The following is a 60,168-nucleotide window of genomic DNA, read 5'->3' on the forward strand; positions in this document are numbered from 1 at the left end:
TCATAACCTAAATTTAAGGAAAACTTCCCTGATAAGACATCAAAAGTCCTTTTAAGCTCTATTCATAACTCGTCTGGTTGATGATTTATTTGCATTGAAGCATTTTTTTCTTACATTCGAAGGCAGATCGAAAATTCAAGAGGTACTTCTTGCTGAAAAGGAATGCATTTTCAATAATCATTTTTAGCAAAAAAACAAAACCGACTTCCATGGATCAAAATTAGGTTTTATGGTTTTTAAAATAGTTCCTATGGCAAAAAGTGAACGAAATTGAAATGGGCCTGAAACTGCAGCCACCAGCTATCCAATACAAAAAGAATTATCAAAATTGGTTCACTCAGTCCAAAGTTATGCGGTAACAAACATAAAAAAAAAAAAAAAAAAAAAAAAAAAAAAAAATCCTTTTTGGAAGTCGGTAAAAATTGCCTGCAAATTCATCAAATGAAAGTGAGAGATTTCAAGATAAAGGTTTCTTTAAGCTTTATTCATAAATGAAACCCAAGAATTTCTTTGAGATCTGACATATATTTTATTAATTTAAACAGAGGCCGAATTACGACTTATTAGTCGATTTCTTAGTCTATGACGATTTTCTGTGAACTGAGAAATCCGAAGTTAAAAATCAATTTGAAGCTTTCATAGTAGGTGTAGGTACCTATAAATATACGTTATCCAGTAAGTGGTATCCGATGTTTTATAGAATTGTATCCTTTTTTAAGTCAAGTTTGGGGTTATGAAAAATTTTTTTCAAAATTTGTCTTACGATTTACGATTTTCAAATAAAAAATGTATGGCATTCTTCGTTTGGAGTTTAAAATAAAATTGGAAAATAAGTATAATTTTGTAAAGTTTTCTTATTAAATTTAACTAAAATTATTATTTTTTTTTTTTAATGTTAAAATAGATTTAGTACTTTGAGCAACATTTACAATAAGAGTAAGAACTTGCGCCCAGTCGTTCATTTGATTAAAATTGCATCATTTCATCATTACTCTTTTAGCTCAAAGTACACTGAAACACTAGAAGCTAAAGAATCTCAGTCATATTAATTATTCTTTGACAATCAGTTTACTTACAAGTCTTAATCTTGGATCGTCAAACTTAATTTTTTTAACTTTAAAACGAGTTTAAAAAAAATTTTAAAAATTGTTATTAAGTGAAGAATTAAATAGCACCTACTTTAAAACACACTGCAATAAAAAATATTTTAATAATTTTAGAATAGCTAGTTATAAATCAAAATAAAATTGTTTACCTATACAGGGTGTTCCAAAAGTAATGGATCAAAATCAAACGAAGTTTGCTGATAGACCAACTTAAGGGCCTTCAGAATTCGGTTGTTAGCTACCTACCAAATTCTGAGAGCCCCTAAGTTGGCCTATCAGCATACTTCGTTTGATCAGTTACTTTTGGGACACCCTGTGTATAATTTTTTAAATCCCTAAAATATGTTTTTTTATGCTTCAAATTACATCTTAGATAAAATACTGTGCTAATAAAAACTGTGCTATGGTAACCCTCGAAAAATTTAAACAAACACTTTTAATATAATTTCTTACCTCTACCAAAGTTGACATTTTTTTGTGGTTTTTGAAAAAAAAAATTATCAATTCTTTTCACATAAGACTGATGAGGGAGAGAACTTATTTGTTTTTTTTTAAATTTAAGTGTGGGAATTGAAAATTTGTTCCAAGAACTGTCAATTATTCATCATTAGGGGTTACTTACACTTATACTTTTAACGACATGCAATCTGGAATTCATTCTGATATTGACATGACAGCCAAACGCTGGACCTATGGCAGTAGTTGTTAACGAAAACGAAAATAATTTATAGAATCTCGCAAAGTGCCAAAAGCAATTTGGGATTTTCATTTCGAATTTCGATAGCTCTGGTGGTGAAACTGTCACATAACACCTTGTGCACCCAGCCTTGCTTGTTGGGGTTAAAGAAGGGCACATTATGTACGTGCATTTGCAGCAATAGCAGCCTTTATGTGACTCCAAACGACTTGAAACCAATAAAATGTTTGGGGTTTGGGATTTGTGTTTTATGTCTGACGTAAGTCGTCTTGTCGTTAGAGTTGGCGTTGTCGGAGGTGGCACTATCCAACTATGCATAAATTCATCCTTGGCCAGGTATTTAGAAACCTGTCTGAATGTTTGGTATTCACTTGACGGCTGGTACAGGTGATGGGGAGTGAGGAAAACGTTACCAAACCATCTTTGGCTGGAGACGAAGAAAACGATGATGAAGGCAATGGAATGACGACGGACGACTATACCAAGTCTTAACCAGGAAAACTCTATAGGAGTAAAACTAAATTTCATTTTAAAGCGCCATTCATTTGGTCCTTTTGCGCCGCCCGATAAGTATCCCGTATATACCTTCAGAATTACAGTTAAGAGTACGGTTGATATTGAGGTAGAATTGCCTGTGCCTGATGGTAAATGCGGTAACTAGGTGTGGTTGTTCGTGGTAGATATGGTAATGCTTTTTACGATTGCACCAAATCTGATTTGTATTTTAGGTTGGTTTCCTCTCTTTTTTGGGATAAATAAACAGACTGAGGAGAATGTATAGTTTGAATTTATGTGTTGCGGTTAGCCGAAACAATTAAGGAGTTGTGCAAAACTTTTTGACAGGTTGCTGAACACTACTGCCAAGGATTTATCTGCTTAGGTTTGAGGTTTCGAAGAATACTCGTATAGGTGATGATTATTTTATTTTTGTATTATTAAATAAATTAAAGTAAATTTACGTGTGTACCTATGTAGTACCAATTTATTTAAAAAAAAAATAGACATATGTTTTTTAATAAATTACAAAAAAAGTATTCACCAAAGAGAAGACAAAATTTAAACTTTAATGATGCAACGCATACCAAAGCTCTAATAAAAACGTTTTTTGGTGAGAAAACTGTTAACATTTTATTTGAAAATGAATATTGTAAATTTTATTATTTAATTGAAGAGCCAACAATTTCTCATATTTGCTCCATAAAAAACTGAAATCGGAAGGTTTGAAGAATTAAAGTCAGCTTAGAGAAACCTTGTCGTTTTGGCACAGACCTAAAAAATAAGCTTATTCATGTATGTGTAATATATGTACATGAAGTTTAAGCTTTACGAGTCGTTTCGTTGGTAGTTCAATAATTTTATTAAAATAAATGAACTTAAAATAAAATGTGAGTATTAATTCTGTTGCGTTTTTGTTTTAATATTAAAAGAAGTTTTAACAATTTTAAGTGTTTTTAGGGGATTGAAAATAGACACAAGTTTTCTCAAAGCACCTCCAAATCTTTTGCCCGGGAACCCGCATTTTAAAGAAGGCTTTAAAAAAGTGCAATCACTTAAAGTCGTAAATGACATGGCAGAAAGAGGAGTCAAATTAATAACCAATTTTAATAACCTTTTAACTAAAGATGAGGAACAAAAACAATATGTACTTCAAGTAGTCAGTGAGTGCCGAAAATTGTATCCTGATGCTTCCAAAACTACTTTAAGTAAATCTCTTGACACATTTTTTTTAAGTAATTACTTCATTAGTTATGTATTAGAAATGTAATGGGGACTTTTCACGAGTCGATTTTTGCCGTGCGGCGAAGCTTTTCGACTCGTGTGAACGTAATTCGCAGGCGACTAAAGTGACAATCCCTATAGAAAAATCCTAGTCGAACGACATATCGTGCGGCTAAAATCGACTCGTGAAAAGTAGGCATAAGACGATATTTTGTTTTTTTTTTAGTAAAACTAAACAAATTTAGCATCTGAGTTATGTGTAACAAGACGACCTTTAATTAAATATATAAAAAGTAAAAAAAAAATTTTTTAGCAAGAGCTAAAAATCTGCAAAGACGGAACATTTTATGGGGTTCCCCCGACCAAATTTCGAAAATCGATTTCTTGCGGTCACTCTAATGTATATTCATGCTTATCACAGAAGACGCAATTTGTTTTATCAATCAATCTATCTTGTTAGTAATAACTAATAAGTTAATCTTACGTCAATTGAAAATAGCACGTTCAATAAAACAATAATTGCTGAAATTGATTTAACACACCTTGGTGCAAGGACACAAATATTAACTCATGATATGTATAAATTATAATTTAATTATACTTATTAAAATAAAATAAGTTATAATTATATAAATTATACAAAAAAAGGTTGTGTATTTTTTTTTTTTTTTTGTAGGTATCAATTAATCAAGTTTGATGCTCAGCTCTTTCGTTTGAAGAACATATTTCACTATAAATTTCAATATTATTCGACAAACAAATTAAGACTGTCCAACCAACTCATCAACGTATATATTACGAAACAATAATAAAAGGAATGTTAAACTTTAATTTAAGCAATTTATTGACTAAATTCTAATCGCACGAATATTAAAAACAAAAACTGTTTTCTTACACAAAAGTAACAAGTTATCTAGTTATGTTTATTTTCGATAAAAAAAAACATTTATCATTATAGACTTGTGGCCTTAATTATGAAAGTAGGCTAGGTCACTTTTTGCATTGTTTCAAGAAAAACTATCTTAATAATTTTATTGTAACGATGTAGGTATTGCTAACAATTGAAGGAGTAATTTACAAATTTGTTTACTGCAATTTTTCTCTAAAATAAGGTTTAACTACTTTATATTAGTTTTACTCTTGTTTTAATCGTTTTTTTACCGACTCTTTACAACTTTGGTCTGGGTGAACCAATTTTGATGATTGTTTTTGTATTGGAAAACTGGTGCCTGCAGTTTGGTTCCATTTCAATATCGTTCAGTTCTGGCTATAGAAACTATGAGAAAAACCATAAAACCCAGTTTAGATCCATAGAAATCGGTTTTGTTTTTTTGATAAAAATGATTATTTAAAAATGATTTTCATAATTAAGGGCACATATTTTGTTTTTTTAATAAATGACGAAAAATTATTAAGAGTGTTGAATTGAACTAAAGAAAAATAATACTTAATAATATTTTTCGTCTTTGATTTTTAATAACCATTTTTCTTTTCTGTGTCATTTTTTTTTAAATTGCTCTTTTCGCTTAAATGTGACAAATAGAACTCCTCTTATTTGACTTTGTTTAAAAAAATAAATACAAATTTAAGCCAAAATTTGATCTAAAAAGCATTAAAATAATTTCTTTAATGGTTGTACTTTTTTTGAACATTTTTTTGCATCGTTATCATTCACAATTATTGTACAGCCTAGTTCCAATATCATTCATCTCATCGGTTCATTTATACTTTTTCAATGACCTCAATTTCATCTAACTGGCTATGGAGTGGAAACTGCTTAATATGGTAGATATAACTAATAGATACCATTAGACCGAATGACCCGCAAATGTTTTGATGTCCATAACTAAAGCCCTCTTTGTGTCGTAGTTTTGCTCCTCAGTGGTAATGTTCATTGTTTCCCGTCCTACATATTTCCGTCATGCCAATGCAAAGTTTTGATATCTGATGGACAAACTTCACTATTAATATAAAAGGTATCAAACATGGATTTTGAATTTAATTTTATATTTACTGGTACATTTCTATGAACTTAAGCTTAGAATCATGTATGCGTTGCGTTCTGACAATTATACACATTTGTCCATTACTTACTCAATAGGTTTATGCCCTTTGAGATGTTGGCTAGTGAAAAAATAAGAAATCTCTTGAAATGTAGAAGTCATAAGCTGAAAAAAACCTTGGATTTCAATTTTTTGTTTTTTTTTTTTTAATTGATATAGTTTTTTGTTATTTTGAAATATTTTAAACAAAAATTAAAAACCCAAACAAAATAGAATAAAATTAAAACATTTAAGTAAACATGAGTTGAGTTGAGAACACTCAAGTTAAATTTGTCAACAGTGTCTTTATTGATTTTTTTGAAGCAGTATCTTAAAACTTTACTCTGACAAACTTTACGCCCTAGAAACTCTTCCAAAAACTGGGTCAAACATACTGCTTTCGAACAAAACAGAGTTCTAAGGCTTGGCGAACAAACTTTTGATGTTACATCTTCCCTGTTGTTCTTCCTACCGCAAAAGTCACCTAAAAACACCAGACAGTATACAGCCGCGCTCCAGCCTATATAGAGAGTCTATTCAACTCAAGCCCACCGCCATCATGCCATACCACTGCCGCGCTCCGCTCCACCAACATTGCTGCCAGCATGCAGCAGACAAAGACGCAAAGAAGAAGGAAGAAAATAAAAGTACATAATTGCCAAACTTAGAATAAAACTTTTTGGGTAAAACTTCGCACACACTTTTCACATTAAAAATCGAAGTTTTTTTCACAGTTCCTAAGCCTCACAATATCACCCCAAGTCGGGGGACAAGCATAAGGGGTATATAGAGCTAGAGCTACCAATGAGTTAGAAGGGAATTAACCACGTTTGTTTTAAAACAATCCCCCCGCCTGCCTGTATTTTTGTTAATGTCTAGAGGGGGCTGGTGTGTGGAATGTGGATCGAGACGGACTCTTCTCTGTTCAAGGTTATCAACTTAACTTAATGTTACCCTTGACTTTCAACCCACTTTTCGCTTGCAAAGAGTGTTGGCAACACACAAATCGACAAAACACGGCCATCTAAGAATAAATCAAAAGTTTCCAGCAGCAGAATGTTTTGTTTTCATATTTTTGAACAAAACTTATCCAATGTTTGCTTATTAGCAGATTAATGACTTTCAGAACAGACACAGCCGTCGAAATGGTATGCAAAGTATCTATACTTTTGCCACAAAATAAGTTTAATTGTTCCCCTTTTTTGGAGCAGCCCTCCCGTTGGGAGGCAGAGATTATGTATCGAGTTCGAAGTTTGTCAAAAAGTGGAAGCAAAATTCAAAAAAGAAGAAGAAAAAAAAAAGAATTAAAAAATCCTTCCAGACTGAGTGTTAGAAAATTATTTTATCCCAGTTTGGGGAATAGGCGGCAAAGTTAACGGAAGAGCGAAAGTTTTGTGCAGTGTATAGTAGAGGTGTGCCTTATGTATACATCTGTATTAAAACCGGAAATGTTTTAAAAAGTTTCGCCAAAGTCGGGAAAGTTTGAATAATTTTCACAACTTTCATTTGTGAACCTAGTTAAGTTTTTCGGAGGCGGACGTTGTGACGCGTTGCGAGTTCAGGGGTTAATGTTTTACCATGAACTCAATAAAAATTAAAAATTTTGCAAAACTTTGTTTGTTCTTGTTTTACTTTTTTTTTCATATAATAATTTTTTTTTTTTGTTCATGTTGATTTAGGTATAGTCTAAGAAAGTTACTTTTAAGTTTTGAAATATCAATAAATGCGCGCGCAGCAACACTTCAAACAAGAAAAGATACTTTAATAATTGTTATGTATGATTTTATTGATTCCAACAAAGTCGGTTTTAAAGAAAAGTTTTTTTTTTTTTTGTTTTGACGAAAATCTTTAAGATCCAAAATTTCATATAAAAGAATTAAAATAAAATCGTACGTCTGAAACAACATTTTAGGCTTTCTGTCAGTAGCATAAAATGTATTTAGTTAATAGTTTAAATAAAGTTTTGTGTTTAAAAAATTATTTTGCCTTTTGCTTAAAAATATTTTGTAAGAAAATTGTCAAAAACAATTTCACTCAGCAAAAAAAAATAATATTCTTGGCATAATTGTGATTTCATAAATAAATGGGTACAATGTTTTTTTGAATTTAAAAACCTTAGAAAATAACTTATCAAAGCTTTTTGAGCAAATTTCCTGTATTGAAAAAAAAATCTAAAAATTTTAAAAACCAACTTATGAAGGATTTTTTTTATATAGCATCAAATATCAGCATTTAAATCAAATACATATATGTAGGATGTAGGTATATCGCTGGCTGAGAATTATAGGGTTGTATGTCAACCCACCTTAGTTTTGAGAAAATCGATCTCAAAGTTTTTTAAGGCTTGTTTTTGGATAAAATAGTTACACAGCAGTAAAGTATTGATGCAATCTTATAAAGGACCCTAAAAAAATCATAAAACAATGAACAAAACATTAATTTTACCACAAAAATGGATTCTATGAGCATTTTAAAAAATGACAGTCAAATTCTACACTCCTGCTCAAATTTAACGCACATCATATTTATTTTACAAAAAAGTCCTACTATTACTATATCTCACAGTATCCTGGTTATTTTCTCAAATAAGACAGGAGTGATCTTAAATTGAAGGTATGGAGTAAAATGTTTGTGGGGAAGATTTGGAGAGATATGCTGAAGTCTATCTGTCAACCCGCTAACCTTTTAGAGATGAGTCATAAATTTTCATGAAGTAAACTCTGCTTTACAACACCTACGGAGTTAGTGAGCTCTCCTAGACCTACTTTAAATACCCAAAAACACTTGACTGATATCCTCGAACACCATGCGGTTCCAATCACCCCTAGATTTGGTCCACAGTTCAGTCTGATGCACGATAATGCATGCTAGAGTGGTTTGAAAATATCTTCAAGATTAAAATATGCCACCCTTGAATTGACCACACAGATATTCGGATTTGAATTCAATAGAACATGTCTAGGAAATGTTGAAAAAAGTGCATTTGCGGCCGAAATCCACCTCCAAGCATTCTTGATCCACAGAAAATTGGAGTGAAAGGAAAGTTACAATAAAACCTTCAAATGTTAATTCGTGGAATGAATAGATGACTCCAAGTTGTCATAAGCGCTAGAGGAGACAATGCCAAGAATTGAATAAAATTATTGGAAAGAACTGTCACGTGCTTCCATTTTTTAAAATTTTTTTTCTTAAAAAACAAAAATTATTTTAATATCAGTTTTCAGACCTTAAATTGCTAAATTTGGTTCATCTTTTTTTTGGTTGATAATACTGTTGCAGTTTAGCATTTTTCTGACTTGCTTAATAATAACCAAACACAAAAAAATACAACAAATAATTTAAAAGCCATTTTAAATAAGATGTAGGGGTATGACTAAAGAAGAAAAAAGTGTGCGTTAATTTTGAGCAGGAGTGTATTTAAAATAACAGATACAAATACCACAAATCACGTTACACACTGGGGATTTTGCGGAAAAAAGTCCAAAATTTAAAGTTCCTCGGAGAATATTTCAATAGTATTTCTAAATTCTAGAATAAAATCTGAATCAAAATCAGAAAGAATCACTAAAATCGGGCTTGTAGTTTACTTTTTAGAGCTTTGTAAAGGGACAAGTTGTTGAAAGTATAAAAAACGAAGTGAAAATACCCTCAAATTAAAGCTGTGTAATTTTTTTTAGCTTGAGCCGACTCATACACTTTTATTTTTCCGTAAAGAAGCCATCGTTTGTCTATTGTAAATCGAAGAAATTATTAATTTTAAAGATGTTGATTATTTTATATAATTATTTAGAGAAAAGAGAAAAAAATGGCTTGATTTTTTCATATTTTTGTATATATTATTTTAGCTACACTTGCCTACAGTTATAGACTATTAAAAACTTTTTCCTTATGAAATTGCCTTTCGATGAAGGCCAAATTTGGGTGCCACCAGGTGCCACTGCGTTTTTTATTGGCAATTGAAAACTTCATTTGGTCGCAAAAATCATTTTCTTAAAAATTACTTAAAATAACAAAAAAATATTAAAAATCAATGGTAACACTTACAGTTATAAATAATACTTTTTTAAAAAGCCAAAATTTTAGGCTTAATTTGAGCTTTCAAATTCTTTAAGTTCTTTAAATGAATTGTTTTTGAAATAATCGATTTCAAAGTCAAAATTTTGAAAAAAAAAATTTAAAAAAACATATCCAATACTATTTTTGACAAGGCTGGGGATTTGAATTCAATTTGAATGATAAAGAACACTGCCTTAATTAATTCCTTACCAAACACTTGAAATTCATATGTTTCTATGCCTTCTAGTTTTCGAGAAAATTGCAAAGTAAAAAATCTCCTTTTCGTCAGATTTTTGTTTTTTTGGCTGCAAGCTTGAAATTCTTATCCGAAAAGACAAATAGAGAAAATAAAATTAATTCGTAACACATTTTTTTACAAATCTACTACAATAAAATTACATTTGATTTTTTGAACTTGGCACAGAAAAATTAATTTTCGTTATATGAATTTTAAGCATTTCATTCGAAGATCTAAGCAGAAATCTAATGGAATGTCTCAAGATTTAAATTGAAATTATTATTGAAAAATACAGATCATCTGACCCCTTCGTTTATTAAGAAGAATCAGAGTCATTTAATTGAGGAAAAAATGGCTCTCTTAAAAGAATAAACTTTTGAAAAATTTGTATAAAAAATGAAAAAAGTGTTTTTTTTTTTAATAATTTTTAACTATAATTTGGGTTTTTTATTTTGCGTGGACGTGGACCTCGACAACAGTACCTACTATGAGTTATTCTTTTCCATTTAATGCATTTAAAATCGATGAGGTGGTTCCAATAATACAAAAAAATTAAAAAAAAAAATGCTATAAGTACAAGTAAATTGAGAATCGGAATTCTTTATTACTCTCACAAATTTTTTTAAAAGGGCGTGGCAGTGGGCGGAAATGAATAATAATAATTTCTTACGACGAAAACTGTCATCCCTGAAAATTTCATCCAATCTATTCAGTGGTTCAGTTTTTATTTAATTTTTTCCGCACTCCCATACAAATTTCCCCAGTGTGCGTTATTGCATTTATAGAAAACAACAATTCCTGCTTTTGTTGAATTAGGTACACAGAAAAAAGACATGCCAAAAACAATTAGAATTTGTATGAAATCAATCGGATTATGCATGCTTTTTCCAAAAAGACAATCGTCTTAAAACAATCACAATTTAAATTTTGTTTAATCTTTTAATTTTAATAAGAATGCACATAAAATTAATGAAAAATCATTTCAATCTTAGCACTTAAATTTTCTTAAGAAGAAAATTCTCGTTAAAATGAAGTTCACTTTGGTTTTAACAAAGTTTAAACAAATTTTACTTATTTTTATTAGAAATCTTATTAATTTAAGAGAATTGGATCTAGTATATGTATCTTGCCATCGGATTTAGGTTTGTCCGAAGGTACATTTTTGGTACTTTTTGAGATTTGACTTCTTTTGTTTTAAGTTAAGGAATCTAAGTGTTTTTTTTACCTTTTGGTTTATTAATACGAACTATGAAATTCCCAACCTTGATTATGAAAAAAAAGTTTCAAAAAATCACTTCCAATTCTTGGCACACAAAAAAAATTACTCTAATTTAATTATGATGTAAGAATAGGTATCTAGGTTAGGTAACCCGAATGAATTATTGCAAAAGTTAAGGTTGGATAGTACATATTTTGGTTTAAAGAGTACAGAACGAGATACAAAAATTATTTGCTGTTTAGCAAATGGAATGAAATCCGCTAATTTGATAGTCGATAGTAGTTGATAGTCAAAAACGAAGAATTATGGAGCAAGATCGTCGTTTTTGACTGTCAACTATTGACTATCAAGTTAGCCGATTCCACCCCTGTTGTTCAATACCAGCAAAAACATCATAAGATCTTTTATTTTTACTTTAGTTAAAAAAAAAGATCATTTCCCTAAGATTTCTTTTTGAAAAATTTGCGCAAAAAAGTTCTATGTAACTTAAATCAATGTATTTTTTGTTTGAAAAAAATCAGTAAAAGTTTGCACAAAAGCTGTGCAAACTATATATGTTTTTTTCCTTTTGAAGCTTCTAAAACAATCTTTAAGTATTGCTTTATGAAAATAGTACGCCATATTTCTAATAATTGGCACCAATAGTTTTTAATTGGCAGTTAATGTTGTTTAATTTGTTTAAGAACTACGAAACTCAGAAAAAATAGTTTTTCTGGATAAACTAACGGGGTTTTAATTTTGGATTTTAGGAAAATGCCTAAAAATAAATATTAGATAGTTTTTTGCTTGAATTTTTGCATTTTAATATAAAAAATGAATTATTTAAACTTTTTTTTTGCTCATTAAATATCGAAATAACTAAGTAAATAATGGTTTTATCGAATTTTTAAAAAATACGTGTTTTATTATAGGTAAAGGCCAATCGATTGACATTATTAATTTTAAAATTTACGATCTTGGGCTACAAGGGGTTAAAGTCTAAACGAAATTGGCCGATTTATGAAGCGTATTTTGAGACTCCCCAGAGAATTATTTTTTTAGGATTGGATGATTTTTCTTTAAAATTCGGCAGAAACAATCATAAAACTATGAAAAATTTCTTGATTGCAAATTTTAGGAAATCGTTTTTTTGTGATAAGTGTAAAATACTTAGCTGAGTTCTATGTTAACAATAAATTTAAAAATGTATGTACTTAAATTTTTAATATCTATTCCACTGATAGAAAGACAAAATATACAAACTCAGTCAGTTTTTTTTAAACATTTCCTAGTTTTTTGATAGGAGATAAATATTTATTCCATAATTCGCCTTTAAATAAAATGATCAATATTATTGACATTGCTCATTGCTAAAAAATTTCAAGCAAACAACAAATTCTATAATGATTTTCACTCACTTGATTGTTTTATCATCCATCTTAGGTCTTCAGTCGTTTTCTGCTTAATTCTCCGCTTAATTTTGAAGATCAAGAATACCAGGAAACACTCTCTGCATTTTGTACAGCAATCATCACTTTTGCTTTGAGGAAATGATACAAAATTTTGGTTTTTTTTTTTCAAAAGTTCACCACGAAGTTATACCAAATGCAATTTATATTGACGAGTTCTTTGTAGAAATGCAATTTTTCTTCATTGTAAATACATATGTTGTACAATATAGAATTTCATATTAGAGAAACTTTTCGACTTTCGATTTATTTTTTACTTTGATAGATTTCAAAATGAAACTATGCATGAAATTTTAAATTTTGTTCGGGTAAAGTGAGTTTAACTTTCAGTAGATATTTAAAACAAAGTATCTGATCAACAGCAAAATATATCTTGTTTTTTTTATTATAAACTGTGGAACTCATGGAACTGATGTTGATGGAATAGAAACATTTTTCTAACATTTATGCATTATCAATTTCGTACAGCTTGTATATGTTCTAAATGGAGGGAAAAGCTTTTTCGAAGTCTCAATAAAAAAAACCAACATTTCGATAACGGAGAAGTCAGAAAAACTCATGCCTCCCAATGTAAGGCTTTCGAGTTTTTACAATTTTTACAGTGTACTTCTAATGCTCAAAGTGGTTCTAATTAAACTGTATGGTGGTTTATGGACAAAACGAAAGCAGTTTTTGCACATAACATGTTTATTCGTCTTTTGCATGTTTCTCATCCTGTTTCAAAAAATTGTATGTATTGTTTTGTTATGTTTTTTTTATAGATGCTCACTATACTCAGTTATGTAGCTCGACAGTGTCCATGACTCTTTCCAAAAAAGCCACTAAATTTATGGCTTAAGGATTCGAAACAATTTAATTTTTATTTTTATAATGAACCTTTGAAAAATTCCTATACTTAATGTTTCTAAAATGGTGCTTCTGATGCCTGATCCAGAAGATTGCTATTGTGTCAATGAAGCGAAAAACTCTTTCTGGATATTTGTTTGTTATATTTTTCCTCCCTGCCACCTTTTGGAATGCATTTTTGCATTCCACTGTAGCTCTATTTTTATTTAACTCTATCGTGACATCAAAAATTAGCACGAATCAGTGGCACTAATGGGACCAGTTTGCGACCGGCACCAGAGATTTTAATGATACCGCACATTATAAAATTCCCTGCAATTTCGCATTAAATAATGCCGCCAACTATTCTGATGATATCCAAGTTCTTTTGCTATGTTAAAAACGATGACGACGATGAAAACGACGACAACAACAACTTTGACGACAGACAACGATGATAATGATGATGGGAGAACTATCACAGAGGGTGAAACTCAATGAGGGTGATTTTGATTTCTGGTGGTGCTGATCTAGGTCTCTGTAAGCGCATTTCCTTTAAGTTTCTCTATAAGAAAACCGTCCAGCTCTATATAGGAACAAGAACAATCCATTGTATTCTCTTTAAAAAAAAAAATTAAACAACAACAATGCATTAAAATAAAGAAATTCTTTGGTGACTAAATTCAGGGTTAAAAGTCTTATTATTTCTTTCGTATAGTCTTTGAAACCCTCATTGCTCATGTTAAAGGGTTGCATTGCATGTTGTCACGTTATTTCTCAGTGTCTGCTGTTGGTAATATATCTTGCGGAAGTCTTCGTTACCCTTATAAAGTAATAAAAAGGATTTCCGTTTCGCTATGATTTCTTGTCGATGTGAAGACCCTCGTCTGGGGTAACCCTTTGGTTATATATTTTTCCTTTCTTAGCAGCAATATAACGCACTTAAGGGTTGTGATGTGAGTATACGAGGAGCGACCAACGAAAAAAAGAGTTGTAGTAATCGATTAATTCGATTTAGATTGAAATTATGGCTTTGAAAACACGTTGAACGAAAAATTATTATTTATTGATATTATACTTTATGTTTTAGTAGGCATTCTCGTTTGCTGCTCGTTTTCCACTTGTTCATGTTTGTTGTTATTTTTTTTTAGGAGGGGATAATCGTATGCTTATTGAGATTTCAAAAATGGGTTGAGTGGGTAGGTTATTTATGGGTCGTTTTCATTTTGTTTTTTTTTTTTTATATTTTATGATTTTGTTTAGGGGTAAATTCTGTTAAGAAAATATGAATTCCATGTGTCCTTGACATACATTTGAAGGATATATGACTTTTTTTTATTTAAAAAGTAAGGAAGGTGTATGCAGATAGTTTGTATTATTTATTTTAATTATTTTAAGTGCTTGCGATATTGATGAAACTTGTTTTGCAAATTAATAAAAAATGGTAAAAAATTAAAAAGTTAAAAAAAATTCTCGTTAGTAATTTTAAGCGAAGTGATTAAGTGATTCTCAGCGAAAAGCATGAGTTCACGGGTCTGAGATGCCTGAATATAATAGAATATGGAACACATATTTTTCTCCTAATTACCTAATTCAATTTTCTTTTAAAATTTGCATTTATATCGCCCATGCGATATTAATTTTAATTAATTTTTTTTTTCTTTTAAATTTTGCTTTTTTTTCCATTAAAATTGATAGTAAAATTGCTTCCATTTTCAAAGCAAAAGTAATTTCACTTCAGAAACAAAATAAAATATGGATGATCCTTCAGTTTTGACAGTTCGAAGCAATTTCGAAGTTTTCGGAATCGATCGAAGAATATGATATTTCATATCATGTGAAATTAAAAAGTGATTTCAATTCATTTTCGGTCGAATTACGGAAAATGGGCGAAAATAGTGATGTGTATAGCTAAAAAACTAGACGTAATACTAATAAATCTCTATAAACACTTTTGAATTCAGCACATGACAAAGTGACTCAACTCCTTGTCCTAGCTGTTTGTATAAAATGTTTGGGACACAAGAAGTTTCAAAAAAACACTAGGTACTTTGATTTTAATAAGAGGAAGCAGTAGTAAGAAGCTGTCGAGAACAGTAAAATGCTACTATACCACTTTCAGTACCGCACACAGCGCACAGCGCTTCACATTACAATTTAAAAATGTTTTGGAGGCTCTCCAGAAGGATTTTTGGAATTAAATTTTTTGGGCCAAAAATAACGCTACCTGTCATATACCAATTTCGGAAAAGTTTAATTTCCTCGAAAGTGGCTCCAACGATTTTGTTTAAAAAAATTTAAATATTTGTTTTTAGGCAAGGTCTATCTGTTCATAGACATTTTTTTTTCGAAAATAATTTTTAACGGTACCCGCCAAAGAACGGTTTTTTTCAAATTTGATTTTCTGCCAAACTTTATATAATTTTAATATAAATCAGAAATAAAATATTGAAAAAAAATTATTTTGACAAATCGAATTTTCGAAAACGGGACATACATTTTTTTTTTAAATTTTGGTTTTAGATGTTGATTAGTAATATTTACAAAATGGCATACCTCAATAAAAAATGCAATTTTATTTTGGAGTTTTTTTTTTCGAATATTGTATTAATTTTTAAGAACATTTAAAACATAAACTGATGTTTTGGCTAAAACCGCTTTGATTTTGGGAACCCAATCTTTTTTTTTAATTAGAAAAAGATAAAAGAGTATTTTAATCCGTAATTTTGTAGTTAAAAATATGAAAAAGTATCATAACTATATAAGCTATTAAATACGGAAACAAAAAATTTTTATATATTGAAATGCAAGAGAATTGTCGAAGTTCATAAAAACGGCAAACAAATGGTTATTTTCTTATTTTTATGAGAAATTTTGCAAAATAATTTTTTTTTATATTATATCAAGTTTAAATTATTTGAGTAATTTCTTTCAAAATTTGAAAATTCACGTATTTTAGGAATAAATATTTTAGCAACTTTAACCCCAACCCTAAGAGCAGATTTGTGCGACCCAGTCGTGCATTTTATTTTTAAAATGTTTGAACATTTAGTTTAAAAACTCAAAAATTTGAAAAAATACAAGCAATTTTGGTCTTTCGACCAAAAAAAAAATTTATTCTTTATTTTGTTCCAATATTTTTTTTGAAAATTTTAATGTTTGTACGTACCCGTTTCATACACCAAATGGCAAGTGGTTTAGTAAAAAAATTGAAATTATTTTTTTTAAACTTTTTTCATTGATTTAGGTTAGAATTTTAGTCAAAACTAATTTTTAACATTTTTTACCACCTTTATTTGATAGATTTGATAGCCTCATCACGGTGGCTGTGTGTTATATAAGGTTGTTAATCAAAATAACTTGAAAGAATCTGTCAAAACTAAAGGCTTTTAAACCCATCAATATCTAGCAGAGCAATATAATTCTTTATCAATTGGTGGCTCTTTGTGAATTTTTACATTTTAAACTAAAAAAATTTCAACTTTGCAACAGAAAATATCCCAAACTACATTGTGCAGTCAAGTCAGTAAACCGTATTGAATTTTAATTTTTTTTTTTTAAATTGTGATTGAAATAATTTTGTTTTTTTGAACTACTTTTCGTTATTAAAAATTAAGGCAAAATTGACAAATTGGCATCAAATGTAAAAACAAAATTAATTAGAGTGCAAATTATTTTTGACAAAACTATGTTATTTGTTTTTCATTAATTCAAAAGATTTGAAATAAAAAAATATTTCATTGTACAGGTAAAATAATTTTGCGCTTGTGGAAACAATTGTTTTAGAACAAATGTCTGATACATGTGAATCATAAGTTTGAATGTTTGATTTAATTTTAAAATGAATCACCTTTCAAATTTGTAAAATACGCATACGTTATACACCTTTTTTTTAAATTTGTATTCTTTACTTTTTTTGCATGATCGAGAAATGCAGAAATATCTCTTTGTAAGGCACAAAAATTGAGCGAAACTCACCTCCGTGATATGTGTAAGTTATGCAGTTTTTAAAGCAATAAATCAAGGAAAATTGGATTTAATTTTAAAAACTTGAAAAAACGAATGAATAGTAAAAGAGTTTTTAGTTTAAGTTTGACGACACGGTATTGAAAACGGCAAGAAATTGGTGTTTTATATTCACCAAGTTTGATTTTATAAAACAGAATACAGTAAATTTTGTCAAAATCTTACTAAACATTGAAATAAGGATTATTTTAAGCTTGTCTTCATATCACCGCTATGAAATAGAGGTCTTTTTTCTTGTTACTTTGGCTAATTAATCTAAAATGCTAGTAACAAACTTGCTTTACCAAGTAGAACTTATCATATAATTGAATATATGTATGTAAGTATAAGTACTAGATCATGTTACATGATATTGTTGCTGAGATATTGACCGTTAAAGACAAAAAATTATAAGAAATAATAAACACTAGTAATTTTTCCTTTTATATTTCTAACATTTTTCATTTGGTATCAAATAAGGAAATAATAAGCAACTCGGTCCTATAGAAATAAACTAGTCAGTAATCAAAATTTCATCGATTTGCATACATTGCTGAAACTTCAATTGCGTTTTCAGAAAAACTATAGTTTCTGACTTAAATCAATTTGTAGATAATTATAAAAAAAAAGAATTTTAAACAATTCAATTTTCACAACAAAACTTATTTTTTGAAATATTTCTCTTTAGTCACCGAATTTGATAGACCTAAATCTCAATTTTTTTTTTAAACACTCTAACAATATTAAATTTTGATTTTTTATTTGAAAATTATAAAAGATTTTATATTAAAATGAATTTATTATGTAACTCTCGAACATGAAAAGAAAATATAATTCCCGCTGGAAAAATATTGATAAAAGGTAGGTTCTTCCCGAAAACCTTGATAACATCAACCAGACCTCTGGGAATTTATATAACATTCTGTTTAACATTTTCTTACACATTCTGTTAACTCAACTCCGAAATCCCCAATTTCCAGTGATGTACTCTTTTCTTCCAGTAGGCGATATCCTTTTGTATATTCCGAATAATTAAACGCGCATGACTCAAATCGAGGCATCCCAAAGGTACTTCCCATATATACCTAGTTAACGTTTGAAAAAGCATTTTTGTGAATCGGGGCCGCCCCTCTATTACGTTATTCAACCTACTACTACAACCAGCCCAAGACCCGATATGAGAGAAAGATGCAATTTAACCATTTAGGAGTACATAAGCGCGCGCTGAGGCCACCTCCTAGTCCTGTTCCTGGCATATCGTGTACATAAGTACATTTACCACATTGTTGCTTTTTGGTTGTTTTTTGGTTTCTTTCGTCTAATTAATAAACAGAAGTATTCCACCTTGGAGGGCAAAGGAAAAGCTCGCAAAGAGCAAAAAAAAAAATAATAATAAATCAATAAGCAGGATACAGCTAAAAACAAAAAAAAATGAAAAAAAACGGAACCGAATGAAACGCTTTAGAAAACTAAAGTGGTTGGTCAAACGTTTGAAGCAGGAGCAATTCTAGCAAGAAAAACAAAAACGTACAAAAAGGATGTTCACTCTGTGTTCAGCCATGTTCTTTTTTATATGCAATAGAGTTAACGTTAAATTAAACAAAAAAAAAATGAACAGGTAAACGTTCTTGATTACGTGTCACATTTTTCATGGCGATTCTCTTAGCAAAATCGTTCGAGCAGTTTTAAGAGGAATTTTTTTTTTGTTTTTCATTTTCATCCTTTTACATCGTAGTTGACCTCATCTTATGCAATTCCAACCATGTTTTCAATGTAGCTAAATATATATATAACTATGAAGCTACTTACATTCATTTTGTATTGCATGAGAAATTTATTCCTTTTTGTTGCGAAAAAAATTATAAAATTAACAAAAAAAAAAGACGATGGAAGCTTTGCGGATGTCAGCTCAGATCAGCTCCATGTCCAGTCCACCATTACCTGACAAGCCAACATGGGTTTTGTTTTTGCAACGCTTGACTCTGTCATAATTAATGTTAATACGACAAAATATAATTTGAAGTTGGTCTGAAAAAGAATTAAATAAATTATAAAGGGTTTATTAAATTTTATTTTGTATTTTTTACAGGAGTTAAGTAAAGGTATACTCAATTCAATTCAATTCAATTCAATTCAATTCAATTCAATTTATTATAAATTAATTGGTACATTAAGATAAAATATCTTTTATAGTACTTAGATATCTTTACATTTGATTTTATAACATTAATAACAAAAATAGAAAACAAAAATAATTAAAATTAAATTAGAAACAAATTTTAAGAAAATGATAAATAACATGTAAAAATAGAATTTAAATAAGAAGAGAGAAATATAAAAAAAGGGCTTTTTTGAAAATTGCGCTATTTGAAATTCTTTTTATGTTCATCGGTAAAGAGTTCCATATTTTTATTACGTATATAAAGAAAAGTCTTGATGAGTTTAAATATCTAAAACGAGATGGTATAAGGCAAAAGGTTCTTTGAGATTGTGGGAAAGTTAATTTGTTGTACAAATACACGGGAGTCTTTTTGATCAAAATATTATGCAAAAACAAACAGTTTCTAGCGTCCATGTAGCGCTTGAGAGACGAGGTACCAAGAACAGCAAAAACATAAGAAGATACATGTTCGTATCTACGCAAACCATAAATATATCTTACTGCATCATTAAAAGCCACTTGAAGCTTGCGTTGGGAAAGAGTGTCACTATCACAGTAAACATTTTCAGCGTATGTTATAAGAGGTAAAATAAGTGTTTTGACTAATCTCAGCCTAGTATCAGTGGGTGTGAATGATGCAGTAATCCATAGCTTGCGCAGACACCCATATACACGCCTGATTATAAAATTAGTATGTTCAGAACCAGATAAAGAAGTATTGATTATAAAACCAAGATTTGTTGCTGATTTTACAATTTTTAGAGAGCAACCAGACAGATTAATGCTGGGTAGGCTATCAATTTGCGGCAGCTTATGAGCTAATGGAATGACTTGTGACTTGCTTGGATTTAAAAGTAGTCCATTTTCCACTGACCAAGTGTGAATTCGTGCAAGATCTTCATTTAAATTATTGATTAGCTGTATTACATCACCACTAGGTTTATTCGAGTAGAATTGCACATCATCCGCATATAAATGAACCGTGGAGTATTTACAGACTGATGGCAAGTCATTTACAAACATACAAAATAAGATTGGGCCAAGGATTGAGCCTTGCGGTACACCTTGCTTTATAGATAAAAGATTTGAAGAGACTTCAGAAGAAACTACTTTTTGATATCTATCAAATAAAAAACTTTTCAAAAGCCGTACTGCACTCTTTCCAAAATTAAATTTATTTTTTAACTTCCAACAGAGAATTTGATGGTCTATCTTGTCAAATGCTTTCGAAAAATCAAGAAGGCATAGCAAATTAAGTTTGCAAGAATCAAAAGTCAATCTTAAGTTTTCAAATATACTGACCATAGCTGTAGAACAACTATGATCAGCTCTGAAACCTGATTGATTCTCATACAGTAAACTATTTGACGACAGATACAAGACGATTTGTTTAGCTATGAGTTTCTCAAAAATCTTTGACAAGCATGGAAGAATACTTATTGGCCTGAAATCTGCAGCGGTTTGAGGCGAAGTTTTTTTAGCAACAGGTATTACTCTCGCAATTTTCCAGGACTTAGGAAAAACTGAAGTTGTAATGCAGTGGTTTAAGACATGCGTAAGATCGGAGAGAATGAATGGCAAAATCAATTTAATGAAACGTAATGGTATACCATCTTCACCAGTTGAATTTGATTTAATCTGTCTAATACAGTTTATAATTTCATTTTCACTCACTGAGACTACTTCAAAACATCTATCTGATAGAGAAAAACGATTTGTGTTTTCGTTAAAATTGAAATTTGTTACGGTATTAGCTTCACCGAGAAAAAATCTGTTCATCTGCTCAGGATTAATTTCACATTTTGAAGAGTTTTTAGTACCTTGAATCCCTATCTGCCTGAGATTACTCCAAAGTTTCTTAGAAGACAGAGATGTATTTAGTTTTGAAGAATAATAGCTTCTTTTGGAGTTTCGTATCAAAACTGTTCCACGGTTTCGAATAGCTTTATAATGAAGCCAGTTTGAATTTGACGGGTTTTTTTTCCATTTACTATAAAGCTTGTTTCGAGCTTTTATGTTTTCAATTATTTCAGTCGTAAACCAAGGGCAACTTTTATTTCGGATCCTTACAGTTTTCGTAGGAACATATTCATTATAAAGCTCTGTCACTAAATCCTGAAAATAATCTAATTTAGCATCTGGATCTGAAATTAATCTACAGTTCGACCATGGTGCCGAAAAAGCAGCGGCATGTAGAGCTTCAATATTTATTGAACGAAAATCTTTAAACTCGAACGAAAGAGGAGTGGCGGTGTGATTAAAATGAATGTCGTATGTACAGAACAGAAGATCATGATCAGAGAAAAATTCGAATGAAAGTTGATCGAAAAGAATGACTGCGGTGGATTCAGACACAATAAACAGATCGAGGAGACTAGGAGTAGAATTTTTAGAAAATCGCGTTGGGTAAATAGTGTTTACGATTTGTAGTCCTGTGGAAGATACAAAATCTTGCATTTGAGAAGCTCGAGTGTCATTTTTCAATAGGTCCGCATTAAAGTCTCCACACACTAGAATATGTTCATAAAGGGCACTAAACTCAGATAATTTTGAGAAAAATGTAAATGGAGAGCAGCTTCTATTGGGAATGTAGACACAAGCTACGAGAGCTTTTATACAAGCATCCGAAATTTCTAGTATTAAAAATTCCGTTTCGAGTCCAACTGACATATCTAAAATTTTGCATTTAAGAGATGACTTACAATAGATAACTATACCACCACCACATGTATCTGTTATTCTGTCATTTCTAAAAATATTATAATTTGGCATGCTGTAATAGGAATCGGGAATACCGTCCTTCAACCAAGTCTCACAAACACAAATAACATCAACACCTGAATTATTAAATAAATATTTAAGATAATCGAATTTAACATCATTAAGGCTACGTGCATTTAGACAGCAAATTTTAAAACCATCACGACACTTTGAAAGTATATTTAACAAAGTGTGCGTAGATTGTTGAACCCCACTGTAGGTAGAACCAAAAAAACTCATTTCAAAGTAAAAATAAAAAAGAAATAACTCAAGAGCACAAAAATCAAAGAAACGATAATGACAGTGAGTGTAATTGAAATAACAATAATATGAATGTATTAAATGTATGTATATAAAAAAAAAAAAAAATAATAGAGAAAGTTCATAAAAGAGTTAAGAGTTAAGAGAAAGAGAAAAAAAAAAAAAAATAAAATAAAATATAATAATATAAAAATAATAGAGAGAGTTTATAAAAGAGTAAATTTAAGAGAAAAATTAAATATAATAAGATAATAATAATTATAATATCCAATATCAGTCAGCAGCAGCAGCAAAATCAACACCCGCACCAGCAACAACATCTACACCCACACCAGCAGCAGCAGCAATAGATCGGAGACTATCGGAAGTTTCTATGCAGAAACTCTTATCTTTATCGTTTCTCTTAGCGTATATGATCCCGGACTTGGAATAAACAGAGAACAATATTTTTTTTCGTTTTAGACTAAGAGCACTTTGTAATAGGAAGCGGGAGTGTCTGGATAAGCTCTCATTTAAATAACAGCTCTTATTTTTATTTTCAGCGGAGATCAAACCAATATCATTTAGTTTTAAGGTTGATTTGTTTTGCTTACGGTAATTTGCAGAGGCAACAAGTAAAGAATTTCGTTCATGTGAGGTGTTAAGTTTAAAGACAATGGATGGTGGGTTTTTGTCTGATGACTTATTATTTGTACTGTTTCTTCTCTTAGTACGAAAAACATTTACTAAGAGGGAGGGCGGGTGGTATCCGATGGTCTTACAGAGATTGGAAAAATATTGTTTTAAGTTTTCGTTAGGTATTTCGGGTACACCGAAGAGAACAGCATCACAAGCAACTTCTTTTCTTTCTAAGAAGTTTAATTGATTTTTAAGAGCAGAAATCTCGGCACTATGTATTTGAGATGAGGTAGCGGTGTCGGTTTCAATTGCATTTACACGATCATTCAAGATTGATATCGCACTGTTTAATGTGTCAAACTTGCGTGACCACTTCTGATTAAGTTCATCAACTTTTTTTAAGAATTCAGTGCGCATTATATTTAATTCTTTTACAAAAGATTGATTCATTGAAGCACAGCACATATCAAGTTTGTCTTGCAAGACCTTTGTAGTTAATTGCACTGAAGTTTCAACTAGGGACTCATTAGTGTTTAAAGAGAGGCTTTCTTTGTCTTTCGCTGATTTGCTTCGGGTTATAGTAGCAGGAGGAGACATAGAGAGAGATATATTGCACAGATTAAACCGCAGAACAAAAATAAAAATAATATTTAAGGACTGTTTGCCAACATATATCGTTGTTTTATAAGATCACAGAATAGTTTTGTTTAGTTTATGATTATTGTTCAATGTCTCCACAATGCAACATGCAAAAGAATTTAATTTTAACACAGCAAACCAAAAAAGAAGGAGCAATCAAATTAATGCGACTACTCTCGACGACGGCTTGGAGAAACTCTCTACTACCGTCGTATAACCTGGTAACGAAGCTGAAAGGCTTGATAAATTTAATTAGAAATGTCATTCAATTTTAGGAAGATAATATTAAAATTCTTTTCATTTCGGTAATAAGATGGTTTATCTAATTTAAATTTTTTAATTATAGAATTAATCATCTAGTACAATTTAGTACAATAATATTTATAGTAATATTTTTACTCTTAGTAGAAATTAAATGAAGTCTTATGTCGACTTTTAACGAGTCGATTTTTGTCGTGCGGTGAAGCTTTTCGGCGTTATTCGACCCAACTAGTTTTCTATTAAATTGGATACAAACTTAGTTTAAATTAGCTATGAATATGAAAAATATTAGTTTTAGGTGTAAAAGACAAACTAAAAGCTTCTAAAAATATAAGAATGATTATAACATACTACAATTTTTTTTCGAAAGCGGTTCAACGTAAATTTTAAAAAGTAGGCTTAAAATGTTGATTATTCATTTGTGTTACCGAACAGTTATTTAAATAGTCTGCATCTGAACTAAAAGACCCTTTAGTACCATGTACCCAGCACATCTCGATCTGAAGCATTGAATTTGAATTTCTACTACTTTTTCAACGATTTCTAGAGCCGTTTTTCTCAAATAAAACAAGTAAAAGAGTATTTAATGGGCACCTGAAAACAAATTTTACAGACGCGCTGTTATAGAAACGTTATTAAGGAAATTAGGGATATATGACGTGTTGTAATTTTATTTAATACTTTATGCATTAGGCTATAAATAAAAACAATTTTAGTTTGACATTTAAATTTGAAAAAAAAAAAATTTGTCAGTCAATGAATACCTAAACTTTTGTGGTCACTCGGGCGTATACGTAACATTTACTTTAGTAAATTTTTTTTGTTTCATTTTTTATCTTTTGTAAAAGAAAAGATTTAGCAAGATGAATTTTTGCTATCAATAACAAAATGTAGCAGTAAGTTTAAATTTTACATACACTCAGGGAATAAAAATTAGAGATGCCGCGAACATTCGGCCACTATTCGGTATTCGGCCTATTCGGCCTATTTTTCTGGTATTCGGTATTCGGCCGAATAGTTTAACTATTCGGCCGAATACCGAATACCAAATGGAGAAGAAAAAAGACATAAATTATTATACCAAAATGTGTGTTTTATTAAAAAATTTAATTTTAGCACTTAAAATCTACTAAAGGCAAGTTGTGGTGTTGTGAAAACTATTTGTTCCGCATTTGTTGGTAGTAAACGATTACGTTTATCTTCGTAGACAATACCTGCTTCGAAAAATAGTCTTTCACTGTAAACACTTGTCCCAGGAGAAGAAAGGTAGACTTTAGGAAATGAGGAGGTGATTTCTGAAACCAGCTATCTGACCTGAAGGAAGTTTTGAGTAAAATGCCAAAAACCTTTACTTCGTAATACAGAAGATGTAGAGCAAAATAATCTTCTACAAATTTATTCTTTACGAAATTTTAATAAAATTAAAGTTTTTAAAATAAATATATCTCAAGTCTTTATATTGAAAATTCCTTATTAAAAAGTCGGTATATCTGCTTTTGGAAGTACGAGTATAATTGCGTTATGTCTTCTTTTGGAAGTAAAACTATTAAAAAATTCTTCTTTTGCAGGTAAAATCACGATTTTTTTTTTTTAATTTTGTGTAAATAAACCTTTATCAATATCAGTATTTTAGTTTATAACAAGAAACAAAAATACATTTTTATAAATGAAATTGAATTAAAATGCGTTTCTGGATCGCACGTACTTGCTCTTGTAATTTGGAGTGTCTATTTTGGTTATTTGAATAGCTCAATATTTAATTTTTTTTAATTATAAGAAATAACAGTCAAAATTTTGAAAAAAATTTGTACGAAATAAGCTAAAAAATAAGTCAATTTTCGCAAAAAACCACAAGCATTATCCAAATTTTTGAGAAAAACTAAAAACACAGATTCTTAATATTATTTACTAAAACCCTTAAGTACACAAAATTTAATTAAAATCGTTAGACCGTTTAGGTCCTAGCACGCTCCTCAAATGTTGTCAAAATATGAAATTTTGTAGTATGTGTTGACCACCACTTGTATGAGTCCGCCGTTTGATCTTGGCGAATAGTCCTCATATATAATTCGATTTTAGATGTCTACCTTTGCAGTAATAGGTAGTGTGTTCAGACATTTATCTTAAAAGTAGTTCAGTTATTCATCGTTACAATACGATGTTGTTGGGAATTTTTTAAGCTACATCTATTCTTGAAACAAATTATAAAATTTTTGAAATTACCAACGTTTTTTTCTGAGTGTCCTTGTTCGCGGCATCTCTAATAAAAATTGTTATTTTGTAACTATTTTGTAACTTTATAAAATTCAATGAAATTTGGCGAAAAATTTTTTTTTGACAGAAAATATTTAGGTACAAAATAGTTAAAAACGACCATTATAACAGTCACATGCAAAAACAAAATAGTATTAAAATAGTTAAAATTGACTATGAAGTAGTAATTACGTAAATATTAAAATAGTCATTTTTAACTTTTATGTTTATAAATTATAGTTAGAAATAACTATTATAATAGAAGAAGACTGTTTCCACTTCGTCAGCATATGCCCCATTTTTTAGCCACACAGAAAAGAACGCTAACGTTGCAAGACACAATCAGGATCCTCAATGGTTTTAACTGGAAAAGTCTTTGCAATTTCTTGAAAGAGGCTTATAAATATAGGATGTTATTAATAATCGAATTTATATATTAAATAATTTTCTACTATAAATTAATTAAAACTATTAATTTGAACATAAAATTAAAAATTTGCTAACCGAGCTTACGGCAAAGCCATAGCTTTTAAATTCATTGTTTTTGTTAACTATGCTAAGAAGAGTAGAATAAAAATGAATTACTTACTTACTTACTTTTATACAAATTTTCATTATTTGATAAAAAATTCAAAAATTTTGTAATTATAAAATTGAACTAAAACAAACAAATTGACTATAATAATATTGCTAAGCCCCTTACATTCTGATCATCTATTTACAGTTTTTTGTATCTAAAATATTACTTTTATTATAATGCTAGAGCAGTTTTTTTTTTGTTTGTACCTAATGTTCGTACTCTTTTTTCTTGCTTTCTATTCCGAATGAAACGTTTTTACCAAATTTCATTACGGTGGCACATCAATTTATTTTTCAATTAAATAAAAAAAAACCCTTTTAACCATGGTATTCTTATAGACACTTTTGATCCTTGCTTCCGATTTCAAAAATATTATAATCGCTAAATTTCTGAATTTTTGATAAGGTACCATTATTGATACTTACATTTTTCAATGTACCTACCCACATTTTCATCATTTCACCTTAAAAAAAACACCCTTTCACATAAAAAAATGAATTGACTCATTTTGTTCGTTAATTCCTATGGCAAACACAACATTTTTAGTAAAGTTCATCAAGGTATCATTTATACCATTGATTGATTTCATTAAATCTATCGCGAATTTTCCTTATTAAAAAAAACGCCCTTTCACCTTTCTTGGTGACTGTGGTAAGTGAAACATTTTACTAATTTTTATTTGAGTACCATTTTTGTGCCAGTTTTTGTGGTGCTTATTCTGAATTTGATCATTTCTTAAAAAAAAGCACCCTTTCACCCAAAATAATTTTTTAGACTTCCTTTCACAAAAAAATATTTTGTCCCTGCCTTATCAAAAAACCTTCATCCCAAATTTCATTAGTGTATCATGTTTTTCACCCATTAAGTCAAAAAACCAGTAGGTACTCTTGCGTTAAATCGGGAATTACTTTTCTTAAATCAATCGTATTGACTACATTTGTATATCATTAGATTCAACATCAAAAACTTAACCCTCTACCACATACTAACCCATATATGGTAATCGATTTCATATCGATTTTTTTCCGTTATATTGCACCAAATGTCAAAAAGAACAAACTATAATAAAACTATGTCTATTTTTTTATAAGAAACCGGTTTTTATTATCAGTAAGAGAGTCCTGATTCTGAAATAAACTCATTGTTTCAAGAGCATGTGTGAAGTGCAAATCAGTGAATAAAAGTGTGTACTTTTCAAGTGTTTTTTTGTAATAAAGAAGTTAGTTGCATCCAATTAAAAATATGTTTCGTATGTATTTATTATACTTTTATATGTTTACGAAGTTCGTTTTTTGTTTTTATAATAATTTTTGTTTTTTTTGACGTTTTTTCCAAAAAACCATATATGGGTTATCATGCGTTGGTGACTTACATTACTGATTTTTGTGGGATTTTTATTTTTTTGTAAAATTAATTCTAAGACTTTCTATAGACAAAATAAGTGTGTAAATGCTATAACTGGTTTTCGAAGTGATGACGATCTCGCTTCAGATTCTGGCCATTTTTAACATCAAACAAGCCATATCCGAGCACTTAGGCAAATCTGTAAAACCTACAATGTCACTAAAAAGAGGACGACCTTCAACTTTGGCAGGTGATCAAAGCAGAGATGGAACAAAACAAAGTTGAGGGAGTTATACAAGTCAAGGAAGTCCTTCCCCATTTTATCCCGAAACTTCAATTCACTCACAACATCAACCAAGGGCAAAAGTAGTTGAATTCAGTGCGAACTGAAAAAATCTGCCATATCCCTGAATGGCAAAAAAAAGCCAATATGTAAAATTTGCGGAATATGTAAAACGTACATAATGTGTAAAAAATGGAATGTGTTCTTCTGCTACAATGATACAAGAAAGAGTTTGAATAAATTCCATGAATAGGAAGAGTGCATTGTAATAAAAACATTCTTTACAAAACATACCTTGAACGCATACTAAACCATATATGGGTTATTAATTTTCTGCAGGAAATCGCCTTACTGCATACTAACCCATATAAGGTTTATGTTTCTAAAAATGTATATATCGCACCCTCAGTGCAAAAGAGCGAGAACTCAAAAAAGTTCATTTCGAGAAAACGCTTCTGCAAAATACATGCTGACTCTAAACTTTCCCCTATAACTTTCCATGGGACAGCAATTTCCATAATGTCAAAGCTCTATTACAAGATCCATTATGTTTATTTTCTAGTTTTAATAAATTTATTTTTTAAATTTGTTTAAATTAGGAAAGAGTTTGACTTTTAATATAGTAGGAATTGGATAAAAACAGTCATAATCTATCGAATTTTTCGTTTACGTTAACAACAAGCCCTTCAAAAGAAAGATAATTTAAAAAGCAACATTTCCTCATCATTATCTCAAAAATGTTTTGACTTATCGCTCTTTTGCACTGAGGGTGCGATATATATACAAAAATAAAAAATTCTATGTAGTACCTTTTTTCAACCCCTAATAAAGCTAAAAAAATTGTAAAAAAAAATTTTATATCACTTCGTTCATAATTCATGCAGTAGAGGGTTAACTCAAAAAAATTTGTCGTATCATAATATTTCATAAAAGATTTTTTTTTTCACTGTTTTGTTGGCCTTTCCCATCACTTTTTTCCACGAAAAAAACACCTTTCCACCCAATTTTCTTTTATAGACTCTTTTGATCCTTGGTTCTTATACCAAAAGAAAACTTTTTGCCAAGTTTCACGAGGAAAAGAATTTTTTTAAAGCCTAGGTATTTCAAATATTTTTGTCTCTGTTTTTTTTTTTTTTTGTCAATTTGTTAGAAAATGGAACCATTCACCTAAACGATGTAAAGTTGTAAATAACTGCTAGATTCAGCGAAAAAAATTACAAATTTATTTTTTTATGATTTTCAAAAATTATCCAAGGGGTACCCCTTGTCTAAGAAAAAATATAGTTTTAAAATTTTTCTCCAAATCCATCGAATGATACATCAAAAGAAAGGGCTCTATAGACTCTATTCATAACTGAAAACCAAAAGTTTGTAAGAGTTCGGGTCGCTGTATTAATTGCAATCGAAATATTTTTTTTTTATTTTATTCGGAAACAGATATTTTCGGATCAAAGTCTCGAAACAAGTTATGGTTTACAGATATGAGATCACAGTGGAAAGGCCATTCAGGACTTTTGCAATATTATTTTTCTTATAAATTCTAGTTAATATTTTGGTATTAGAGTATTCACTTAACAAAATTTGCAGAATATTTTTGAAACGCACTGTTTTTGTTTAAATTTTGGAAAAAAGTACGGTAAGAACCCATTTTTAAGTATGTATTTGTAATTACACGCTCCAAAATGATGATTTATCTTCGTAAATTACCACATTCAGTATGATGTGATATGTGTTTTTAACAACAACTGTTTGTTAAGAGCCTATAAACCCGAATTTCAAAAGTTAGTAAACTCATGCTTCTGGTCTAGGACTCCAATGTCATGTATATATTGTAAACTTGTTTTCCACGCACGGAACTTGCCGCTATTAAAATTCGGTACTTAACTCTTCTAACGATACAGTCCCGGGGAAATATTTTTTGTCTAGGTGAAACTCACTAATATTTTGGAAGTATTTCAATAACAAGTTACGCTGATGCTGGCAGGATCGATGCTAATGCAAGTACGATATTAAATCTAATTATTTTATTGTAAAAAAAATGACTGGTCTTAAAAAAGCGGGATTATGATTGATCCAGATTTGGAAAAAGCTGGACATTAGAAGGTGGGATTTAAAAAAGTCGGTAAATCAGACGACAGGATGTTAAAACTTTTTTTCAGAACTTTTCTTCCAAGTTTTTCATAGCAAAATTTTAGTGTGTTTAAAAGATAATCGTGTTAAAAAAGTCAAAAGAGTCAAGAAGTTTAGATGCGCTATTGAATTCAAGTACTACGGAAAATAATTTCCTACAGCAAAAAGTATTTTTTTTTTTTATTGTGATGGTGTTTGGTATAAATTTCATAACTCCATTAAAAAATGTCGTTTAAACACTATTTCTATCATAGAGGAAGGAATACCTAGAGACGCGACTTCGGTTGGTTTTTCTCTTCCACCCTACAAGCTGCAATGAGAGGAAAAACTCCACAGTGCTTATATGTGGTAGTTTTCCCGTGCATTTTAAATGGCACCAACACATTCAACTGTGGAGTTGAGCTCAAAACAATTAAAAACAATTTAAGTGCTCAGTAGGAAATAAATTCATAAAAAAATAATATAATAAATTCAAAACATGAACCTTTTTTTTTTATTTCTGTACATATTTATTGAAAGGTGGGTGTCTGGAGTGAGCTATTTGAGCTATTCAAGTTCATGTACAAACCAAAATCATGTTTAAATTCAAAATTTGTGGGACATCTACTGGTGAAAGGAAGGTATTAAACGAATTGTACTTTTCACACGTATTCACAGATAGGAAAACAAGAGAAAAATAAGAGAGATTATCTGAAATTAAATTTGCGGGTGTTTTAGGTAAGGGGGGTACGAGTCGGCTCTCTAGGTATTCCTTCCTCTATGATTTCTATGATGCTTTTTATTTGTGTCTACAATATATATTTCCACCGTGAAAACTGAGAGCAGGTTCATAGGTGGCTGTAGTTTAACATTTTTAGAAGCTATTTTACCAATTTATCTTAAGCGCAAAAAAAAATCATGAATTATAAATAGACAACATTTAATTGTTATTTTTTCAATACTGATGACGTTTTTTTTTTTTTTAATTTTATCAAACAATTTCTCAAAGTCGTTTTCAATGAGGCTTCGATTAAAAAGAATGTAAACAGATTTGCTGTCAACTCTGATGTCGCTTACGAAGAAAGTCGCGCACGATAAATGGCGTGAAAGGCTCGATATTTCAATTAAAGTTTGCTAGTCTAAAATGCAAAATAACCATTTTGACAGTTATCATAATTTAAACTTGAAACCACCACAGAAGTAAAACTTTAAAAAATTAATTGTATTTTTAATGACGTTGTAGTAGGTATAGTGTTTTTATTTTTTGAATATGTAATATTCTTTTCAATGCCGCAAAAGACGATTTCGCATTCGCTACTAGTCTTACGTATAGGTACATACTTACATAAAAAAAAACTCCAGAATTCATTTCAACTCACATCTTTTGCTTTCAAATAAATGTTTCCATCTTCAATAAAACAGGATCAATATTTTTTATTTCTCTTTTGTTTTGTTTTTATTTCTTTTTTTAACGATAAATCAGTAATTTAACAATTATTCAATAATTCATTAGAATTTCTAAGGGAAAAAGTCCGCTTTCCGCGTCAGTTGGTTGTGCTTGACAGTTCTTTCCATTAAAATCATTCATTTCATCATTGGTCTCGATTTCGACACACATTTTTCTTGTCCTGAAAATAAAGAAAAAAAAAAAAAACAGGATATAAATCAACAACGACCCTTATTTAAAATCAAGGACACAAAATAAAAAAAAAAAAATAAAAGAAAACCCAAACCCAAGAAAAAAACAAAAACAATTTTTATACAAAAGAAAAAATAATGCAAAAAAAAAAATGAAACAGAAACTCCCACCCTATTTAAGAATATCTAATTAAAAGTCCTGTCCCTCCTTTTAAATAGCCACTGAGTTGAGTAGCTACTGTAATGTTTCTATAGATTTGTTTTTTCTCTAAATAATTTCTTTCCTCATCAGCTGGTAGGATATGGTTTCAGAGGCGGCGCTAGACCAAAATGAGCCGTGTGCGAGGATAAATTTGCGGGGCCCCTAGGAAAATAATTTTGGAGTACCTATCTATTTTGAAATAGTCAATAATGACTATTTAATAGTCAATAATGACTATTTAATAGTCAATAATGACTATAAACATTTCTCGAAAAAAACTATTTTAAATAAATTTGGTATGAAATTTTGCAGAAATTATTAATCTAATAGTACACGTAAAATAGTACATAAAATCAACAAAAATTGTTTCACAAATGAAACTGGCCAAAAAGTTTGCTTTGAGAATTCAATTTTTGTTTAATGAGGTTACTGTATTATCTTCCCATAAATACGGCAAAATTGTCTTTTTCGAGCTCAATGCAAAGGGTACTTTTGCTAACAAAGTTTTTGATGAGAGAATGACATTTTCAAATCCAGACTTTTTTGAGTCAAAGTAAATTCTTCAAAATGCGTCTATTTTTTTTGTAGTGCATTTTTTGTCCATTTGTGGTAAATTTTGAATAGTACCTATAATTATATTTTTGTGTTTTCATATTTAGTAATTTTTAGTTTCCCGCTATAAATTCAGTTCTCCACAGTTTTTTTAACAGACACACCGAAATTATGACTTGTAACAGAAGACTAATTTCAATGTTGAGTTCCGCCGTTTTGCCCAATTTTTTACATATCGGAATCCTTAACAAATCTGTCAGTTTTATACGTGCTTGAAGCACGTAAAATGCATTACCTTACCTTACCAACGTTGAAAAAGAACGTTTGTCAAAATACTTTTTTCCCTCAAAAATTAGTACTTTTTATACAAAAAAATGCAGTCTCGGAGCATAATACCAATTATATGATTGCCATTGACCATCATGAGATTCACCATAATATACCTATTAAATAACCGTGAACTTCCTTATTTTATGTTTAACCGTAACAGATTATTCTCATCAGTAAGAAAACTGTTGATTTTGTCAAAATACTTTTTCCGACTATTGTATTTTTTAAAATTTATCAGTAGCAAGAAGGGATTTGTTTCTTTCATTGAACTATTGTTTTTAAAATCACTTGTATTTCTATTATAAAAACGGTTGTGATTTCTTTCTTTGGCCCAACCGAAGCGATAGCTTACGTATAGAGGCGACATTATTTGCATCAAAATGTAATTTTAGGAATATTTAGGACTTATTGCTTCTTTTAATTGGTGATTCATTTTGGCTTTTGACCTGAAGAAGAAGAGACCGGAAAAATCAAGGGGCTTTCTCTGCCTTGCTTAATACAGGAAGATAACTAATAAAGTTGTGGGACTATACATATTTTTCGTTTTCCGACCTATTGTTTGTGTTTATCCATGGTCTAGTTGGAAGTTTTTCAATTCAGTTATATTGACTAATGGTAATTGTTTCTGTTGATGTTTGCTTTCCTCTGTTAGATACTTATATACTTAACAATAATTTAATATTATTTTTTAATAACTAATAAATACATAAATTATTCACGTTTTTGTTTGAGAAAAATTGTTGATTTATAACGGGAAAAGTGTGGGAAAATGTGTTCAAATACGGAACAGCTAAAATTCGAAAATTCCACTGAATAAAATGGTCCTTATTAATAATTTTTCAGAAGATCAAAAAATTGGTGGCGGAAAACAGAAATGTTCTAAGCCCTTAACAAAGTGTTTAAAAGTGTGAAAAATCTGTTATATCATATAAATTGCGAGCAGGGTTCGGACTTTACTTCGATCGAAGTAGATTTACTTCGATTTTGGGAAAAAAATAAAATCTGCTTCCCTACTTCTCTTTTTCAGGATCTACTTCTATTTCTTGATTGAAAAATATTTTTCAAATAATAAATTTAGAGAAAGGAATTTAACTTCAATTTTAAATCTGGTCGAGGCATTGAGAAATAAAGCTCAACTGAAATCTCAAATGATGAATGGAGGTCAATTATTCTTCGAATTGAAGATATAAATAAAGTTTATCAAAATAATTTTGACTGATTTTGGAGAATTCCTGATCAAAAATTTGTTAGATTATGCTGAATTAACTGTTTTACCCCAAAGCACCACTAGATGAGAAAGGTTTTTTGGAAAAGATTATAATAAAAAAAGTAAAGAAAAATAATTTTGTTGAAAAATAATTATTTTAGAATAAATTTTTGTAAATAAATGTTCTGAAAGTTTAATTTTGAAATCTACTTCCGAAATTTGGGATCTACTTCACTTTTTTTCAAATTTGCTTCGAAATTTTGAAACTGAAGTCCGAACCCTGATTGCGAGCGTAAGCGAGCAAAGAATTTTTTTTAGAGGAATTTAAGTTTACCTATTCCTAAGCTTTATACAAGCTTCGTACAATTTTAAATACCTACACCTACAAAATTGAAAATTAAACTTTTTTCAAACTGAGATTTTGTAGAAAAAAATTTATGCATTCCATTAAGTTTTAAATTAAATTGGGAATAAAAAAAGCAAAAATTTTAAATAACACTGGTCAACAAGGTTTTTGCCACAACAATCAAAATATACTTTTCTAGTAGTTTTTGATGTGCTGAACTCGAATCTGAAGTCAGAAAATTGTTATTGGCCTCCGTTTTTTAAATATTACCGTTAGAAAATGTAAAAAAACGTAATTTTGGCTGCTTTCGAGGTTATGTTTTTTTGTGGGGTAATACATTGTGAGTAAATTTGTAACGGTGGCTATAAGAACTGATTTTATTCTTTCAAAAAATGTTTAAATCTTTCCTATATCTGTTTTACTGCCCGAGATATTTAAAATATAAGCAGCGGTCTTTGAATCAGAAACAACACTGGCCAACCAAATTAAACTTTTTTTGCCACAAGAACCAAAATATACTTTTCTGAAGGTTTTTGGGTTGATGAGCTCGAATCCGCAATCAGAAAAATTTTATTAGCCTTAGTTCTTGAAATATTACCGTTATAAAGTGCAAAAAAAAGGTTTTTTTTATAACGGTTATATTTCAAGAGCGGAGGCTAATAGAATTTTTCTGATTGCGGATTCGTGCTCAGCAACCCAAAAACCTTCAGAAAAGTATATTTTGGTTCTTGTGGCAAAAATTCTGTGATCAGAGACTTAATCTTTAAATTAAGTTTAGTTTCTCTTTGGCTTATTAACTGAAATTTAAGATATCTCGAGCAATAAAAGAGATATCGGGAAAATTTAAACAGTTTTTGAAAGTAGAATATCAGTTCTTATAATAACCGTTACAAATTTGTTTCTAATGAATTACCCCACATAAAAACAGAACCTCGAAAACAGCCAAAATGACGTTTTTTAGCATTTTATAACGGTAATATTTCGAAAACGGAGGCCAATCAAATTTTTCTGACTTCAGATTCGGATTCAGCACCCCGAAAAATACTAGAAAAGTATATTTTGGTTCTTGTGGCAAAAAAAAAGTCAAATTTTGTTGACCAGTGTAATCCATATTGTTTGGCAAACTAATTATGTGCTTCACTTGAGAAAAAAACAGTTAAACAATAATCTTTTATTGTTTAATTTTCTTTTTCTAGCGAAAAAACAAATATTCTTCGTTTCTTCCTTTTGCAAAAAGTGGCCAATGCAATTATGGAAATCGAGTGGAAACAAGCCAATTTGAATTATTTTTTGTTTGATCATATGAATAAAGAAAAGAGACATGTTTTTTTTCGGATGTTATTATTTCCAAAGGTTGAGACATTTTCATTTGGCGCCCGCGGGGCCCCTCCAAGCGCGGGGCCGTGTGCGGGGGCACACTCCGCACACCCCTTCCGCCGCCTCTGTATGGTTTAAATGAAAATCAATAAGGGGATGAATAAAAATTGATCAGTGTTTTTTTTCTGTATTTTTAAAGAGAGTCTTTTCAAGAATTCCAATACTGAATAACCTTCTTTGTATATTTTTTTCTAAATACAATTTCCCATCATCTGCGTCATCATTGTGGCATTGGCGTTGAAAGGATCTATACAAAAGCATCTTGCTAATTAGAAGCTGGGACATCGGAAGACATGCATTATTAACATCATTCCATGGTGCACTAGCCTGCCTTCGAGGACGATTATCTCAAAGGACCTATAAATCCAGTGATTACAGCTGAACACAAGACGTTGTCTTATCAAGGACCGACATAGTTATAGGATGTCTACTTCTATAAAGAAAGCTATCTCCTTTCTCTCTGCTACCCTCTGGTTCTGTGTCTTTTTGGTAATCTTATCCCAAACAGTAGACCTTAGCTTTACATAAACACATACACAATCGTCTACATCCTTATGCTCTGTTTTGTGGTTAACAAGGAAGGAACGCGTTTTTCGAGGGTGAATGCTGAATCCTTAGGTGAGTGGTGAGACCGAACAAAATTTCCTATTAAAAACGTAAACATCTTTCAATGACGACAACACGCTATTACCATTCCCATACTAAATGGACGAAATTCAAACCAGCAGCATTGCCATGTGGAAATTGATTTTCTTCAAAAACAAAAATCCGAATGGTTATTTAAGTTCAATTTGAATAATTTGAAACATTACGTTTTTAAAATTCTGTACTCTTTAAAAACAAAATGCATCTATCTAATTTCTCAAATTCCAAAAAAAAAAAAAATACATAGTTTGAGAAAATTTTGAATTTCAAATGAAAACAAGAGTGGTGAATTTCGGTACTGGCTTAGCCACTTATGAGAAGAAGTCACCCATCAACATCATCAATTTTTATATGTGGCTATCAAGCAGTGCCACAGTCTGCCAGAACAGGTGAAATAGTGGTATGAATGTGAATCAAACCACATACAATAAACTCTCATATCAGTGCTAGAAGTGTTGCAAGAAAAGGCTCTTCTCTCAATTCAAACAAAATATGAAAAAAGGTAGAAAATCACACGAACTCTGAGATTTCCGAAAAATAAAATGCAGGGATGAGCTAATTATTGAAAATGTTTTACATACAATTTTGGTAAATAGTTAATTTAAAAAAAAAAAAAAATTAAAGAAAAAAATAGCTCAAAGAAGTTCAAATAGATTTGGCTTCCGAATACACTACGGAACTGTATTTATTTAAAAAAAAAAAAAAAAAATTTCAAAATTAATTCTTTTCTAATCGTTTTTCATACATTTTTTTTTGAAAATAAGTTAAAAAAAAAATTGATTAAAAAAAAAAAATTATTTTATTACATTTTATTAATATTTAAAGGGGAGGGGGTCAAAATTCTGACTTCAAAACTCTGGTTTTCAAAACTCTGCTATTTTCAAGAAAATTCTGTTTTTCAAAATTATTCTTTTTTTATATTCTGTCTTTCAAAATTATGCTTTTTAAAACTCTGCTTTTCAAAATTCTGCCATAATTTTTTTGAAGAAAAAAAATTCTGCTAATTCTAAAAAAATTCTTCTAATATTCTAAAAAATATCGCCCCTAGATTTTGATTAATCGAAGCGATTACCATTTATTTTATGAAAATGGGTCCATTATTACAGTGGTGACGAAAGTCCAAAATTTTAAAAAATAATTATTTGATGTTTTTTGCGTTTTTTGGCCATAAATTTTTTGTTAAGATAAATAAAAAAAAACTAAAAAATATCGCCCCTAGATTTTGATTAATCGAAGCGATTGCCATTTATTTTTTGAAAAAGGGTCCATTATTACAGTGGTGTTCGCCACTACTGTAAATCCAAAAATGTTTAGATTCATTTTTTGGTGTTTTTTGGCCAAAACTTTTTTGTTAAGACAAATAAAAAAAAACTAAAAAATATCGCAACTAGATTTTTATTTAACGAAGCGATTGGCTTTTAATTTTGCAGAACCAAACGAGTTTTGCGACTTTGGTGGCTGTCCAAACCTCAGCAGACAAATTGTCTGCAAAGTTCAGGATCATTATTAATTTCTATTTGATTAATTAAAAAATTTTCAATTTATTATTTTTCGAAGATATTTATCACTAAATCCTTTTCTCAATATTTTTAAATTTATTGATTTATCGAAAAAAAAAATGATATTGCAAAAAATTGACATAGTACTCGTAAATAAGTGATTTCAAATAAGCAGCAAATTTTGCGAGATGATGATTTTACAAGATTCTGCAAAAAAATTAAAAAAAGGTTTAGAAATTAATTTAATTTTTTGCAGAATTTTGTAAAACAGAATTTTGAAAAGCAGAATTTTGAAAAGCAAAATTTTGAAAAACAGAATTTTAAAAAGCAGAATTTTGAAAGCAGAATTTTGAAAATCAGAATTTTGAAAGCAGAATTTTTACAAAAGAATTTTGACCCCGACAGAATTTTGACCCCAACCCTATTAACAACAGGCTCAAAGGTAAAGACTATAAATTTGTCTTTAAAAATGGATTTCAAAAAGGCTTCATCAATCTCCTATGTCTCATTTATGAAAGAAAGTTAACAAAAGGTAACAATCTGCCCTCTGACTCAACATTGAATTATTTTTTGTAATATTTATCTGGCAATGCTGCAAACCCTAGAATTATAAAATAGCGCCCAGTTTGTCAGGATTTAATTTTATTCGCGTAACAGCGTGTGTGGTTGTGTGGTCTTGGTGTGGTTTAGTCCTCTTTATTGGAAACAGAAGATGGTACAACGTCAAATATTCCATAGAACAGTGTCGGTGACTTAATTATATGACTTTACTTTTATACTCTGTTTCTATACAGCTTAAGCCAAATCTCTAACTCGAAAGCACCAACGAACGCCAAGAAGAGGGAGATCAAATTTTATCACGTTTCTTTATTTTACATCTGTGTCTTATTTAAGAGCCTTTTGAGTTAAATAACACTCAAAGGAGATGTTTTGTCTATGTTTTTTTTCTCTGTAGTGAAACAGGAAAAGTTCATACATAAGAATTCCTTAAGGAAATTGGTTTGGGTATAGATTATATAAAAGAACACGACTGAAGGTGTACAAAATATAAACACAGAGTTTGTTCTAAGTTTTTTTTTTTGTTTCTCTTTATTAAAGATACTTAAAGTTCAATTTCTTTTCAAGGACTACCTACCTTCAATGAAGATACTTGAATCTTTTCTGGTATTAAAATGAATATAATTACAATAAATTTATTTTTCCTATCTGTAGACCATCAGTATATTGACCTGTTGTCACAAAGAAAACAAAATCACCCCAATTCAATATTGCAAACAGCCAGCCCTTAAATTGATTTCCTAATGAATGCTATAAATTGTATCCTTTAAGTATATACGAATCCTCGGGCATAAGCAGTGTCAATTGGCTTTGTTAGGTGATAGAAGGTGTGTCAAATGTTTTCGAGATGTCACAAGTTAAAAAAAGATTTATAACTTTGACATTTCAACAAATCTTCATTTGATAACCATTAGTGGCATTGAAAAGTGTTTGGTATAGAAAAGCTTGTATACTTGAAAGAATTCAAGGGTTTTTTTCTCATAGAAATGTAATTTTACTTTCAATTTGAAACAATCTTTATGTCGGTATAGCTTTTTAGAGTTATAAAGTTTAAAATGGATGGAGGGCCGTTTAAGGATGCTTAATTTTGTATATTATTTTTTTTTTTTGTTAACTGGTTTAGTTAATTCATTAAATCGAATTATACTTTTCAAACCGATTTTGACATTCCGAATTCGAAGCAAAAACGCATCTATAATTTTTTATATCTCAAAAATGTTAAGTCATACATTTTTACAATTTGGGATTCGAGTTAAGAATATCAAAATATATTAAAAAAGTATATTTTGGTTTAACGAAAAAAATTGGTTAAGGTTAAATTTTCCAATTTTAGTTTAGGTTTATTGACTTTAAAATTTTAACTCTATTCACAATTTCATTTTTAAGTTTATCTTTAGTCTTTAATTGGTACTTAGAAGTTTAGATTATTGGTTACGTGATGAAAATTTATAAATTTATTTTTGAATTTAATATTTCTGTATTTATTACGTCACTGTTAAGGAAAAGCTCGTCTTCCCAAACATGTTGTTCAAATAATTTTGATAGATTTAAGAAAAAAATCACGTTATAATTTTTTTTTAAGTTTTGTTTTTTCCAAAGTGTTGAAGTTGAAATGGGCACGTTCAGGAAATATTAGGGACTAGATAGATATTTAGGCAACGTCATTTTCTGAACGAAAATTTGAGTAAATTGACTAAATTAGTGTGGATATGATGTCATTGTCAAATTTCGAAATTTACTTAAAAATTTTACAGATCGTATGGGGCAGAAATAGATTTAATTTTGCTAACGTAATTTTGTTATTAAAAACAATCAGCTATCATGTTGTCAAAAAAAAAAAACTTTCCTAAATTTTTAAAGAAAATGTTCTTACTTTCCAGTTAGCTTTCCAATAAAATTATCTAAATTGGAAGGATTTTTTTGAAGGTTTTCAATTTTTATTTAATTTTTTTTTTCTTGTAAAATGCATTTCAACTTTTGTTGTATCAGCTCAAAAGTTTACTAATAAAATAACTAGTACAATAATTTTTTTTGTAAAAAAAAGGAAAAAAGTTGCTTTGGGAACAAGGGTTAAATTGTGGCACTGGCACTATGCATTAGAGTTATAGTAAATCGTATGTATTCGTTACTAAAATGCGGGTATTTGCTTCAGTAACGAGTAACGAAACGTTACTTTCTAAACAGTATCGTTACTCGCATGTTTCGTTACTGGGTACTGAAGTAACGAAACATACGAGATACGAAACATACGAGTAACGACCCCATTCCAATTTCAATACTAAATCATCCGATATATGAGATACGAAACAAAGTGATACACTCAATTTGTCGCATTTAGCATCTCGTATCGATATCGTTACCGTAGTCGGAATGCTTACTCCAGATAATTATCTGGAGTTTACTTTTGTCTCGATAAAAACAGTAGTGCCAAGTTAATAGTTGTGTTATCGATAATAATTTATACAGAAATATCAAAAGAAACGTTTTAGTATTTTATCTATGTGGCCGAAATATACCCATGCTGCAACCAATGTGTTTATGACCTTTTTGTTATTGGTCTTGAAATGTTGCTTAAGAATGTACAAAAGTGTTTTGGTTTTTGAAAAAATTCTTTATTTTCAGTGCAAAATTTTCAACTTAAAAAAGCAGAGAAAACGAGGTTTGAAAAAAAACTCTCAATAGAAAAGAAAATGAAAAATTGTTCGACATGGTTGTATTGAAGTGTTAATATTCAGAGATCTGAGCGATGTACTTTTGAAATAAAGGTTTTTAAAGAATTTTGATAAGATTACTGAACGAATATAAACAAAAAAAATAAAAAAAATTTACACGTTTGATTAAAAAAATCGAAAAAAAATCAGCATAGCTACCTTCAAACTCTTATAACATGAGAACGCCGCAACTTAAATTAATGTTTTTGGCTTTTAAATGTAGCTTAGATTATACAAATTGTTTTTGGTTTTTTCAAAAAAAAAATTTTTTACCCTCAAAGAGAATTGAACACACCAACTTTTAAGGTAACTTGCCGAAACATCGTAGTGTATTTTTTTTACACTACGGTTCATTGAATTAGAGCCATGTAAATTTGTTTAGTACTTAGTTGGGCAAAAAAGTAATTTTTGCTTTAAAACTGATGCAGCTGAGTTAAAATTTTTGAATGCATTTGGTAACAGGGTTATTCAAGGTTCCGTAACAAAAGAAAAAAATGAGAAAACGTAAGATTTGTAGTCACGGCACATGAAAAACCGTCACAGGGTGACCATTTTTTCGACTTTTTTTCAAATGCCCATAACTCACAAAATATATGGCTGCGATTTTTTTTATTATTTTTCTGATAACTGTCACCACCTACCCTATCTACCGTATACGAAATATACGAAAAATACGAAGCATGCGAAAGTAACGAGTAACGATATTATTGATGCGGGTACTAGTATCAAAAATAACGTATACATGCGGGTACTCATTTCGTCGTTACTTTTACAGCCCTACTATGCATTTCGTAGGTTTGGAAAGGAATGTTAATTTTTTTCAATCATTTCGTATAGTAGGTATACCGATGTATTTTAACGTTGGTGTTGTTTGGCAATAACGAGTATTTCAAATAGCTTATACTGCATTTTGTAGTCTATACAAATTATACATACTTGCTTAAAAGCTTAAATGAAATTTAAACACATAAGCGCATGTCAGACTGCGACAGTTTGTTTGAAGTTTTTGTTTTGTAATAAAAACTTTGAACAATACAAGAAAAACTATAGTCAGAAAATATAAATATAATCACAATTAAAATTCGACTGATACTTGTAATTGTCAAACGTTGTTTAAGGAATCATTAAATAATTTTTTTAATTTTTTAAGGTATGTAGGTAACCTATTCACCAGACTTTTTCTTTAATTCAAACATTGAATCTTCAAGTAAAGTAATTATTTCCTATTTCTAGCGATAACAATCTTATCTTAATGCTAAGCTAGTTAGATACCTATATTCAATACCTTATATTATCTTCCTTCTCAGCTTGAAGCCAATTTATAAAGAACAAAAAAGAACTTCATAAAATCACTGTTATAAGACCATTTATTCCTCCTTCAAAACACATTATCCGTATTTTCATAATATTTGTACCTTCTTTCAAACTCATAGAAAATCTCACTTATGTAATCCTTAAATACCCACTCATAAAGTCGCAAAGTCCCATGAGCTTTCTATTCATTTTTTTTTTTTTTTCATTCTTATAACGGCCACCTTCCACCCCTAATTTTTATCATTGTTATTATTATTTTATTATTCCAATAAGAAAGAGGGAAAAAAAATGAAAATTAAATCCACTTGTTATGATAAAATTTCATTGCCAAAACATCCACTTAGACAATTGCTAAATTTTCCCATAATAACACACATACACACGCTCATCGCGATGAAAAACCGCAAAAGCAATATCCATTCGCATTCATCCCCCTCAAAAAAGAGCTTATTAAAATTCGCACGCGTTACCACTTCCTCTCCCACATACACGACGAAATCACAGAATTCACAGAAAAGCCATCCACCGACTAACACCACACATTTTAATATCCATGGGGACGAGTTACACAACAACACTGGGAACATCAACGACAACAACAAAGAACAAAAAAAAAAAAACCAGATCACACTCTAGAACGCATCTTCCAATCCAAAGGATGAAAAAAAAAAAAAAAAGTATCTTCATTACCATAATACGGCAGAGTAAATGCCATTAAACACCACTTTATGACTTTATATGCGGCGACGAAGGATCATCCCCTCTTCAACTCGATGTCAAATGGGTGGGTGCAGCTCTGCCTGTCGCGTATGTCACATGCGAGCATAAAAATTCATACGATTAATGCCCACACTTGGAATTTTCGGTTATTTTATTGTAATTTTTGAATAAATTTCATTGCGATGCAACGGTTTTGCTGATTTTTTTTTAATAAACCACCCTTTTTTTTGTTTTTGTTGATATAGAGCCTCCCGACAATCTCTCTTGAAACACTCACGGCCGATTAAACACTGACTGGTTAAAAAGCGGCTTTGAAAAGAGTGGTCCTCAACACAGACCCTGAATTGTGCGTATATAAATAATAATGCGGTTTTTAATGCGCGCGCATAACAAAGTTTTGCAAAACTTTTCAAAAACTCGTTTTCAAACAAAAATAAAAATACAAAAAAAAAATAAAATAAAACTCAACCAGGAAGAAGTGGGAACAAAATAATTTTTTGTTTAAAAACTTTGCAGACTTTCTACCCTAAAAAAAAAAATTTGTTACTAACAAAGTCGAAACGAAAGGGACTTTTGCTGCCAAGCCAAGCCAAACTGTACCGAACAGTTTTCCAACTAACTAAACCAAAACTCAAAAGAAAAGTTTTTCATTAACCTTCAAAAAGTTTGCCCGATTTGAATTTCACCCCCGAGCCGCTACTTATAGAGAGAACACTCTTAGTGAAGCTACCTATATATTGTTGTTGAAGTTGTATAGCGGCTCATCTCCCCCTTTGGTTTGATTTTTTTTTTGTTTATTCTCTTTTTTTGGAAATATCAAGCCTACAGTTTAATTTTTTTTTTGTCTTTTTGAAAACCTCAAGTCACGAGTTCAACTTTTGAAAAAAGTAACAGCAAAAATGGAATTCGTTATCATGTTGTATAGGCGGCCCGTCATTTGCACAAACCCTTAACAAACCTAAAGTTTATTAATATTTTCTAATTATGACACTTCCGGTTAGGAATGTGTCACTCTGTCTGGTATAGTAGCGGTGGCAGGGCGACGGGATACATGAATTTCGAGAGTATAAAGACAAAGTTTTGTTCCGGTTATTGAGTAGAGGGTTCTTTTCATTTTCATTAGAATTTTTTTTTTAACTATGGGCTTTTTGTTTGTTCTCTTCTTTCTTCTGAATTTCAAGGTTGCGACAGATTAATGAATAAAGTTTCGATTTAACGATTAAAGTTCACTTGTGAATTTATTGTCAACTGCCACAGTTATGAATTTGGGTTAAAATGAAAAAATACAAAAAACGAAAAACTTTACATTTGTTTTAGGGCGAGACTGAAAGTTTTTGGAATTTAAAATTTGTTTGAGTTAAAACACAAATTTCGCAATATTTTTGAACATCAATCAATATTATTGAGGGAAGGGACAAGAGATTAAATATAGAAAAGTTGATAAAATTAAATTTTAATGGTTGCGCAAGTTTACCATTTAAAGTAGGTAAAAAGTTTATATCTTCATACTTGAGCCAAAAGAATACCTTCCTATGTAAAGGGTTTTTAACTTTAACATGTCTTTTTAATTTTTAAATGAAAGACATACTTAATTTGTATGATTCCAGTGAGTCCTTTGGATATAATGCTTTTCACCAAAAACAAGCTAACAGCGTCATTTAAAACCCAACCTTAGCTTATGGCTCATGATTTTAGGGTATTTTTCGATGCTGCATCCCAAAGACCTAAAACCAAAACAATCAAACTTCGGTGAAAAAAGTTTTGGTTGAAAAAAACACTTCATAGTTTAAAAATAAAAATCGTCATAGCAAGTTCCGGGGATGGTTTTTTGAAAAAAAAAATTCATAGTTGTTATCTACTATTGACGCCCATTTAAGCCATATAGGTCTCAATCTTAGCGATGCTGGCTTTTTTCTGGGCATTTCCCTTTGATTTTTCAAAAAAATTTCCTTTTTTTTTTAAAACGAAAAATAATTTTTTCAAAATTTTATTTTTGACATAGTTAAAATTATAGTCGACCCCCACTAAATCGAATTTTCATTGGAAACAAAAATTGGTTCGAAAAAGAGAGAAATTCGAGTTAGAGAAATTAAATTGATGGGAGAAAATTAGGCTTAAAAAAAAACGTTTTATGGTAGGTACTGATAAATCCTGCTCAAAAACTAATATTTTATTTTTTTAACAAATGGCTACCTATCGTTATTTTTTGGTCCAAGAAAAATAATACCAAAATCGCTTTTGGAGAGTCTCCAAAAAACACCTAACTCCAATTTTCATGCAATTTATAAAACTTTTCACGAATGTTATAAAAGATTGAAGTATTAATTAACTTTCTATACTTTGAAAAAAAAAACTTAAAAAACGAAGAAAATTGGGTTTGATGCAAAATTGCGGAGTAACGGTTGGCCACAGAAAAAAAAAGTTATGAGACAAACTAAAACTGCGATAAGATCTGGATTCGTTGTAAAAAAATCTTTCGAATCAAACGTATGTAGTTTGGCAAAGATAAAAGAACGGGACGAAAATGAGAAAATTACCTCCTCAGTTTTTCGACTTAAAATGACCTCAGGAATCCATGGTTTTCATATGGGGCGGTGACTCTTGGACAAACTGTATACATAGCCGTATTATTAAACCCCATAACCCCCCCGAATTTTTTTTTTCAGAGAATCAAAAGATATACCTAGTATAAACAAATAGAAGTCAATATGTGAAGCATTAAATTAATTGTTTGTGTATTTTAGTAATTTAATTACCTATCTGAAAATCTCCCTTAATGTCTCTACTCTAAAGTATCGTAAAAGAAGCACTGTCGATGAAGTTTTCATAAGGGAAACCAAAAATTTTGCGGTCCATTACAACGTTTGGTAAGGGATTTTTCAAAAAACAGGTTTTTACCTCTTTGATCATTTCCTTTAAATAACACAAGTATTTCTACAAGGTTTTTGGTGCCGAGACTAAACTATACTTCTTCAAAGGGTTGCTGAACTCGAATCCAAAGACAGAAATATTCGATCACATCTCGTTTTTGAAATATTACCTTTAATTCTATTTAAATCTTTCCGACATCTTTTCTACTGTCCGCACTGAACCAAATCCTTACGTAAATACAACGAAAAAATTCGTTGAGCCAACGAAAATTTAATTAATTTTCAGCCGATGAAAAATTTAATTGGCTCAACGAAATGGCTTTCATACGTTAATGAAGAACTTCATCAATCAACGAAAACTGTAGTATTTTAATGAAATTTTTCATAAAAATTTTTGATCGAGAGTTAATGAATTTTTACATCACTTTACGAAATTTTTTATCGATTAACGTACAATTTAATTAACCACGGTGATATTTTTCGTTAGTCAATGTATTTTTTGATTAATTTATGAAAGAACTTTCGTTAGCTAACGAATTTTTTCGTAAATTTTATGAACATTTTAATTAAATTACGAAAAAATATTTGTTAGCTAACGAAACTTTTCGTTGTATTAATTGTATTTTTTTATTGGACTTGTTAAATTATTAATTTAATATAGTCCAAAACCAAAAATTGGCGTTTCGACCCGGTGGAGCTCACTTAAGTCAACTAATGAGTCCGACTTATCGTGAGACACCTTGTCAATACGCAAATATCTTTTATATTCAGCTCAACTTACATAGATTTTTAAACAAAAACCTAATGTGAACTATATCCAACAAGATTCAATTTTTAATCATTAAAACAGAAATGCACCCAAGTCTACGTTTTTTTTTTGTAAGGCAACGATTTTTTTCGTTAACTGATGTATTTTTTCATAAGCCATTTTAATATTTCATTAGTACCTATATGAAGAATTTTCATAAGCTTATGAAGATTTTCGTTAGTTAATGTTGAATTTCATAAGTTAATGAATTTTTTCGTTACTTAATTAAAACTTTAATAAAGTAAGGAAAAAATTCTTATTTTTATTCTTTAAAATGAGTATGAAATTTTTCGTTAATTGATGAATCTTTTCATTGAATTGGATTTTTTGGCACTAAAAAGGGAGAAAGAGTGTATGAAACGTTTTCATTAATTGATGAAGGTTTTCATATTACGAAAAATTAAATATTTTCGTTGAGCCAACGAAAGTTTCGTTGGGCCAACGAAAATGTAGTGTATGAAAGGATTTTCGTAATTTTACGAAATTTATTATTTTCAGTGTACACACAATAACTTCTTTTTCGAAAATACAATGTTTTTTATACTTTTCTTTTGCAAAAAAAATTTCACAAAATTTTAACGAGTGTACTTTTTGATGTGGATAGAGACTGTTTGACCTGTCAAATTTCAAATAATGGCTTGAAGTTCCTGAAATTTCGTATATGTTGGTTTTGCCAGATAAACTAAAGAATCGCGTTCATAAAACTTTCTAATTATTTTCGATTCTACGATTTCTAGCAAGGGGGCCATTTTACCTTGGGGTGCCATTTTAAGCCACTTTCCCCTACTATAAAAGTACAAATTTTATTTATTTTTTCAGCAAGACTCAAATTTGTTTTATAAAAGTAAGGATACCATTAGATCAGTAAATACTACAATTGTTTAGCTTTCTATTTTCAAATTGTTTCAAATTAGAAAATTAAAAAAAGGTGTAAGGCGGTGAGTAAGATATCTCTGATCCAAGTCACTTAAAATTTAAAAAAACCAAAAGATTCATTTTCAGGATAGACGAATGCAGGTAATGAACGAAGGAATAGTCAAAATTTTGACAAAAAGGCGGCTTCCCAAAGAAAAAAAAAATACACTTTAAAGTGACTTAAAAAATCGAATTAGGTATTACAATTACGAATTACAACTAGATATAACCCCTTATTAATTTAGAACTTACTCGTAATTGATATAATAGAATATATCAATTTTTTGCTACAAAATTTCAGTGCGAGAAAAATTTCATTTTTCAATGTTTTTATATATAAAATTGTACGAACTTATTTTTTGTATAAAGCCTATACTCCAGTCAAAGCGTCATTTGACCTTGCGCTGAGAGGCACTGTCAGTTTTTATTTCATGGATTGATAGGGGTATATTTAAAAGGCTTAAACCCAATTTCTCACCACCTGATCATTCTTTTTAGCGGAGTTATTCACAAAAATGCATTTTTTGGGATATTTTACTTCTAAGCTAATATCTTTGGTCCAGATTGTCGTAGACCAAAAAATAAACATACATTCTCTTCCTTATAATATTTTCTATCGTTATATGTAATTTCATTGTATTTGAGTGAGTAAATATAAAATGGCAGCCATTTAAAGTCAAATATTGTTGTTGTTAAAAAACACATTTTTGTCATTATTTCGAAAAAAGCTTAAATCATGATTGACATTTTTCTAACCAATTTTGTTGCCCTGTTCATGTCCTGCATTTTAAAGAAAAAATGAGCTCTTTATTACCAAAGATGGCCGAGCAATTGATAAATGAACGCATGCAAAACCGGTGCGAAAACACCCAAAAATATCGTTTTTTGGGAATAACTCGACTTCAGAATGTCCTACGGCAAAAAATAAAGCAATGAATTGTTCGTTACAACATTTTCTATCAATTTAGTGCACATTCTTTTTGTTGAAACAATAAAAAAAGTAATATTAAGTCAAAGTCGTTTTTTTGTTTAGCAAACTTTTGCCTTATTATTTTGCAAACGGTTTAAGTATTGGCTAAGAAAATAAAAGTACTAAGAATGGTTCAAATTTATTTCTTCAAAAAAAATTGTCTTCCTCGCTAACTGACGCAATTTATATCAAACAACTTATCACTCTGTGTACCAATTTAAACTGCCGCCGCCGAATATACGGCCAATTTATAATCAGTACATTTTTAAAATTCTTCTACGGTAAGCAGAGCTATTTTAAACTTTTAACTAGGAATTTATCTCCTAAAAAATACTTAAAAAGGAAATTGGCAAGATTTTCGCTTCGACACAGTTCTAATGACCATTTGCTTTAGCGGAATTAAGAATCGACTGCAGTTACCTACATATAGTTGATAGAAAAGTTTTGTGTTGTTCGGTCTGAGGTAACCTCCCCCCACCTCTCCTCCCGAAATGAAATCCTAGCTACGACTATGCCTGTATATTTCAATGTTTACAATAAAATCCCTCCCTCTTAAACCTGAAAAATAAATTTAATCCCATCGATTTTGTTTTTTTCCTTTCTCGAACTACAGATTCTACTAATTTCCTTATATAGGTAGATTTATTCAGTACAACAATTGAAATTCATTGAAATCGTTATAAATTTGAACTCATTTATTCTAAAAATTCTTTCACTCTTTAAGGACCCTTTTTTTTCTTTTATCAAATCCGCATATATTTCATTTCGTTATCCAATTATTATCGTTTGCGCAAAAAAAAATCTGCAAAATTATTTTGTTACTGATCCAATTTGAATATCAACCATCCGTTTACAATTACCCACCTTTCAAGTTCAGTGAGTTTGCCGCGAACCAACAATACCAAAAAAAAAAACAACAAAAATATCCTGAAGGATGAAGTTAGTCCATATACAAATAAGGAAGCGCCATTCCGTTGTTTGTCGCATCCAACGGATCCAATATTCATCCCACATGACACACGATGCGGCAATAACGAGCGCGCAAGAGACAAATTAAATAAAATTTCCGAAATGACATAACCTGTTTATTTTCCACAAGCATAAGGGATATTTTTGAATAAATATTGGGGGCTGATAGCGGTTTTTACTTTTTACCCCTGCGCCTGCATCATTCTGTCAACGCCGAAGGTTGTTGATGTGTGTTAAGAGGAGTGAAACAAAAAAAAAAAAAAATTACGACAGCTAAGTCAGGGGGAGGAATCAATGGGATCAGGTTTGCGTAAAATTAAAGTACGGTGGCGAAAACACGGATGTGAAGAAAGCTAATATTAAAATAAATTGGATTTTCTGTTTTTTTTTACTTGTGCTTGTGACTTAAAAAAACTTCCATTGTTCGAGTTGTAAAGGTATTTTGGCATACTTACTACATTTACTCATTAGTAGATGTACTTGACATATCTTTTTTACTCAAATTAAAAGGTTTGATATTGGTTTGTAAGGAAACTCGTTTGAAGGTTTTAAACAAACTTTCAAACTTAAAAAAGAACTCATTTAAATAAAAATTGAAATTTCTGCCAACATTTGTAGCTTTGATTGTGAATCCATCTATAAAAACATCCAGTGGATCTGAATTAGACAAAAAAAAAAAAAACGATTTGTGGTACCTATTGTATATTTAGTTTATTGTTTGAGTATCATTAATGTTTGTTCAATTTTTTTTGACAAAAATTGTTCAATATTTTCATATTCACTTAAACTAATTGCCACTTACGTCAGTTACAATTAAGTCTTTGTAACAATTAATAAATTCTTGCAAAAATTGGAAAAGAAACTCTTCAGTATGTGTCAAAAACATTTATAATTCTCGCAGTTATCTAACAACATATACAATCCCAAGAGGTGTATAACGCTACCAATAAAACGTAAATGTAGCTCTCATATAAGTACCAACCTACCTACGAAATCCTTTTGATTGAATTATTATTACTTTGGCAAAAATTATTTCTGCTTTCGAAATTCCATCAGAAACGTGCTCAATGAGCAATCGAAATTTTATTAATCAATCATAATCAAGATGAACACAAAAAAAAAAAAAGAGAGAAAGAAAGAAAGAAAAACCATGGGGGCCATCCATAATGACTTCTAATATTGAAGGTGATTTAATTGAGTTCTATTTATTTGCGAATGTGGATTGAAAGAAAAATAATTATTATTATTTCTAATTGTCTATCAATTATGAATGAAATAACATAAGAGATATGAAACAAAATGGACTCAAGTGGGATTCTTCTCTTAGTAGTGCTCAATGTTTTATCATTCTACAATTTATTTTCAAACTTTACTTCAGGTACATATATGTATTGCCTGAATTAGATCTGATAAATGTCGTCTTTGAGACGTGTTTTTTCGAACTCATTTTTAGACATTTGTTTCGCATGCCCTAGATTAAATGAATTATGTATATTTTTCGTCAAAGACTTACATACTTATTATTGGATTTGGCTCAGATTTTAAATTTATTTCTATCTTTATTATTTAATTTTTTAAGTTAGAAAATTGTCGTTCTCATCTTAACGATTGGTAGATAGATCTTCTTCCTGTATAATTCTTTTTCTATCTTAACCCAACATATATATACTCCTAGGGATACAATTGTACGAGGATAAGAAGTATTTTGTTTTATTATACATATAATTAAGTATTTTTAATTTATATATTTAAATATTTCCCGATTCAGTCAATATTTTTATTTAAATAGGGTTGTCACAAGTATCAAAAAAGTATTCGTTTCAATTAGGTATACCTACTTTTAAATTTAATGAAGTTATCATGTTAACCTTTTCCTATGCAAACTTTGTTTAAGATGTAAAAATCTTCCTTATTTACCTTTAAGAAAAAAAAAAAAAAAAAACTTAGAAAAGTTTCATCTAATTTTCAAACCTTTATGTAAATTCCCATGAACCCTTTAGAATTATTTTCTTCATCCTTTTTGCCATAAGAAAATTGTCTTGTCTCTCGATAACTGGTAATAATATGTAAATTTAGTTCTACTATCATGATAATACGCCACAATCCGGGAAAGGGAGAAAGTGAGAGACCCTTTCTATGTCCATTCGTGTACCCAAATTGGCTCTGACATCTTTTTTCCTTAACGCCTGAATAGAAATGTAAACACCGGATAAGAGTCGCATAACAAAGGGGTTTATAAGGGTCAATTGGTGGCGGTGGTGATTGTATACACTATGTACCTTCTTCTAACAATGAAAGAAATTCCTTTTTTTTTTTCTCACAACAAGATAAACAAAGAAGGGTGTGTTTTGAAAGCCCCTGTCATTGCATTAAAAAGCTGCATTTCTTATTGAAAAATACATATTAAAACTCCATTTCAAACTCTATAAAAAACCTAGGTCTACAAAATTCTGATTAAAAAATAAAAATACGTCCAAATAGAAAGTTTGTTGCAGAATTTGCAAAACATTAAATCGAATTCTGATGGATAATAAATTATTCTTGCATGCATGTTAAGCGGATTCGTTTCGCATAAATCAACCTTTGACACTGCACACACAAACAAACCTATAAAGAAGCACAGCCGGGACAATCTTGAAGGATAAAAATGAACGAAATTGGATTTTCATCCACTTTAACACATATGCTAACGGCTATCTTCTGACACTTTTGCCTTATCGACAAAATACCTTCACTTGACGGGGATAAGTTAAGACTGTGCCGGATAGTCAGAGTGTTTAAATTTTCATCATAGAGTCCATAAATTTCATCTGGCAGAATTCACATATCCTTAAGTGGATTAGAACAGAAATAAGGTATATCATCTCCAGTGGTATTTTTATTTGATACAGTTATTTTCTTTTTTGTTTTTGCTCAAGGTGTATGGTAGGATGATTATTTTGCTTATCATTTTAGAGTATGTGCAACAATCTTTGGCATAAAAAGATTGTTTGGAAATGATACGGAATATAGGAGCTTTGCCAACAAATTATAAATCCAATCCAAATAGGTCAATTTTGATGCCAACAATAATTCCATTATTAATTGTATAGTCTGCACTTCGTGGATTTTATAAGCAATTCTTTGATGCCGGGTACAAAGGGGTTAAGTCAAAAAAATCGATTTTCGGATTTTTATTGGACTTCACTCAGTTTTTTTTTCTCTTTCGTTTGTCCTATCGCCATAGCTCTAGCGTACCTCCTTCCGTTAGAAATGATTCGGTACAAAGGGTTTAAGTCAAAATTTTTTTAAATTGTATGGTACTAAGGGCGTAAGTTGACTTAACTCCTTTGTTTTTGCATTCATTTTTAATTTTTAAATAAAAAAATTGATCCTAAGGCGTTTAGTCAAGAGGAAGAAAAAAAAAACGAAAAGCGATTTTTCTACTGTATTATATTATTTCAAAAATAATTTTCACATTTGGTAATTAATCACATTAATATTTCCAAGTTTCTTTTATAAATAAATTAAACCTTGTTATCAATATAAACAAAGATTTTTCTTGACTTAACACCTTTGGACCAAATTTATTTTTGAAGACTAAATGGCTCTAAAGTGTTAAGTCAACACACATTTAAAAAAAAAAAAACGGTCATTTTCTGATCAACAGCATATGGATAAATAGATCTTATAAAAATAGATCTTATAAATGATGTTTCTGCATCATTACTTTTTAAAAATAACAAAATTCTGATTTACAAACAAAAATTGAAACTTCAATTTCAATTTCCTCAAAACTACATTTTCTGACTTAACACCTTTGTACCCGGTTTTTAGACGAGAAGACGAGAGGTACTTCAGACTTTGAATTTGGATAAGTCGATCAGGCTATATATGTACGATGTACGTACAGTGCACATGCCTTATAATGACATACCAGCGAAACCTCCGAAAGTGTTTCGAATATCACTTCAGGTTAAATTGAAAACACGAGTAGTAGAATTGACGCTCGGAAATATTCAATTCGTAGTTAGAAACAGGAATGTAAAAAATCATTTTATTTCTAATGCCTTTGCTTTCCATTACAAATTAAAAAACTATCTATTGTTAATAAAAAAAAATGCACTTAAAACAATTTTTATTGCAACTGAAATATTTATTGCAATTCAAGAAAATTTGCATTCAAAAAAATGTTTTATTGCAAAAAAAAGTTTTCTCCATTTACGAAAATTAAATGCGAAAAGAGCATTATTTTTTTTTTTTTTTCACTGTATACTACTATCAGAGGGTTCATCATTAGTGCATATGTTAGTAGTTAGTAAGACAAAAACAATTAAATACTATCCACATGCACAATATTAGCTAAAAATGATATAGGGGAGAGTGGGGCTAAAAGTTACAGGGGTAAGAATTAACAGCTACAAAAAACGATGTTCCTTTCAATATTAAGAAACGCGTAAAGGAGAAAAATGCTCAATTTTTCCATATCTACCGGCACATTTACTTCAGTTGAAGATAAGATGACAGGGTGAGAAGTTCTACTAGTGGTGTCCAAAAAAAGCATGTTTGTAACTTTTCTTTTTTAATTTTATTTTTGGTCTACCTCTTAACCCGAAAAAGATAGAGTGCTAAGTTTTTTTTTGTTATATGCATTTGTGTTTTGGCTCTAATTGCGTGTAAATGTATTGTCTATATCAGTTTCGCTTTTTGTTCAAATTGATTTTGTGTGAAAAATGTCATGCTGGGGCTAGTTGTAACATTTTTCCGAGGCAAGTTGTAACATGCAAAAACCTACCTATAGATTTGTTCACTTAGGTATTTATGATTGCTAAAGTGTTACTCAGATAAAATACTCCTCTTATTATGTATTCATTCGACTTTTTTTACTTTACACGTGAATTGTGATTTTTCGTTTATTTTATGTTTATTTATTTTGCATTACAACAAATGCTGTTTGTTATCAACTAATGTAAACTAATTTTTTGAATAAGTACCAAAGTTCAAACCTTTCTCGGTTTGGAGCATATTTATTCAACTTTCAGGGAAGAAAGATTTACTTTAACGTTCAAGGTAACGATTTTATTCGACTTACCCCACTTTTTTCTTAATTTCATAAGAATTTTTTACATAGTATAAACAACAACCCTGGATATGAATGCTTGTAAATGAATTTGTATTTATTTTGAAATTGCAAACACATTTTGAACCAACACTTGAATTTATAAAGCTTATAAAACAATTTATGAATTCAATTAATTTTAATTTAAGACTTTAGTCAAATCTTCTCCGAAATCTTGGATTTAATCCCTTTTTTTTTGCAAATCTGCACCAAAATTTCATGAAGGTTTGAAAGGTTTGAGGTTTGTTTTTATTATTACTAATTAAAATAAATAAATATAAACAAATAAAGTTATTTTTTTTTATTTTTAGTTCTTGGTACAACCTACCCCGGTATGTGTTACACTTCGCCCCGTATATGGGGTAGGTTGAAACAACACGATTTTTTTTTGGAAGATTTATTTTTCAACATTACCGTTAGGTTTTGAAAAAAAATTGTGCTGGATCTTGCAGCTAAAATGTGGTTCTTTTATTTAAAAAAGGTTGGGTTGACTTATTTTTTAAATTTGTAGGAGTACCATCGGTTTTAGTAAAAAGCGATACATTTGGCCCCCCTCTCCCCTACCAACATATTTACAATTTAAAAATCTAATTAAAACAATAACTGACAATCACGTCTCACATATTAGTATTTCGATCAAAAACCTATACAAAATTATTTTTTGAAGTAAAACTAATTATTTTTGCTAAAAATTATTATTTATGCAAGGAAATAATTTTTTTCAGCAAAACTTTAAAAACTAAAAAAAATAGTATGAAATTTAATACACCCAAAATGTGAAAAAATAAATATCTAAAATATTAGATATTCTAGAATGGAAACATTGTGATTTTTAGGCTAAGTGAATCCAAATGCATTAATATCAGTAAAAAAATTGCTGGAAAATGTTAACAATCAGTTAAAATTAAACGTAGGGCGTATGAGTGATTTTACTAAAAGTAAAAATTTCACTCGCAAATTATTTTGTAATCGCAAAAAATCGCACCCAATTTTTTGATATTAAATTTAAAGAATAGTCAAAGTTATCATAAATCTACTATGTATCGGAGCAGAATAGGAGGGAATACTATAACAAATTTCATGTTTAAAAGCACACTTGCTCACAATCAATCTCTAACTATAACTTCCAAATCAGCAAAAATTACAAAAAAAATTCCAGAAAATAAACAGCTGACTTTGAACTTGTTTTGACACACCAAAAACTTTACCACAAAAAAAAAGAAGTGCATCATATGATCCCATGTATATTTAGCATCCGCTTTGTAAAAACTTTAATTCAAAATTTTGATTTTTAGAAAATCGACTTTTGTCCAGCTTTTCCACCAGAATACTCCTATGTGGCGTCTGTGGAGCACTGGTTCGAAATAAAGTTTTTAATTTCATCTTGCTCATATTAAAGTCAATATCGTTTAAATTAAAAAGTTTGCTCATTCGGTTAAGAGGCTCGTTTATACCGTAGTTAGTTCTATGAAAGTCAATATGTAAGAGTTCAAATCTTCGTAGGTGGTGAGATCCTCCCGGATAGTTAAGGCCAAGGCAACCTAATAAGTCAGGAGCGTCAAGTTGGCCATTAATTAATTGATGAAAGAATATAATATCGTTATTGACACGCCTTTGTTGCAAAGTTTGCATGTTTAAAAGTTGAATCCGCTGATCGTAAGGTGGTAAGTTGTAAGGATCTGTCCAAGGTAGACCCTTTAGAGCAAAGCGTATGAAATTATGTTGGATTGATTCTATATACGATTCTTATGAACCTCATAAAAAGGACTCCATACTTGGGAAGCGTAATCGAGGTGGGGTCGAACGTAGCAGTTGTATAAAGAAAGTGTGACAAATGGATCGTCAAACTCCTTTGCCCAGCGTTTTGCAAATCCAAGCATTGAGCTCGCTTTGTTTACTATGAAATTAATGTGTTCGGTGAATTCTAAGTTTGAACTGAATTGGACGCCCAAGTCCTTAAAACTAAATACTCGACAGAGCTTGTGTTGCGATATACAATAATCGAAGGCATTCGAGACTCGTTTTCGAGAGAAAGTAATTGTTTGGCATTTGACTGGGTTGAGAGAGAGACCGTTTTTCCCACACCAAACACTAAAACTGTCAATGTCAGCTTGTAGAAGGATCCGGTCATGGTTGTTTTTTATTGTCTTAAAAATCTTCATATCATCTGCAAATATGAGAATTTCACTTGAATTTATGCATGAGGTTACATCATTTATAGCAAGTATAAAAAGAAATGGACCCAGATGGCTTCCCTGAGGTACACCAGAGCGATCAATAAAGGGGTCAGAAAGACAGTTCCTGAATTTAACTTGATAGGATCTTTTCTCAAGGTATGATTCTATCCAGGCTATAAAAAAAGGCGGAAAACCAAAAGCTTTTAGCTTGAAGGAAATCATTTTATGATTTAATTGATCAAATGTTTTAGAAAAGTCAGTGTATATGCAATCAACTTCACTTCCTTTTTCTAAAGCAATTTAAAATTTATGTAAAAAGGTAAGGAGATTAGTAACAGTTGATTTTTTCCTCATAAAACCATGCTGTTGTTCACATACCTACTAGATTCTTGCTGAAAAATGCTACACTCTCACAAACAACTTGTTCGAAAATCTTTGGAAAACACCATAGTTTTTAAATAGGTCTATGTTTAATATTTGTCGATTTTCTTACAATTCTGGCTATTTTATCATACATCCATAGCGAAAATTGAAATAAATTTGCTGAATATTAAAAAATTCACAGGCACATATTTTGCATTGAATTTTTATTTTCAATGCAAAAAACTTTTTTATTTGCAAGATCTACATTTTTTTTGTTGTTTGCAACAATTTTTTTTTTTTTTTAATTTTAATTGTTTATTTTTTAATTGATATTTGTACAACCTTGTTAGAGACCCTACTGATCTGTTGGAATATTAGAAGAATCAGTGAAACCATTATCTATTACTTGAGAGAAGGCAAAGTCTGAGTCCTTTCAAATACTTTAAATTTTAACTTTCGAAGTAGATACTATAGCTATGGGGAAATTTTAGGATTCGGATTCTGAGACAATTTAGGACTATAGATGACAATCATAGAAAATATTATGGTGAAAGAGAACACGAAAAAAGTGAGTCCCGCAGTACTGACTATCTGTCTGTCTGTATAGGTATGCCTGTATCTAGGTATCTCTTATACTACAGCCAAACAACAGAAGCGATTTTCTTCAAACTTGGTAGTTATGAGTATTGTGAGATTTTCTAGAGACGAAGTTGAAATTTTATTAAAAGAACTTAATTTAACGGAACCTGCCTATAACCAAAAAAACAAATTTTTCTTGCATTGGGAAGCATATTTCTTTGGATATCAAATAAATTGGTACATTTAGTTTATAGTACAAATAGTCCAGTCAGTGGGGAATATTGCATTATTGTTTTTTGAATATTTCATTTATAACGAAAATCAAGAATGAAAGGAGTTCACGTATTTGTCTTCTTTCCAAATTGTAACTCCTATTTTGAAAACCAAACAAAATAAAAAATTAAAAAAACAGGTCAATATGATTAATTCATCAAATGTGTTTCGCTACGAGCTTCAAATTATAAACTACATTTATCCTCTCAAATTCATATAGATACATATAAATAAATTTCACATTGTAATAATTCTATAATTTAAATTTACTTTACACAAAAGCACTTTACAACCACTTCCTTTTCACCTGCCCTTAAATGATGCCTTACAATATAATTAACATATACGATAAATCAAATTACTACATCAACAGCCAGCAATTACACAAGTAATTGGGACAACCTAATTTCATTATAGACTATACTCGTATGTATGCCATCATGCACAAATGCAGCCACGCACCGACTAACCTTTGACCAGGATGAGCCCATCCTGCAGGCACACAATGAATTTTTAATGCTAAAAGGCCTAATTAACTTAACAATGACCCCTAGCATATGAATAGCCTAGCTATAGCCAGTGCACACAAAAGTCTTGGAGTTAAATTGTATCCACAACGAACTGGTGAAAGCAATGAAGGTGGTGGTTTAAATGCGTCAGTTCCCTCCCGCCCTACTTAAACCTCCACCACACACGGTAACTAAACGACGACGACAACGATGGTATATATCGTCCGGTGATCCAACTCCCATGTTCATGTCCGTCCGTCCGTCCAAATGCAAAGGGTAAATTGATATACCCTATTTGTATCAATTAACAAAAGGGTTAATTTATAACCATGGTCAGAGTCCCTGATGAATGTGAGCACCCAGTAATAATATGGTTGCTTTTGTTGATGGGGGGTTACCCCCAACACACATATATCAAGCATGAAAGTGCTACTTGTTCCTTTGGTCAAGTGATTGGTACTTAACTGGAGCCTTCGAATGTGTATCAGGTGTTGGCGTGGATACTTGTGGCTGTTTTGTTGGCCAAGCGAAATTATTACCTGTAATTTGAGTTTGAACCAATATAATTCTGGAGTACTTAATAAAAGTGAAGTTTTAATCGCTTTATTGAAAAGTTTGAAGATATAACCATTTATTTGGCTTTTTAATAAGTTTTGTGATGAACCGTCAATTAAAATATTTCTTCAATTGTATGATATACTTGTAAATTTAAATTATTTTTAATAATGTTCTGATATTACTTTTTCCAAATTGTTTTAAAGGTTCTGTCGGTTTTTGGATTGGTTCATGTCTCAAAATGTGTCTTATAATTTAAGCATTAAACAATTTTCATTTCCGTTAAGTACTAGTTGCAATTCATTATTATTCAAATAGTTTCATAGAAAAGCTGATATTCTTCAAGAAAACTTTCAACA

The 60,168-nt window shown here is 30.1% G+C and overlaps 1 long non-coding RNA gene across 1 annotated transcript; it reads right to left on the reverse strand.

Moving 5' to 3' along the window:
- Nucleotides 1-32,038: 32,038 nt before the first annotated feature.
- On the reverse strand, nucleotides 32,039-44,056 carry LOC129910646 (uncharacterized). Its single transcript, XR_008771538.1, has 2 exons — nucleotides 43,694-44,056; nucleotides 32,039-32,252 (listed from the first exon to the last, which is right to left on the reverse strand). It is a non-coding gene; the product is annotated as an uncharacterized LOC129910646 (long non-coding RNA).
- Between the last annotated feature and the right edge of the window lie 16,112 nt (nucleotides 44,057-60,168).

The sequence above is a fragment of the Episyrphus balteatus genome, chromosome 2 (assembly GCF_945859705.1).
Source record: "Episyrphus balteatus chromosome 2, idEpiBalt1.1, whole genome shotgun sequence".
Classification (NCBI taxonomy): domain Eukaryota; kingdom Metazoa; phylum Arthropoda; class Insecta; order Diptera; family Syrphidae; genus Episyrphus; species Episyrphus balteatus.